The 72089-nt window shown below is 45.7% G+C and overlaps 1 protein-coding gene and 1 long non-coding RNA gene across 3 annotated transcripts; both read left to right on the top strand.

Annotated features, from left to right (window-relative positions):
• The first annotated feature begins 16385 nt into the window (after positions 1-16385).
• LOC138784937 (protease inhibitor 4-like) lies at positions 16386-21719 on the top strand. Of its 2 annotated transcripts, XM_069960641.1 has the most exons (4): positions 16386-16462; positions 17867-18005; positions 19124-19293; positions 21639-21719. In XM_069960641.1, the coding sequence occupies exons 2-4, from the start codon at positions 17939-17941 to the stop codon at positions 21645-21647; spliced, it is 246 nt and encodes an 81-aa protein (XP_069816742.1). In that variant the 5' UTR covers positions 16386-16462; positions 17867-17938; the 3' UTR covers positions 21648-21719. The 2 variants fall into 2 exon arrangements, with proteins under 2 accessions (XP_069816742.1, XP_069816741.1); XM_069960640.1 differs by lacking the exon at positions 16386-16462 and having other exon boundaries at positions 17780-18005.
• A 25453-nt stretch (positions 21720-47172) lies between these two features.
• LOC138784936 (uncharacterized) lies at positions 47173-58706 on the top strand. Its single transcript, XR_011361983.1, has 3 exons — positions 47173-47350; positions 52880-53053; positions 58595-58706. It is a non-coding gene; the product is annotated as an uncharacterized lncRNA (long non-coding RNA).
• Positions 58707-72089: the final 13383 nt, after the last annotated feature.

The raw sequence follows: 72089 nt of genomic DNA, 5'->3' as shown, positions 1-72089 counted from the left end.
GCTTATTGTGCCTGTGCTCCATCTGATGGCTGGGTGACACTTTAACAAGACCCATAACAATGATCGGGAGAGGCCTGTAATCAGCATCGCCAATAAAATGTCAAGAAAGTCCCATCGTTCTGACAAGACGTTCGCAGCCTCGGCCTTGCTGAATACCAGCCGCCAATCAAAGTTCAGAAAGTTTGTAAAGTGAAATTACAAGACAGTGAGAAATCCCAATTCCGGTGTCATCTGCAGTCACAGCCATGGGCAGGCTAATTCTAGGTCTCTCCCTATGAGGAGCGTTCACAGGCAGCGAGATACCGAGGTATTGATTGTCCATCTAAATGGAGATTATTGCAGCACTGCACTTTATATTCTGGAGACCGGTTCTTCTGAAGACAAACAAATGAGATCGTACATCAATCCCATAGGGAAACTAACAGAACTGATGGGTCTCTGCCAACATTATAGCTGTGGAAATTTACAGGGTGGGCGCCCACTCCAACAAAAAGTGCCAAGGCTATTGGGCCTAAGGCAACCTATACAGGGCCTACAGCATAAGCAGGACCAGTGGCTTCTGGATCTTCAGCCCCAGACCTGGACAGGTACGTCCTCGCTCACACAAACTGCTCCCCATGCCACCTCATATTTTACACACGGCCACCATGCCACCTTTCCTATATATTCCTCTCCCCTTCTCCATCATTGTTCTCCATGCCTCATACCTCAATTTTTACAGACTGCTTCCCATGCCCCTGCTTTTCTCATACTGCTCCTAATACCCATCCTCAAGCCCCTACTTCTGTCTCATAGACTGCTCTGCATGTCCCCTCTCTAAGAGACTGCTCTGCATGGCCCCTCCCTCACTGACTGCTCTGCATGGCCCCTTCCTCACTGACTGCTCTGCGTAGCCTCTCTCACAAATTGCTCTGTATGGCCCTCTCTCACAGACTGCTCTGCATGGCCTCTCTCTCACAGACTGCTTTGCATGGCCCTCTCTCACAGACTGCTCTGTATGAAGAATCTCTCACAGACTGCTCTGCATGTCGACTCTCTGAAAGACTGCTCTGCATGGCCACTCTCTCACAGACTGCTCTGCATAGCCCCTCTCTCACAGACTGCTCTGCATGGCCCCTCTCTCACAGACTGCTCTGCATGGCCACTCTCTCACAGACTGCTCTGCATGGCCTCTCTCTCACAGACTGGTCTTCATGGCCCCTCTCTCACAGACTGCTCTGCATGGCCCCTCTCTCCCAGACTGGTCTGCATGGCCACTCTCTCTCAGACGGCTCTGCATGGCCTCTCTCTCCCAGACTGCTCTGTATGGCCCCTCTCTCACAGACTGGTCTGCATGGCCCCTCTCTCACAGACTGCTCTGCATGGCCACTCTCTCACAGACTGCTCTGCATGGCCATTCTCTCACAGACTGCTCTGCATGGCCATTCTCTCACAGACTGCTCTGCATGGCCATTCTCTCACAGACTGTTATGCATGGCCATTCTCTCACAGATTGCTCTGCATGGCCCCTTCCTCACTGACTGCTCTGCGTAGCCTCTCTCAAAGATTGCTCCGCATGGCCACTCTCTCACAGACTACTCTGCATAGCCTCTTTCACAGACTGCTCTGCATGGCCATTCTCTCACAGATTGCTCTGCATGGCCACTCTCTTACAGACTGCTCTGCATGGCCATTCTCTCACAGACTGCTCAGCATGGCCATTCTCTCACAGACTGCTCTGCATGGTCCTTCAGTGTCTTCATGGGACTTCCTTTCAGAAACTGTTCCTCAGGACCACCTCATCTTTAACACTAGGGGCTTCTTATGCCCCCTTCTCTTTTACATACTTCTAATTCCCCTTCTTCTTTAACAGACTATTCCCTTATGGCCACCACTTTCGTACGCACTGGTCCCCATCCTTTTTATAGACTGACCACTATTACTCATACTCATGGCCATGTCTCTTTTACACAATGCTCCCTATGTGCTGCTCCTCATGCTCCTTTTCTCCCTCACAGACTGCTTCCAATGTCGCACCCTCATGGTCCCACTTCTATTTCATAGACTGATCCCTGTGGTGTCCTCCCTAACCTACTGCACCAAATTTCGCCCACCCCTACTGACTGTACCCCATTGCCCCCTCCCTTACTGACTGCACCTTATCACCCCCACCCCTACTGACTACACCCCATGACCCCCACCCTTACTGACTACATCCCATAGCCCCCATCCTAACTGACTACAGCCATGGCACCTACCCCTACTGACTACACCCCATGACCCCCACCCTTACTGACTACACACCATAGCCCCCATCCTAACTGACTACACCCCGTGGCCCCCACCCCTACTGACTACACCCCATGACCCCCACCCTTACTGACTACACACCATAGCCCCCATCCTAACTGACTACACCCCGTGGCCCCCACCCCTACTGACTACACTCCATGGGACCCACCCTTACTGACTTCTTCTTCTGCCCCTCTTATTTCTCACAGACTGCTCACGATGCCCCTCTTCTCCCTCAAAGACTCCATCCATGTTTTCCCCCCTCTCTCACATACCGCTCTTGATGACCCTCTTATTTCTCACAGACTGCTCTTCATGCCCCTCTTCTCCCTTACAGACTCCATGTCCCCCCTCTTACAGACTGCTCTTTATGCCCCTCTTCTCCCTTACAGACTCCATGTCCCCCCTTTCAGACAGATCTTGATGCCCCTCTTATTTCTCACAGACTCCCCGTGTCCCCCCTCTCCCACAGACTGCGGCTCTCCAGCAGTTCTCTGTCTTAGGCATGTCAATTGTTTTCAACATATTCAGAACCAACGATCACCACCATTCATACAGTATGCTACTCATGAATTCTCAAGAATTCAAAAAAGCTCTGCAGGGATGACATAAGGAATCGGCAGCAATTATACGTGTGGTATTTGCTCTTACTAGAAGGAATAGATACAGACAGATGTATGTGGAGTTTCTATTAACGTCATCCTGGCAGAATGTCAGATCTTCTCTTGTCTCTGTTGAGCGATGATTACTGTACGGGGAACATCATTATTTACGACACCTAAGATTAGGGGCATTCGAGGAAGAACCTGAGCGCCCTGCGTCCCAGTCCTGTGTAATGTCTCGGCTTGTTTGGTCCGCGGACCGGAGAATTATTCACAGGAGAAGATTAGTTCATCTAAATGTTAAAAAGAAGCAAAATTATTTCCCAAGGAGCAATAGTTTTCGCCTTTCAAAAAACAAGCCGCACTTTATCATCTAACCCAAGGCTTCCTTCCTGGTAGGACGCCGGCCGGAGAAGGACACACGAAACCATCGCTCTGTGAATGCTCAATCTTTCCATGAATTATTCTGCTCTCTGCCTCCTGGAATAATCGCAGCTCTTTCACTGGGGACTTCCATTGCTGGATTTAAGAATGATTTATAAGATTACGCATTGTGCCGCTGGAAGATAAGCAATAAATTGTTTCCTGCACGGTGGGCAGCCGCCATTCACACCAAGTCAAAATGTACGCCAGACCTGTGTGTGTCTAAAAGATGCAAAATGGCAATAGCATGCCCACCATAGAGGCAGGTCATGTGACTACTATGGGGCCTGGTGCGGCCAAGGACCTGGGACTAAGTAGCCTCCCCACTAGCTGTGCCTACAAGCTCTCTTGGCCTCCATTTTTTAGGCTCGTTTTAAAATAGATTTAGATTTGATGGGTGAGATCTAGGGTTGAGCGGACTTGTCGAATAGTTTGGGTTTGGCAACGTTCTTTAAGCCCGAACGCTGTGAATTTCACTCCCGTCGGCTTGGTCACAGCCCAAGGGAGTCCGGGAAAACATTGATATGGCGATAGTCATGCTTCCTGGCAGCCATAGGGCGTCATGCAACTTCTCCAGCCTCTGGGAGTCGAACGCAAAGCATTCTGGTTCCGGAGACGTTTCTTAACCAGAACAGTTTGACAAGTCTGTTCAATACTAGTGTTGTCATTTGGCTGGTCTCCCTGAATTCAGCAATCTGTTTCTCTTATGGCTCTACTAGGCATTGCTCCCACCTAGCCAGAATCCTGCTGCACACTGATGAGGGGCAACACCCCGAAACAGCTGTATGTGGATGGTTACCTAGCCTTGGTTTATCCCTTGTCATTACATTGACTTATAGGACCACTTAATATGGTGGTTTTGGTGGTTTCCTAACAGGAGCCGCCCCTTGGCTGGGTCCTTCCCGGAGGGATATCTGGCTAGTCCACGGGCTCCTCTTTTGCATATTCATGTTTCCCAGGGGGCAATGCACCTAGGACTTCACTGCATTGAGCGCTTTCATGAGCAGCCGGCAGTGTTGTCGTTTGGCTGGTCTCCCTGAGTTCAGCAATATGTTTCCAATACTAGTGAGGTCTTCTAAGTATTGCAGTGCTGAATGGGAAAAAAATATGCAGAATAAAGGCCCTATTCCACGGAACGATTATCTTTCATAAACTCGCTCCAATGACCGCTCGTTAACGATAATCGTTCTGAGGAATAGCTGTAAATGAGCAAACAACAACTGCAAATCGTTGGTGAGTCTTTCAAAATTGTTTTTCAGCATGTCGAAAAAAAATCGTTGGCCTTTAAAAGATAATTCGCTAATCGGTTTGTAAAATTAGAAACCTTTCAGTCGTTCGTAAAAAGGTTTTAAAAAAACTAGGTGTGTCGTATGGTCATGATCACCCCGGCGAACATTTTAAACGACCGCAAAATAATCATTACACTACATATATCGTTCACGTTCCCACATGTGTTGTGTTATCGTTCGCTAAAAAAAAATCATTTAGTGATCGTTAACGAGCGGTCGTTGGAGCGAGTTTATGAACGATAATCGTTCCGTGGAATAGGGCTTTAACTTCAGAAGGAAGAGAACTTGCTTTGTGGTGCCACCTACTGGAGGTAAATGCTCGACCCTCTCTGTACAATGACAAAGGCTTCTCTGCTAGCCAACTGGTGCCCTTCTCCATACGGACGAGTGGCAGGAACCCCAAAACAGCTGTCTACAGGTTCCTAACTCTTCCTTGTGGGGGACATTCTGGCTTCTTTGATAATCCCCAGTTGTGTTTTAAACCTTTAACATCCAATAGGAGGCACCAGAGAGCAAGCTCTTTTCCTTCTGAATTAGAGCTACTTTGCATAACTACACTATTGTCAGTGTCAGAAAGTCCTCAGGAGGGAGGAGAATGGCAGGAATAGGGAGAGGTGAGTATCAGCATGTATGGTCAAGTTCTGCATGAATGCATAGTCTGGAATCATTATAGGGTGTATAAAGGGGTACTCTAGAACTTTATGTTGAGGACCTGTTCTCTATTTGTGATTGGGAACACTCAGCACTCCATTCATCAGCTGATTGCCAGAACCGGAGTTAACAAAACTGGATGAAACAGCTCCATTCATGGAATAGTGGTTGTACTGTGTTACTGCAGCTCAGCTCCCATTTAAGTAAATTGGAAATAAATTACATCAACCAAGCACTCTATACAATCTATGGAACTGTCTTCACCCAGCTTCTTTTACTGTCTATTGTGGGCAATGTGGCTCTGATAAGCAGCCCAGGCAACGGAGTGTCGGATTTCAGATCCCCATCAATAAAAAGTCCGATAAAATCTCTTTATTGAAAAGTAAAATTCACTTTTACAATGATTTTACATTGACCTTTTAGCTCTTTCTTCTTACTTATAAAAAATATTAGAAGAGAGGATGGAAGATAAGGGTTAATAATGGCTTCAGAATCAGACTACACATAGGTCTGTTTGTAGTCTGTAACCATGGAGACATAGAGGTCTGAATAGAAGCTGAATACAGGGATAACATTTGTAATCATGACAATTGTAATTGTAATTTACATTTTTACATTCCAGATGTATTTGATGAATCCATTACAGTGATTGGCAAATCCTTTGAAGATTAAATAAGCCCCTTTATTCATTTGGGCTGGACTCTTTTTGGGTTTCTGCCTCTGTCCAGGGCAATGGTTCCAATTGATTTAAGGGGTAATTTACTTCTATTTCATCTTCAGTCATCCAGTACTTACCAGCTGCACTGGAAGACTGGACATTTTTAATAGAAGTAAATCCCAAATCTATACAACTTTCTGACACCAGTAGGTGGTCCATTATGGAGATTTCATCCGTCTTTAGATTATTCTAGAATATGATAGATCGCCTACATGAAGATCAGAGAAAACATTATTTCATAATCACAAGACACAAGTTAATGGAAACCATTTAATCTGTTTTACATTTCAGCCCAGGACATAATATTCCATAAAAATGAGAATATAACGGAGAACGAGAGATGGCGGAGATCTCCCAGGGAGTCCATTCCATTACACATCTAATCAGCGCCAGACGCCTTATAGATTTCCATAGGTCAGAAGATAGCTCATAGATTAGGTGCAGAGGCCGCTTCTCATCTATTATTAAACAAGGGGAAACATGATGGACATCTTAGATTTTAAAGGGGTTCTCTACTTTTAAATTTTTTTTTTTTTTTTTCAGCTGCTGTACGTCCTGCAGGAAGTGGTGTATTCTCTCCAGTCTGACACAGTGCTCTCTGCTGCCACCTCTGTCCATGTCAGGAAATGTCCAGAGCTGCAGCAAATCCCCATATAAAACCTCTCCAGCTCTGGACAGTTCCTGACATGGACAGAGGTGGCAGCAGAGAGCACTGTGTCAGACTGGAGAGAGTACACCACTTCCTGTAGGACATACAGCAGCTGATAAGTACTGGCAGACTGGAGATTTTTAAAATAGAAGTAAATCAAAAATTTATATATCTTTCTGACACCAGTTGATTTGAAAGAATTTTTTTTCCTCTTAATTGAGAATGTTTTATTCTCACAGCTCTCAGGCTAAGCGTCAGCTCATCAGCTCATACGGCGCCGCTGACAGCGAAGGGTAAAAGGAATGTTTGTAAATTTGTGGGAGACATTCAACAAATTCCTCTGATTTTAACTTGAAAACCATACGGCCAACGATTTATGTGTCTCTTGGATTTCAGGGAATCCAGATGTTTTCCAGATGAGGTACAGTGCGCATTGAAAGGAAACAGTCATTTTTGTTAATATATCGAAGAAAATACTTGTTCTACTCCCCAAATGTCGACACGCTGCAAAAATGAACAAAAATAAATAGGCCGGGTCATAAAGAATAGGAACAAAGGAGGCGAGAACAGGAAAGGTGGACAGCGCCCCCTAGACCTGCAATTTCTTTATAGATTATAAATACTTGATGCCTGTGACGATCTCGGACATATCTGGTTACTCAGCCTCTCCCGACCTTGGACATATCTGGTTACTCCGCCTCTCCCAACATCGGACATATCTGGTTATTCCGCCTCTCCCAACCTCGGACATATCTGGTTATTCATCCTCTCCCGACCTTGGACATATCTGGTTATTCCGCCTCTCCCAACATCGGACATATCTTGTTATTCCGCCTCTCCCAACCTCGGACATATCTGGTTACTCAGCCTCTCCCGACCTTGGGCATATCTGGTTATTCCGCCTCTCCCGACCTTGGACATATCTTGTTATTCCGCCTCTCCCAACCTCGGACATATCTGGTTACTCAGCCTCTCCCGACCTTGAACATATCTGGTGATTCGTCCTCTCCCAACATCGGACATATCTTGTTATTCCTTCTCTCCCGACCTCGGACATATCTGGTTATTCATCCTCTCCCGACCTTGGACATATTTTGTTATTCATCCTCTCCCAACCTTGGACATATCTGGTTATTCATCCTCTGCCGACCTCAGGCATATCTGGTTATTCCTCCTCTCCCGACCTCAGACATATCTGGTTATTCCGCCTCTCCCGACCTTGGACATATCTGGTTATTCATCCTCTCCCGACCTTGGATATATCTGGTTATTCCGCCTCTCCCGACCTCGGACATATCTGGTTATTCCACCTCTCCCGACCTTGGACATATCTGGTTATTCATCCTCTCCCGACCTTGGACATATCTGGTTATTCCGCCTCTCCCGACCTTGGACATATCTGGTTATTCCGCCTCTCCCGACCTTGGACATATCTGGTTATTCCGCCTCTCCCGACCTTGGACATATCTGGTTATTCCTCCTCTCCTGAGCTCGGACATATCTGGTTATTCCGCCTCTCCCGACCTTGGACATATCTGGTTATTCATCCTCTCCCGACCTTGAACCTTCTCTGTCACCGCATAGTTAGTGATGGACTGTGGCTTCCAATGTGCAAAGGGACATAACACTAAAGTGGTGCTGTGGTCCCCATAGACTTAGGAAAGATGGGGGGATGTCCCAGGAAGTTGGACTCATCATACAGTGACGGCATTGTCCTTCATGTGAGCAGATGGGAACCCCCCCAATCATTTCGGATAACACAGGAGGTGTGTGTGTGTGTGTGGGGGGGGGGCGGTATGAAACTCATAAATACCATAAAAAATATATATAAATAGACTTGGACCAGTTCCCATTATACTTTATACAGTAAATGTTTTCACATGTTGTTTCCTTTGCTGTAATCGTCCAGCACTGACAGAGGAGACCGGCGCCCGCGGCTATTCCTGTACAGTGCCGACCGTGATCACACAGGTGATTGACAGGCGACACACCAGAGCAATAGCCGGGATTATAGAGGACACAGTCCCGGCTTTTAACCCTTGTGACGCTACAATTCAGTGGAAATCATGTCTGTTATCCAATACCCAAGCATAACACTCAGCTGAGAGCTCACAGAGCATTGTCTACACTGGATACAGCTGAGAGCAGGACTAGCTATATACAATGTATCAGCCTGGGGTCCAGGCTGGAGCTCACAGAGCATTGTCTACACTGGATACATTGAGAGCAGCACTAGCTATGTACAATGTGTCAGTCTGAAGTCCAGGCGGTAGAGCTCACAGAGCATTGTCTACACTGGATACAGCTGAGAGCAGCACTAGCTATGTACAATGCATCAGTCTGGAGCTCACAGAGCATTGTCTACACTGGATACAGCTGAGAGCAGGACTAGCTATGTACAAGGTATCAGTCTGGAGCTCACAGAGCATTGTCTACACTGGATACAGCTGAGAGCAGGACTAGCTATGTACAATGTATCAGTCTGGAGCTCACAGAGCATTGTCTACACTGGATACAGCTGAGAGCAGGACTAGCTATGTACAATGTATCAGTCTGGAGCTCACAGAGCATTGTCTACACTGGATACAGCTGAGAGCAGGACTAGCTATGTACAATGTATCAGTCTGGAGCTCACAGAGCATTGTCTACACTGGATACAGCTGAGAGCAGGACTAGCTATGTACAATGTATCAGTTTGGAGCTCACAGAGCATTGTCTACACTGGATACCGCTGAGAGCAGGACTAGCTATGTACAATGTATCAGTCTGGAGCTCACAGAGCATTGTCTACACTGGGTACAGCTGAGAGCAGGACTAGCTATGTACAATGTATCAGTTTGGAGCTCACAGAGCATTGTCTACACTGGATACCGCTGAGAGCAGGACTAGCTATGTACAATGTATCAGTCTGGAGCTCACAGAGCATTGTCTACACTGGGTACAGCTGAGAGCAGCACTAGCTATGTACAATGCATCAGTCTGGAGCTCACAGAGCATTGTCTACACTGGATACAGCTGAGAGCAGGACTAGCTATGTACAAGGTATCAGTCTGGAGCTCACAGAGCATTGTCTACACTGGATACAGCTGAGAGCAGGACTAGCTATGTACAATGTATCAGTCTGGAGCTCACAGAGCATTGTCTACACTGGATACAGCTGAGAGCAGGACTAGCTATGTACAATGTATCAGTCTGGAGCTCACAGAGCATTGTCTACACTGGATACAGCTGAGAGCAGGACTAGCTATGTACAATGTATCAGTCTGGAGCTCACAGAGCATTGTCTACACTGGATACAGCTGAGAGCAGGACTAGCTATGTACAATGTATCAGTTTGGAGCTCACAGAGCATTGTCTACACTGGATACCGCTGAGAGCAGGACTAGCTATGTACAATGTATCAGTCTGGAGCTCACAGAGCATTGTCTACACTGGGTACAGCTGAGAGCAGGACTAGCTATGTACAATGTATCAGTTTGGAGCTCACAGAGCATTGTCTACACTGGATACCGCTGAGAGCAGGACTAGCTATGTACAATGTATCAGTCTGGAGCTCACAGAGCATTGTCTACACTGGGTACAGCTGAGAGCAGGACTAGCTATGTACAATGTATCAGTCTGGAGCTCACAGAGCATTGTCACTGGCAGCAAATCTTTAGAATGCTGAGATATTGAAGCATCCAGCAGATTAGGTGACGGCACATCTTGGCTCCATTCACATTGCACTTGGATGATATCAGTCTGTGATAACCTTCCTGGGTGACAATCCTTCTATATACATGATTGATGGGTTATGGAAATGACAGGTCACAGGTGTAAGGAAATATCTGTCAGGTGATGTCATCAGCGTCCGTTCTATCGGGGAGAGTGGAGTAAAATTCTAATCTCACTCCCGTCTTATATGATGATTGGACGGGGACTTGTCTCATATCTCAGGGTTATGCTGGAAAAATCCTGTGTTATTAGATGATTCCATAGTGATAACCCGGCAGCAAGTATCTAATTTCCCTACAGCGCCACCACAGGGCAGATGAAGTATTACACAATCCCCATTAATCACAGGGCTGTTTATATAATGCCTTACAGGCTCTTTGTAGCTGCTCTCTACTCTTAATAATAGATGAGGGTCTTGAATGGGGGACCTCCCACTTTTAATAGGGTTTGTGTACCCTATGGCTACGTTCACACATTGTAATGAATTCGGAAACCTACGGCCACAGTGGTCATTGAACACAATGGCCGTAGATTTCCGCGTTCATTGATTTCAATGGCCTGTGGGTGTATTCAGAAACTGCAGTTTTTCTGCAGTTAATTTTTAGATAATGTGTTTATGCAACTAAATACTTGAAATTAATTGCAGAAAATCTGCAGCGTGTGAACATAGTCTAATGGTTTCTCTGCACGCCATATAGATTATGTTTCTTAGTTAGGATAAAAGCATCTTTATAGGGGTTATCCAGCGCTACAAAAACACGGCTACTTTCTTTCTGAGACAGCACTTTCTTTCTGAGACAGCACGACTCTTGTCTCCAGGTCAGGTGCGGTTTACAATTAAGCTCCATTCACTTCAATGGAACTGAGCAGCAAAAACCTGCCCAAGCTGGAGATAAGAGTGGTGCTGTCTCTGGAAGAAAGTGGCCATGTTTTTGTAGCGCTGGATAACCCCTTTAAGGGCTATACCAGGAAAGCTCATAGATATCAGCTAAATCTAATGTGCTTCCAGCATTCTGCACACATTAGTCCATAGAACAGTCTCTTATCTGGCCTGGTCCTACAGAACTGTTCATCCTGCTCTCTCTGGTTCCTGCAACAATTACAGTCAGTCCAATGCTTCACATTTACCCAGTTTTCCCCCCTGAATAGAAGAAAACACAATAAATCCACATCTGTATGAAGTTACACCCTGCATCCAGCAGAGGGCACTGGTTCCTCCCTGTAGTTTTCAGTGCTGGTGATTTTAAGGGGAAACAATCACAGAGAAGTCAAAATTATATATATATATATATATATATATATATATATATATAGATATTTTTTTTCTTTTTTTAGCTGAAAAAAGACATCTCACCTCTTGTATGAGAGCAGGCAGAAGCCTTTATGTAACTAAGTATGATATAGAGATACATGCGGCCTATGTACCCAGTGCTGGCTATCGGAGGTTGATGCCCTCTGGTGTTATTACATCCTGTCATTGGATTCTATACTGGGAGATATCAGAAGATGCCCCCAGTCCAGGAATAGACAGCTAAGCTTTGATAATGTACAGTAGGGCGGAGGAGGTCCAAGTTCCAGTTGTCCCCTAGCCTGGGGTCATATGCTGAACATGACCCATGACTAGAAGTTAACAAATCAGTTTGTCACAAACCAATTTTGCGCTGAATTTCCCCCAAAATTTAAACTTATCTAAATCTGAATTTCAAAAGATTTGCATTGTACAGATGCAAGGACTCCTGACATAGAGAGGTGTCCCTGCTCCTGTACACTGAGCAGCAGGGCATCACAGTAGGGGGGAATTATCAAGGCTGGTGTAATCTGAAATTTAGGGTAATCAGGCAGTAATGTGGGCCATGTACCATGCTTCTGAAATCAAAACTCCATAGTGTAAAATGCAATAAATCATAAATGGTCACGCCTCCAAGCACACCCTCTTTATGTCAAGCTCCACCCATTTGAAGAGGGGGTAGTAAAGTAAAAAAAAAAGTTACAAAATGGCTAAACTGGATGCTCTGTAAATGTAACTGAGCGACACAGAGTGCATAACTCTCCATTCAGTGCACAGGAGCAGGGACACCTTTCTTTGATAGGAGTCCCTGCATTTGTGTATTGTAATTTGCCCAAAATAAATCCTGAAAATTTTTAATTAGGATGAATTTGATTTTTTAGAGGAATTATCAGCAAAATCAGTTTAGAAAGAACCAATTCCCTCATCTCTAGTAAAGGGTATAAACTACTGTAACTGGTAGTAGCAGAAGGTAAGACTTTGCATGGCCAGGCACTGTTCACCGATTGGTTGGATGGCTGGACACAGAACCTACAAATGCCGATCTTTGCAAATGTTTTAACTTTTGTGTTCCTATGGATATAACATAAAAGACGAAATAACATTTTTTAGTACAAATGTTACTGCTGTTCTGTTTCTACAGCTTAGGCAGACCTATGTGTCTCCATGGTAACAGACTACAAATCTTACGTAGTCAGATGCTGCAGTCATCCTGTCTATCCTCTACCTTGGCCTTTCTCCTAGCTGAGAATTAGATGGAAAAAGATTTGTGTCTTCATAGCAAAGAGACCTTCAGGCCTGTTAAAGGGGATATCTAGACTTAGAAAATCACGGCGGCTTCCTTCCAGAATCGGCGCCGCTCATGTTCTCAGGCTGGGTTTGAGTTTTTTTTTTAACGCTTAGGTCTAATAAAGTGAATGGATCTAAATTTTAATAACATGCACAACCTAAGGACAGGGGTGGCGTTGTTTTGCAAATAAGTATCTGTGCTTTCCCTGATCCTGGAGAACCCCTTTAAGCCCCGAGGTCTGGGTACGATTAGAATCTTTATACCCGCTATAGCTCTGCCCCATGGCTTTAGCAGCATTTCATCTTTTATTTTAGATTCATAGGGACACAAAAGTATAGGTTCTGTGTCTGGCCATCCAACAAATCCATGAACATTTCCCCCCAGGCAAAGTCTTACCTATTGCTACTACCAGTTACAGTAGGTTATACTCTTTACTAGAGATGAGGGAATTGCTACTTTCTAACTAATTTTGCTCACATTTCCCCTAAAAATATCGAATTCATCCTAATAAAAAAATTTTTAGGATTCATTTTACATAACTTACAATACACAGATGCAGGGACTCCTATCAAAGACAGGTGTCCCTACTCCTGTACACTGAATGGAGAGATGTACACTTTGTGTCACTCAGTTACATTTACAGAGCATCTAGTTTACCCAATTGGCTACTTTTTTTTTAACTTTACTACTCACCCTCCAAGTGGGCGGAGCTTGCCATAAGGTGGGCGTCCTAGGAGGCGTGGCCATGTATGATTTATTGCAGGTTACACTGTGGAGTTAGTGTAGATTTCAGAAGCATGGTGCATAGCCCACATTACTGACTGCTTACACCAATTTCAATGTTTCCCCCGCTGTTTCCCCCGCTTTGTTTATAATAACTGCGCCATACTTGTCCTGGCTCGCTCTCCTCTCTCCGGGGTCCGTCGTGGACTGTCACATCCGTTTAGCAGGGGCAGTGATACATTTGTTTGTGAACATATGAGGAGAATAATTTCCTTTCTCCTCTCCGCAGCGTCTGCCATTATCATTACATTTAAATCTCTGATTTGGTTATGCCGGAGGCTGTGCAAAAAAAAAAAAAAAAAATCCTCTGTTCATAAATAAAAGATAATGGAAAGAATTCTCTGCGGTGTCGGCCTCAGTCATGGGCTCAGTGTTACCGACCGAAATAGTCAAACAATGTCATTAAGAGATTAGATTCTGTAATATTAAAGGGGTACTCCAGCGAAAAACCTGTTCTTTCAAATCAACTGGTGTCAGAAAGTTATATAGATTTGTAATTTACTTCTTTTTAAAAATGTCCAGTCTTCCAGTACCTATCAGCTGCTCTATGTCCAGCAGGAAGTGGTGTATTCTCTCCAGTCTGACACAGTGCTCTCTGCTGCCACCTCTGTTCATGTCAGGAACTGTCCAGAGCAGCAGCAAATCCCCATAGAAAACCTCTCCTGCTCTGGACAGTTCCTGACATGGACAGAGGTGGCAGCAGAGAGCACTGTGTCAGACTGGAGAGAATACACCACTTCCTGCAGGACATACAGCAGCTGATACAAACTGGAAGACTGGAGATTTTTAAATAGAAGTAAATTACAAAGCTAGAAGAAGAAAGAAGAAGAAAGAAAACATTATACTATCCCAATGTTACACTGGGGATTTACATTCTAGGTAAAGTCCTTGTCCTATATACCACTGGTATCTAATAAAGAAAACATCAGCATGGGAGGAGGTTAGGGGTAGTGTGGCATGGGCAGGTGTGACAAAAAGTTTACTGATTGCTTTCTATAACAACCAGCAGAATTGTGAATGCTGCTCTGAAGCATAAGATAGAATCGGTAGAAAATGGGATGCGTTAGGCTGTGATAAGTTTATGCAGTTTGTCTCTGAAATAGGAAATGAATAGGTTCTTTTAGACCGTCCCTTCTCTGAATGAGGGTCTACTGCACGCCGGTCACGTGATCGCTGGGGAGAAGCATAAGAAGGTGATGTTCTTTGCAGTAACGATTAGAGTCATATACTAAAACTTGTTATTTTATTCTAATCTATTTCTATTTTCTGACTAATTTTTTTACATCACTTTTTGTACATTGTTATGGGGGCGGCCATCTTGCCTGGGCTGTTCTTAACAGCATTTAGTGACTTGCTTTACAGCAAGACTCATGGACATAGACGACAATAGACAGACTCTGTTCCCTTGAGATGAATGTGAAACATTGCTGGGCGCGCTCTGTGACCTGTGAAGAGGTCATTTCACAGGCAGCTGCTATAGTCTCCTCTACCTACTGGTGTCACATGATGCTGCAATTCTGTATAGATCACTTTACAGCAGCCTCCTCCTTATCACCACAGACACAACAGGAAATCTCAGCTTAGTTTTAGCCCCAGTGGTGAGAATGAGAACTGTAAGATATCAGGATTATTATATAATATAGATATAAAAAAATGGAAAATTTGAAAAAATGTCACCAAAAATTCTTTAAAAATATGTTTAATATAAAAATATTATTTATTACAATTAGTCATTTTCTAATGACACTGTTACTTTAAAGGGCAAGTGGACAAGCGTTGTCATAATGGAACAATCCTTTACTGTCTATTGCGTTTACTTTCAGGGCTCCATGGTGTCAGTACTATTTGCTTCTTCTTCACAGTCGATAATTCTGTATGCAAAACCATTAGTGACCGGTCAATAGCAGTCAGGTCAGGACACCATGGGGGGGGGGGGGATGACTCTGCTTAAACAGTAGCCATGATAAATTCCTAGAGACGGAATAATCCAGAAAATATAGGATAGAAAGCCGAGCTAGCTTAGCTAAAGCTGTGGACGGTGCCATATCTGTAATGTACAGACTTACAGGGATGACAGTGATCATTGGATCTGCTGTTCTGTCCCATTTGCATTGATATATTATATTATATGTGCATGTGAATAAGACGTGTAAATAACCCTTATCACCAAAAACAGAAGTTTACAGCACGACAAAAACTAAGACCAGTGTAATACCAGTTCTGTCCACAAGGTGGCAGTGTCTAATGCATGGCTTTGTATTGGGGAAGAACAAGACAATTCCATAAGTATGAGATATAGATATATAGTATTAAACATAAAAGCCTGAAGTGACTGTGAGGCTCTTCCGTGTTTATCAGCACATTTATGAACAATCCCATTATCTGTCTGTCTCTCTGCCGAGACATCTGCCCCGGGGCAGAACATTAGAGAGATTAATCCTCCAAGGATCCAACAACCTGAAGGGAAAATAAATCCAAGATGGGGACAATCTGAAGGCTCAATGTTATCACTGAGCGGCACATCAAGATTATCCCCAAACTCGGAATATTTTAAACCTAATAAATATTTTGAGTTTCTCTTCCTTATTTACATCGATTATCACATGACCCATTCTGGCAGCATAAGTGCTTAGTGCCTCTAATATCTGTTATTGAAGGAGATACTACTATTTCTCTGCAAAGGCTCCAGTTGTTCCCCGACAAGCAGACAGAGAGCTTTCCCTGCAGAGACCTGACTGTAGGGGGAGTGACTGAGCACGTGCGTCCTCCAGCATTCAGCTTATCAGGTAGACATGCACACCCCTATACTCTTTGACCACCAGGTGGTGCTAAACTGTGTAAGTGAAATCTTTACTGGAATTGCAGTAACTGATACACAACAGAGAGTGATTAGTCTGGGTGCTTGAGACTGATAAGTGTATGGTAGATCTGTGTACGTTGACTTGTAAGTGAAGTTAGGCTTGATTTGTGGAAAAGGCTAGTGGGCTACCTGACGTAGTAAGTATAGCTTGAAAGAAGAAGCTTGTACTCACGGTTAAATAGATACTTCCTCTTGACAGAAGAGCCCACCAAGTGCCAGGTCTGGTATTACGAGTCCCAGGGTTTCACAAACTGGTGTATCTAGTCACTCAAGGTTCCCTGAGATGGATGAGCGAAGATCAACGGAGTACTTCAGCTTTAGATGCACTTTGCTCCGCAGAAGAAGAACCCTTTTTACTGGGGAACAGGGGGGCTATATACTACTGGGGGAGCATACAGAGGCACTATATACTACTGGGGGAGCGCACAGGGGTCTATATACTACTGGGGAAGCAACAGAGGGGCTATATACTACTGGGGGAGCGCACAGGGGTCTATATACTACTGGGAAAGCAACAGAGGGGCTATATACTACTGGGGGAGCGCAACACTTTTACTAATAATGTTCACCTCAGACCTTCACCTGACAATAGACCCCGGCAAGTGGCCCTTCACTAAAAGTTGTTGAGTACCCCTGGTCTATAATAACGATGGGCCTTGGGCTGCTGCTACTCTGACATGAGACAAGTGACAAGATTATAAGTCATCTGCTCATGGTACCACATGTCCAACCAGTCGGTCACACAGATGGTGACTTTGAGCGATTCATCCAAAATTAATTTCAGTTGTTTGGGATTTCTGCAAATCTGAAATTTCTGAAAAATTTTGAATAAATTTAATTTGGGAATCTTTAGTTTTGCTTGTTTCTACACATTGGCTAATAAAGTCCACTGAAGATGGTGGATCTCAGATGGGCCGAATGCTAGAGGTAGAAGAAGCTTCAGAACACTGACACAGACACAAGAACTCTTCTAACATATAAATTATATTGTAAGCCTGTAAAAATGTTTTCGCTTTGGAGTTGTCCACCAGTGTTCCCTAACTTTCAAAGTGTTTTTTTGTTTCCATTAAGATGAATAGGAGGGTGTTGGTGCACATGTGGTTAACTCTCCACTGGGACAGGGGGGCAGATACTTCCATGTCTCGTGATCGGTGCTGGTTCTGGCAACGCTATAAACGTTACATGTCATAAATAATAAGAGAATAAACAGTAATGAAGATGGTGCCAGGAGCAGAACTCTCAATAGACAGGTGGAACTCACTCTGTTCTGTGACATCATTTTATGGGAGTTCTCTACCTCACCGTTATAAATATCTTCAAATTAAATCAGGTTTACAGAAGAATCATCATCGTTCAACTTATAGACGTCTACTAGACTCCTCCAGAACCATCAGCACCGGCCATGAAGACTTCTGCTGTCCTGCTTGTCCTCGCCGCCTGCTTCTTGCTGCTCTCACAAGCTGCTCCAGGTTTGTACTTTACTCATCTCCTATAGGAGATGTCAGGCTGCTGCTGGTAAAGCCGGTGACACTTGATATTTTAGAAATTTCGAACATTTTATCAGCTAAAAATAACTTTTATAATGGATTTTTTTTTTAAATTCTGGTTTATACTTACATTTATGAGAATATGAACAGGTGACCAGGAGCATTGCTCATTCTCTAGGACCTGGCATGGCCATTCATGGCATAGACTGATAACTGGTGTCAATTGAAACCCTGTAAGGGGGGGTGCACATTACGGAATGGCGACGGAAAACCCGCCACGCATTCTGCAGCTCACACCCCCTCGCAGACTTTTAGTGGGTACGCGCATCTCCGCCCGTGTCATAGACTTCATTTGCACGGGTGGATTCCATCATCCATCTAAAGAATGAAGTGGTTGATGGTACATTTGCTTTGAGTCTTAAAAAGCTAAATATTTTTTCTTTCAAATGAACTGATTCCAGTAAGTTCCAGAGATTTGCAATTTACTTCAGTTAAAAAAAAAATCTCCAGTCTTCCAGTACCTATCAGCTGCTGTATGTCCTGCCGGAAGTGGTGTATTCTCTCCAGTCTGACACAGTGCTCTCTGCTGCCACCTCTGTCCATGTCAGGAACTGTCCAGAGCAGGAGAGGTTTTCTATGGGGATTTGCTGCTGCTCTGGACAGTTCCTGACATGGACAGAGGTGGCAGCAGAGAGCACTGTGTCAGACTGGAAAGAATACCCCACTTCCTGCAGAACATACAGCAACTGATAAGTACTGGAACACTTAAACATTTTTAGTAGAAGGAAATTACAAATCTCTGGCACTTTCTGCAACCAATTGATTTGAAAGAAAAAAAAAAGTGTTGGTGAACAATCCCTTTAAGTGTTTTTAATTATGTGTTTGTTGTTTATTTTGTAATAAAGCTGAATGTTGTTATTAACCCCGTGTTGTGCCCGCTTTATGTGCCTTTCTTTTTCTAATCATCCTTATGGTATTTATGGGTCTGGTCTCTAGGGGAACTTGATGGCCGTCCCCAAATATCCAGAGGATTGTTGATTAACACGTTTTGCATTTGTAACAGCTTAATAAACTCAATAATAATGTTCTGTTTGTTACAGGTGATAGAAGGTGCCGCCCTCTTATCCGTGCCCCATGTGTTCTTAGTGAGTCGATTTATGTCTTCATTGAAGCCAAAAATAAATGTGAGATACCGTTTTTTGGCGCCTGTATTGGACCCAAATACAAATTTAAGTCCCGTGAGGAATGTGAGGAAGTCTGTGTGAAAACGGTAAGTGGTTGTAATAGATAGATAGATAGATAGATAGATAGATAGATAGATAATAGATAGATAGATAGATAGATAGATAGATAGATAGATAGATAGATAGATAGGAGATAGATAGATAGATAGATAGGAGATAGATAGATAGATAGATAGATAGATAGATAGATAGATAGATAGATAGATAGGAGATAGATAGATAGATAGATAGGAGATAGATAGATAGATAGATAGATAGATAGGAGATAGATAGATAGATAATAGATAGATAGATAGGAGATAGGAGATAGATAGATAGATAGATAGATAGATAGATAATAGATAGATAGATAGATAGATAGATAGATAGATAGGAGATAGATAGATAGATAATAGATAGATAGATAGATGATAGATAGATAGATAGATAGATAGATAGGAGATAGATAGGAGATAGATAGATAGATAGATAGATAGATAGATAGATAGATAGATAGATAGGAGATAGATAGATAGATAGATAGATAGGAGATAGAAAGAGAGATAGATAGAGAGATAGATAGAAGATAGATAGATAGGAGATAGATAGATAGATAGATAGATAGAAGATAGATAGATAGGAGATAGATAGATAGATAGATAGATAGATAAATAGATAGATAGGAGATATATAGATAGGAGATAGATAGATAGATAGATAGATAGGAGATAGATAGGAGATAGATAGATAGATAGATAGATAGATAGATAGGAGATAGATAGATAGATAGATAGATAGATAGATAGATAGATAGATAGATAGGAGATAGATAGGAGATAGATAGATAGATAGATAGATAGATAGGAGATAGATAGATAGATAGATAGATAGATAGGAGATAGATAGATAGATAGGTAGATAGATAGGAGATAGATAGATAGATAGGAGATAGATAGATAGATAGATAGATAGATAGATAGATAGATAGGAGATAGATAGATAGATAGATATGTAACAGAAAATCTAAGCAGCACTGCTCAAAAATGTTCAGGTGCCAGCGGTCCTGGATCCTGACCACAGATCGTTCCCAAATAGCAAATAGATAATCCACGGCACTCACGGGGTTAAACGGTGAAAAAAGTAAGTGATTTATTGCAGCATTCCAAAACAAGACACGACGTTTCGGTAACCTCACGTTACCATCCTCAAGTAACGTGAGGTTACCGAAACGTCGTGTCTTGTTTTGGAATGCTGCAATAAATCACTTACTTTTTTCACCGTTTAACCCCGTGAGTGCCGTGGATTATCTATTTGCTAGATAGATAGATAGATAGATAGATAGATAGATAGGAGATATATAGATAGATAGGGGATAGGGGACCTGATACTGGGGTGTGTAATATACTGGGGACCTGAAACTAGGGTGTGTAATATACTGGGGAGCTGACACTGGGGTGTGCAATATACTGGGGACCTAATACTAAGGTGTGTATTATACTGGGGACCTGACACTAGGGTGTGTAATATACTGGGGACCTAATACTGGGCTGTGTAATATACTTGGGACCTGACACAGGGGTGTCTAATATACTGGGGACCTGATACTGGGGTGTGTAATTTACTGGGGACCTAATACTCGAGGTGTGTAATATACTGGGGACCTAATACTGGGGTGTGTAATATACTGGGGACCTAATACTGGGGGTGTCTAATATACTGGGGACCTAATACTGGGGTGTGTAATATACTAGGGAGCTGACACTGGGGCGTGTAATATACTGGGGAACTAATACTGGGGTGTGTAATATACTAGGGAGCTGACACTGGGGCGTGTAATATACTGGGGACCTAATACTCAAGGTGTCTAATATACTGGGGACCTAATACTGGGGTGTGTAATATACTAGGGAGCTGACACTGGGGCGTGTAATATACTGGGGACCTAATACTGGGGTCTGTAATATACTGGGGACCTAATACTGGGGGTGTGTAATATACTGGGGACCTAATACTGGGGTGTGTAATATACTGGAGAGCTGACACTGGGGCGTGTAATATACTGGGGACCTAATACTGGGGTGTGTAATATACTGGGGAGCTGACACTGGGGCGTGTAATATACTGGGGTGTGTAATGCTCCTTTTGTGTTGTTCTGACTGTAAAATCCTAACTGTAAAATTCTTACAAAAAGAAAAACCCCACTGGTGACAAGCCACACCCTGGAAACCACAGCTATGATAGGCCACACCCACTGAGACCACATGCACAATAAGCCACACCCCTTGTTGTCAATGATAAAGTGTCCATGGAAAAAAAAAATCAAATGTTGGCAACTATGGTTAAGTATATTATGCAATTCCTTCTAATGACACCAGTGTGTTCTCTCTTCCAGGTTCATTGATTTCCCCATGACAGATCTTCCTGTCACACTTACAGACAACATAATTCTTTCTGACAATCATGGAAAGTAAATAATAAATGGCTGTAACCTCCTGTCTGTGTCCGTTCATTACTTATCTGTCCATCTGGGCTTCATGTCTCCCATAGGCTGCAGTACACACTAGGGTCAAGGGAGGGAAGGAAAGAGGTAAAGGTGTGAAAAGGCTGCCCCTAGTCCACCCAACCACCACACCATGAGATCTCCTTCCCCGCTGTCGCATGATGAATAAAGACATGAAACAAATAACCTTTTTATGCTGCGTGGTGCCCGAAACAGCTTTTATTCATTAAAATTCTGCAAAATAACCATCACATTGTGGGCGGGGTCAGTGAGCGTAACATGGTTTTCTGCGGCCGCTATTCACTGAAGTTGAATGTCAGTTGTTGTGGCGCCGCTAGGGATCCCGGACAGAGCGTATACCATGTGTATATGCTCCAGCCGGGATCCCATAAGAGGCACGGTAACGTATATTCTTGCAAAACCACGGCCGTTGCAAGTGCCTCTAGGGGCCCAGAGAGGGAGAGGGGCCTGGTGCTCTGATGTTCAGCCCGCTCACTGTAGTGCAGGGGGAGGGACTGAAGATCAGATGACACGGGAGACGGAGCAGGACCTGCACCGAGAGAAAAGGGTGAAGGACCTGATCACATGACCCGAAGGTCCTTAACCTTACAGTGTGGAGAGCAGCCCGACAGAGAGAAAGAGGGAGAAGACTGAGCTGTGTGCTGGGTTTCAGTGTCTGAGTCTGTCAGTGTCTGTCAGCCAGTCAGTGTGTGTTAGTCAGCCAGTCAGTCAGTGTGTCAGTTAGTCAGTGTGTGTGTGTCAGTAATGTGTGTGGTGTCTCAAGTGATTTTGCATAGTGGATGGATGAGGGCCCCCCTGAGGCTCTGTCGCCCACAAAACCTTGGCTCCGGCCCTGTTTCTTATACATCGTATTACACTCAAGGGTAGAGTGTTTTGGCAGGCTGGTAGTAATTGGGGGAGGGGCCTATAGGATCAGACACAGACAGATCAATACATTGGGTCAGGGGTGAGCGGTAGATCAGGGGTGGAAAGTAGCTGGGGGAGGGGCCTATAAGAGAGGCGCTAGAGGCATGGGGGGGAGTGGAAGATGTAGGGGGGTGTAGGTAGGCCGGGGGAGGGAGCAGGACAGGAGCTAGAGGCATGGGGGGAGTGGAAGATGTAGGGGGGTGTAGGTAGGCCGGGGGAGGGAGCAGGACAGGAGCAGGTCACATGTGGCTGACGCTGTCACTTTGAGAAATAAAACATAATTTAGCGATTGTTTAAATCACAACAATGTATAATTGTAATATATAACTGTATCTAATAAACCAAAAACTAATTATTCAAAGTCAATGTACCACCGGGTACTGTACATTATGTTAAGATTTCTACATCAATAGACTGGTGCCGGCACAGGGATGTGGGGGGTGCTGTCTTTTTTAGTTCCCGCACACGGCACTGGTCTATTCCCAAGCACCGGTTCAGCTTGAAGCACTGGGGCCCGCCGGCCCCTCGTGTGACGAAACTCCTCCCCTCTGTGACGGGAGGGAATCAGTAAAGCTGCGTCCCATAGGGGAGAGCACAACGTCACACTGGGGGCCGGCGGGCCCACCCTTAGTGCTTCAAGCTGGGCCGGTGCTTGCAAATAGACCAGCGCTGTGCATGCAAAAAAAAAATCTCCAAAAAAATCTTCCCCCTATCATAATCCTCTCCAAACCGCCCCAACTACCCCTCCATAGAAAAAATATAAACAAATTGTGTCCTTGTTCTCCAGGCGTCTGGACCCGAGATAGGAGCAGGTCTGGCCAACACTGACCAGGAATCCCTCATGGCCTCCCTAAGAGAGGCTGCGGTTCGCCATGGGGCTGAATGGTCAGGGGTGCTCAAGGGTGCTCAAGGGTGCTAATGGTCAAGATGGACATTGAGGCGGCCTTCAGGCTGGAGAGGTAGTTTTGGCTGGAGAGCAGGTGTCTTGCTGGCTTTGTCGTTCCCAGACAGATTAGGCGAGGAGGGGTCAGTGAGTAGTTCTTCATCCAGTCTTTGGTTCAGTAGAACATCCTGTCCAGTGTGTTAGGGAATATCTGGTGGTCTGGCCCAGGGAACGCGGCGGCTCCTTCCTAATCCATAGGGATAGAAGGGCGCTGTCGTGTTTCCAGTTCATTGCTGTATTCTGCAGGGGCTTCGGACTAGTTGGGCCTGCCTAGAGAGTTCGCGGCACCGGAGGCCGTTAGATGAGGCTGATAGTACGGTGCGACAGATTGGGAGGTGGAAATCGGTCAGGTTCATATATGCGGCTGGGATCACTGGACATGTTTTGGCGTCACGCTCGCTCCGTAGGCTTATCAGTGCCAGGGGGCATGTTAATAGAGAAGTTTTATGCTTTGTAGCCCAGAATGAGAGGATAGTGGTCCGACATAGGGACTTCAAGGTGCCTGAAAGGGGGGGGGGGCTTTGAGCAGGGATGGTATCCATTTGAATAAGATCAGAATGGGTCTCTGGTGCTCTAATGTGCAGGACGGAATAGAAAAAGCTTTTAATCTGTGGACTCTGAGGTTCTAGACGGAACCGGGGGACAGCAGTACATGTCATATTGTACATGTCAGCCCTGATCATTCCTATTCCCGGGGTGACTGGGGATTATTAGTACCATTTGTACTGCTATAGATAACACTGACAGCAGTACAGTGCCAGGTGACACCAGTATATAGATAACACAGACAGGGGTACAGTGACACCAGTATATAGAAAACACAGACAGGAGTACAGTGATAGGTGACACCAGTATATAGATAACACTGACAGGAGTACAGTGACAGGTGACACCAGTATATAGATAACAGACAGGAGTACAGTGACACCAGTATATAGAAAACACAGACAGGAACACAGTGACATGTGACACCAGTATATAGATAACACAGACAGGAGGACAGTGACAGGTGACACCAGTATATAGATAACACAGACAGGAGGACAGTGACAGGTGACACCAGTATATAGATAACACAGACAGGGGTACAGTGACACCAGTATATAGAAAACACAGACAGGAGTACAGGGACAGGTGACACCAGTATATAGATAACACAGACAGGAGGACAGTGACAGGTGACACCAGTATATAGATAACACAGACAGGAGGACAGTGACAGGTGACACCAGTATATAGATAACACAGACAGGGGTACAGTGACAGGTGACACCAGTATATAGATAACACAGACAGGAGGACAGTGACAGGTGACACCAGTATATAGATAACACAGACAGGAGGACAGTGACAGGTGACACCAGTATATAGATATATATAGATAACACAGACAGCAGTACAGTGCCAGGTGACACCAGTGTATAGATAACACAGACAGGAGTACAGTGACAGGTGACACCAGTATATAGATAACAGACAGGAGGACAGTGACAGGTGACACCAGTATATAGATATATATAGATAACACAGACAGCAGTACAGTGACAGGTGAAACCAGTGTATAGATAACACAGACAGGAGTACAGTGACAGGTGACACCAGTATATAGATAACAGACAGGAGGACAGTGACAGGTGACACCAGTATATAGATATATAGATAACACAGACAGCAGTACAGTGACAGGTGACACCAGTATATAGATAACAGACAGGAGGACAGTGACAGGTGACACCAGTATATAGATAACAGACATGAGTACAGTGACAGGTGACGCCAGTATATAGATAACAGACAGGACTACAGTGACAGGTGACACCAGTATATAGATAACAGACAGGAGGACAGTGACAGGTGACACCAGTATATAGATAACAGACAGGGGTACAGTGACAGGTAACACAAGTATATAGATAACACAGAAAGGAGTACAGTGATAGGTGACACCAGTATATAGATAACACAGACAGGAATGCAGTGACAGGTGACACCAGTATATAGATAACACAGACATGAGTACAGTGACAGGTGACACCAGTATATAGATAACACAGACAGGAATGCAGTGACAGGTGACACCAGTATATAGATAACACAGACAGGAGTACAGGTAACACCAGTATATAGATAACACAGACAGGAGTACAGGTAACACCAGTATATAGATAACACAGACAGGAGTACAGGTAACACCAATATATAGATAACACAGACAGGAGTATAGTGACAGGTGACACCAGTATATAGATAACACAGACAAGAGGGCAGTGACAGGTAACACCAGTATATAGATAACACAGACAGGAATGCAGTGACAGGTGACACCAGTATAGAGATAACACAGACAGGAGTATAGTGACAGGTGACACCAGTATATAGAGAACAGTGGTAGATACAATATTTGCTGCTCTCAGCTCTCCATGTTTTGTAGACGGACCTATGTAAAGGTCACTGAGGATGCCTAGAAAATTTTCTCATTCATCTGTAGGGAACAGTTTCTGTGTACTGTGTCCTCTATTCCATGGGGTTTGCTGTAAAACACATCTTTTAATACTGTTAATATAGATCAGGCAAGATGGCCGCCCACATATTATTGTACTAAAAATGTAATAAAAAATTACCATTTAGTTACAAATAAAAACTAAATGTAAAAATAAGAAAACGTTTCAGCAACCGGATCTGATCAGTAAAAAGTTTGAATCAGTTTCCTTAAAGGAGAAGTCCGGCCAAAATTATTTTTTTATATGTTATTACTTTTGGAAAGTTATACAATTTTCTAATGTACATTAATTATGGGAAATGCTCATATACTGCTATTTCCCTTAATTTAGTGTATCAGGAAGTGTTAGAATTATCTCTGAAGCAGTGACGTCACGACAAATGGTGTAATTCCTATGGAGTGTCCAGCAGGGGGCGCTCTATATATAGAAGTCAATGAGTACCATTGACTTCTATATATAGTGCGCCCCTGCTGGACACTCCATAGGAATTACAGTGTATGTAATGTAATGTTATGCACTGTACTTTTGTGACTTCATGAATACATTTATGGAATACTTTGAGGAGCAAGTGTCCTTGCTCCCCAAAGTATCCCATAAATGTATTCAATGAATACATTTGCGGGGCGCCGCTGATTCCCCGCCGCCCGCGCCGCTCCTCACTATCCGCCCGCTCGCCCGTTCGCCCGCTCCGTTCCTCACACTATCTGGCCACCGCTCTCTGCTCTTGCATGCCGGCCACGTCAGCCCGCCCCCACCCCGACCGGGGACACCAGGAAGCGCCGTGCTCCCGGCCGGGGTGGGGGCGGGCTGACGCGGCCGGCATGCAAGAGCAGAGAGCAGCGGCCAGATAGTGTGAGGAACGGAGCGGGCGAACGAACGAGCGAGCGGGCGGGAGGGAGTCAGCGGCCAGCCAAGTAGTAAGGAGCGGCGCGGGCGGCGGGAATCAGCGGCGCGATAGTAAGTTTGATGCCGGGAGGAGAAGGGGGAGCGGCGGGGGGCATGAAAAGCAGCCCCTGTGTGAGCGGCGGTGGCGGCGGCGGTGGCGGTGATAGGGATAGCAAAAGGTACTACTCCCCCCTTATCTGCAGATGATGGGGGAGTAGTACTTTGTATATGTTCCCAGCACCGAGCAGGGAGGGGGGAGGTAGATAGCACCTCTCTCCCTCCCTGCTCGGTGCCCTGCAAATGTATTCATTGAATACATTTATGGGATACTTTGGGGAGCAAAAAAAAAATTTTTTTTTACAGCGTGTAAAGTGTATTGTGATCTCCATTTTAATTGTAAGAGCCTGTTGTGACCCTTTCAAAAATTGTGGGCAAGGGAAGTGGGTGCAAGGGGGAGGCAGTGGTGTGACCTGCTCACCGAGGAGCACAACCTTCATCCTAGCTATTTGTGTTCTTTTGCTAACATGTGTTGGTGCATGTTTGGCGGTGCCAGCCTGATGATGGGGTCTCCCCTGGGGATCTTCGCACGGCACAGTTTGCAAAAGACAAATCATTTGCCTATGGGACTCAGAAAAGCTTTATCCAGTTAGTTCACTAGTCGGACCAGTGGCTTTCTCGTCCACCCCCTCCTCACTACCGTGAGCCCACAGGAGGTGAACGCTTTGGGGATCAGTGGACCCGATCTTCTCCAGTGTCTCCTGAACCATAATTTTAGGCTGCGTGGTGGCAAACTGGTGACTGGTGGTGCTGACTGGCTGTGTTATCCACCATCCATGTCAACCAAACATTGATCCTGGCTTTACACACCTCAATCAGTTAGTTTTGGTGTGCAAAGCAGGTGTGTGTTGGTGCTGCTGCCATACTTATCTGAGGTGTGGAGCTGGTGATTCTTCGAGGAGAGGAGCTGCTGCTGCTTTTTCTTCTTCTGCTGCCCTCTTTTGTCCAAACACCAGTACAGGTTGGTTGGACTGTGAGCTGCCTGCCACCTAGTGGTTGTTCAGTGAACTGACACTAATCAGCTGTTTTTTGGGGCCAAGGAGCGAGATAGTCCAGATGAACAGTCACAATGAAAGCACCATTGGCGCCAAGCTGACACATAAGAGGAGGTAAGAAAATTATTTATCTTACCTATCAACACCCTCCTATGTCTCAGCTCTGTGCTGTGTGAGAGACAGCTGTCTGACCAGACACCTGACCACTTGAGATAAGCCCTTGTCCCAAGAACCTGGTCAAAACCTGATATTGACTGTCTGTGTATCACCAGCTACAATAAGGGACTCAGGACTTTAGGATATAGGAGGAAAAAAAACAATCTATAGATCGTTACACTGGTCTCAGGCCATGGGAGGTCGATGAAAAAAGTGTTGCAGACCTTGTGCAGCCGATGAAAATAGTTTCAGGCTCTAGATGAGGAACTATATCAAAAGCTTAAGGATTTTTTATGCTTATAGATATTTTTCCAGGAGGAAGAACAACACATCTTCAAGGAACATCCAGATGTTGAAGAAGCAACTCCAACTATGTATGCCGATTTCACCGCCTCAGACGATTAAAAAGAATCCAAAAGCCTGAAACTAATGAACAAAGAAAAAGCGCGGCCAACCCCATACCTTTCATATTCGAGAGGAATAGTCTAGAATCTGACTTTTCACTTTCCTTTGTATAAGCCTATTAAAAGATTGTTCCCAAAGGGAAGAAGACCTCAGAACACATACCCTGTGGGACAGATTGTTAGCCTTTTGACTTAGCAATAAAGGTCATCTGCTTTTGATAATGGCTTCAAAGGGGGGACTGTCAAGGATGTGATATTTTGTATATTTAGTAAACTTCAACACAATAGATATGGATGAAAAATTGGATTCAATCTCAACACTTCTCTGACATCATGTTTCCGATTAGTTTCCAACTCACACCAGAGAATGCGTATGAGGAAGGAGGAATCACAGCTTTTGAAAAATATGTTCATGCCACAGGCACGATTTGAATCTTAACATTTTTGCATTATAATGACTATGACAGGTGACACCAGTATATAGATAACATAGACAAGAGGACAGTGACAGGTGACACCAGTATATAGATAACACAGACAGGAATGCAGTGACAGGTGACACCAGTATAGAGATAACACAGACAGGAGTATAGTGACAGGTGACACCAGTATATGGAGAACAGTGGTAGATACAATATTTGCTGCTCTCAGCTCTCCATGTTTTGTAGACGGACCTATGTAAAGGTCACTGAGGATGCCTAGAAAACTTTCTCATTCATCTGTAGGGAACAGTTTCTGTGTACTGTGTCCTCTATTCCATGGGGTTTGCTGTAAAACACATCTTTTAATACTGTTAATATAGATGAAGCAAGATGGCTGCCCCCATATTAATGTACTAAAAAAGTAATAAAAAATTACAATTTAGTTACAAATGGAAACTAAATGTAAAAATAAGAACATGTTTCAGCAACCGGATCTGATCAGTAAAATGCTTGAATCAGTTTCCTTAAAAATGATTAATTGTTATACATCAAATATTAACCTTGGTGCCATTTGCTGCAATAAACCCCAGTACCCGCTTATATAACTACACAAAGTATAGGCACGTCATGATGATATTGTTGACTTACCTGTTGGACAAATAAATTCATAGGTAAATACAGGTGAGCACATCCAAGAAGATTCCATGCATCTAACAAACATCCAGGCTCTCATCCAGGATAGAAGTCATATTGTACAGCTAACCAAACATTACTAAAGCCTACAAAGATCATACAGATGTATAATGGGGCCGCACTTGTCACCCATCCAGGGAGGTTCCAGGGATGATGGAAGACTTTTTTCCTTTGTAGTTTCCAGCTGACATCTTTTCATCCAACCACTAAACTGGTACTGATGGCCCCAGAGTATTTGTTGTCCCTTCACTTATTCCCTAATATTAAAAACTGCACCCTTTGTAGACTTCCATACCATTGTGTTTCCATCTTAATGAAAGGGGTATTTCACCCAAGAGTTAAAAAATGAAATGTTTTCGAGCCTAGCTGGTGTTACTTAGCAAGTCCCACCGAGTATTTTGAGCCATCTCCCGTCTTTCTAGCTGCCGTCGTTCTTGAGCTGCAAGTTTTTCTAAAAGCCGATCTATATCCAAGATGGCGCCGGCTGGGAAATTACATTTCCCATCATGCATTGCACCTCAGAGCCAACTGGCAAGTATTTGCCACATCTTGAATCTGCCCATCACTGGCTCAATATGCTTTTGTTTAAAGAAAATATCTATCTGTCTGTCTAAGTAAAAGAAAAATGCTGTGGCACTCCAAATTAGCAGTTCATTAGAAAAAGTTTTTTTTAATTTGCCTGTAGATGAAAAGTGCGATGTTTCAGCTCAGACAGTATGAGCTTTTCTCAAGCAGTTCCGGGTGGGGCTATAAATATACACAGCAAGCCAGTAATTAGGAGTGAATACAAAGTTTCAAAATCAGTGTTATACAATACAAAAGTGCAAACAAAAAAAACATAGCTGCTGTAGACAAGCGGGAACTCAAACTACACCCACCGGTGACTGTCACAGCATGTGTCACATGGTCAGACCCATCCTGTTTACATATTGAAGACTAGACTCGTAGACTTTTACCAAGTTCAAGGGGTTCCAGAAATTTAAGGGAAAAATGGAATCCTATACACCCTTTATTACACAAAAAAGGGCATAATGCACACACTGTAAAAAAAATATTGTTTTTTTTTTTACAGCGTGTAAAGTGTATTGTGATCTCCATTTTAATTGTAAGAGCCTGTTGTGACCCTTTCAAAAATTGTGGGCAAGGGAAGTGGGTGCAAGGGGGAGGCAGTGGTGTGACCTGCTCACCGAGGAGCACAACCTTCATCCTAGCTATTTGTGTTCTTTTGCTAACATGTGTTGCTGCATGTTTGGCGGTGCCAGCCTGATGATGGGGTCTCCCCTGGGGATCTTCGCACGGCACAGTTTGCAAAAGACAAATCATTTGCCTATGGGACTCAGAAAAGCTTTATCCAGTTAGTTCACTAGTCGGACCAGTGGCTTTCTCGTCCACCCCCTCCTCACTACCGTGAGCCCGCAGGAGGTGAACGCTTTGGGGATCAGTGAACCCGATCTTCTCCAGTGTCTCCTGAACCATAATTTCAGGCTGCGTGGTGGCAAACTGGTGACTGGTGGTGCTGACTGGCTGTGTTATCCACCATCCATGTCAACCAAACATTGATCCTGGCTTTACACACCTCAATCAGTTAGTTTTGGTGTGCAAAGCAGGTGTGTGTTGGTGCTGCTGCCATACTTATCTGATCTGAGGTGTGGAACTGGTGACTCTTTGAGGAGAGGAGCTGCTGCTGCTTTTTCTTCTTCTGCTGCCCTCTTTGGTCCAAGCACCAGTACAGGTTGGTTGGACTGTGAGCTGCCTGCCACCTAGTGGTTGTTCAGTGAACTGACACTAATCAGCTGTTTTTTGGGTCCAAGGAGCGAGATAGTCCAGATGAACAGTCGCAATGAAAGCACCATTGGCGCCAAGCTGACACATAAGAGGCGGAAGACTGCAGCTCCAAGGAGGTAAGAAAATTATTTATCTAACCTATCAACACCCTCCTATGTCTCAGCTCTGTGCTGTGTGAGAGACAGCTGTCTGACCGGACACCTGACCACTTGAGATAAGCCCTTGTCCCAAGAACCTGGTCAAAACCTGATATTGACTGTCTGTGCATCACCAGCTACAATAAGGGACTCAGGACTTCAGAATATAGGAGAAAAAAAAACAATCTATAGATCGTTACACTGGTTTCAGGCCATGGGAGGTCGATGAAAAAGTGTTGCAGACCTTATGCAGCCGATGAAAATAGTTTCAGGCTCTAGATGTGGAACTATATCAAAAGCTTAAGGATTTTTTATGCTTATAGATATTTTTCCAGGAGGAAGAACAACACATCTTCAAGGAACATCCAGATGTTGAAGAAGCAACTCCAACTATGTATGCCGATTTCACCGCCTCAGACGATTAAAAAGAATCCAAAAGCCTGAAACTAATGAACAAAGAAAAAGCGCGGCCAACCCCATACCTTTCATATTCGAAAGAAATAATCTAGAATCTGACTTTTCACTTTCCTTTGTATAAGCCTATTAAAAAATTGTTCCCAAATTGAAGAAGACCTCAGAACACATACCCTGTGGGACAGATTGTTAGCCTTTTGATTTAACAATAAAGGACATCTGCTTTTGATAATGGCTTCAAAGGGGGGACTGTCAAGGATGTGATATTTTGTATATTTAGTAAACTTCAACACAATAGATATGGACGAAAAATTGGATTCAATCTCACCACTTCTCTGACATCACGTTTCCGATTAGTTGCCAACTCACACCAGAGAATGCGTATGAGGAAGGAGGAATCACAGCTTTTGAATAAAGGATATCCACCTTAACCATCAATGTGTCAGGGTGTTTGATTCTCAGTGCGCACTATAAACTTATACATTTTTTTCATGAATTTATTTAACTTTTTTTTCAGTTACTGGACACAACACAATTTGACCCCTGTTTCTGTTTTTGTTAGGCCCATGGCATGGACCCCTGTTGATGCAACAAAGATGATAAAATTTAGGGTCCTTCTGGGGCTAGTAAAAAAAAAAAAATTGGCAATACAAGTGTGAAAATTATGTATAATACCTCACTTTACCATATGTTCATGCCACAGGCACAATTTGAAACTTAACATTTTTGCATTATAATGACTATGACAGGTGACACCAGTATATAGATAACACAGACAAGAGGGCAGTGACAGGTAACACCAGTATATAGATAACACAGACAAGAGGGCAGTGACAGGTAACACCAGTATATAGATAACACAGACAGGAGTATAGTGACAGGTGACACCAGTATATAGATAACAGTGGTAGATACAATATTTGATGCTCTCAGCTCTCCATGTTTTGTAGACGGACCTATGTAAAGGTCACTGAGGATGCCTAGAAAACTTTCTCATTCATCTGTAGGGAACAGTTTCTGTGTACTGTGTCCTCTATTCCATGGGGTTTGCTGTAAAACACATCTTTTAATACTGTTAATATAGATGAGGCAAGATGGCCGCCCACATATTAATGTACTAAAAAAGTAATAAAAAATTACAATTTAGTTACAAATAGAAACTAAATGTAAAAATAAGAACATGTTTCAGCAACCGGATCTGATCAATAAAATGTTTGAATCAGTTTCCTTAAAAATGATTCAATTGTTATACATCAAATATTAACCTTGGTGCCATTTGCTGCAATAAACCCCAGTACCCGCTTATATAACTACACAAAGTATAGGCACGTCATGATGATATTGTTGACTTACCTGGTGGACAAATAAATTCATAGGTAAATACAGGTGAGCACATCCAAGAAGATTCCATGCATCTAACAAACATCCAGGCTCTCATCCAGGATAGAAGTCATATTATACAGCTAACCAAACATTACAGATGTATAATGGGGCCGCACTTGTCACCCATCCAGGGAGGTTCCAGGGATGATGGAAGACTTTTTTCCTTTGTAGTTTCCAGCTGACATCTTATTATCCAACCACTAAACTGGTACTGATGGCCCCAGAGTATTTGTTGTCCCTTCACTTATTCTCTAATATTAAAAACTGCACCTTTTGTAGACTTCCATACCATTGTGTTTCTATCTTAATGAAAGGGGTATTTCACCCAAGAGCTAAAAAATGAAATGTTTCCAAGCCTAGCTGGTGTTACTTAGCAAGTCCCACCGAGTATTTTGAGCCATCTCCCGTCTTTCTAGCTGCCGTCGTTCTTGAGCTGCAAGTTTTTCTAAAAGCCGATCTATATCCAAGATGGCGCCGGGTGGGAAATTACATTTCCCATCATGCATTGCACCTCAGAGCCAACTGGCAAGTATTTGCCACATCTTGAATCTGCCCATCACTGGCTCAATATGCTTTTGTTTAAAGAAAATATCTTTCTGTCTAAGTAAAAAAAAATGCTGTGGCACTCCAAATTAGCAGTTCATTAGAAAAAGTTTTATTTAATTTGCCTGTAGATGAAAAGTGCGATGTTTCAGCTCAGACAGTATGAGCTTTTCTCAAGCAGTGAACACACTCCTCCGGGTGGGGCTATAAATATACACAGCAAGCCAGTAATTAGGAGTGAATACAAAGTTTCAAAATCAGTGTTATACAATACAAAAGTGCAAACAAATAACATCCAGTCCATATAAATACATAACATGCGGACTACATAGTATGTGCAATTACATCATAAGTGTTGCCAAAAAACAAGATATTCGTAAATCAGGCAATCAAATGCACATGTGAAGGAATACATGCGGCGCTCACCCGGACGGAACATCAGATGTGTAAGGTAAGTGTCCAAAAACTAACTAAATAAATCCATACGTTCTTCTAGGTGCAGACGCCTAGTGTGAATGCTGGATCCCAGTGGAGCGCTCCGCCATGTAAGGATGCTACAGCGCGCGTGTCAGTAGGCGGTGCACATGCACTTTACAACAAGGGAGAGCCAATAGTATCACACAGTGGGAGTGTACAATGTATTACTACAAAACAGAATAACACAAGTCTATAGGCTACAGCGATACTGCTCTTCAAATGACTGTTACACTAGTCGAGTATTTTCTGATACTCGACTGCTTGATTTGAGTAATGACTCCTATTAAAGTCAATAGAAGACTCAAAAATTTTTTCAGGGGCCTCCTATTCAGTATTAAAGATTCCCAACTCCCTGAATCATGCCATTTTTACAGTCTCACAATATTGCGCACCCACTCCAAGTTAAAGTCCAATTTAAAGTGGGGGAAAAAGTTAGGAAACACACTTTCCTGTACATTTACTTGTACAGAAACCAAAAAGAAAAAATATCCTTGTACATCCCTTAAAAGCTAGCCTATTTCTCACCCTCATCTCTGAAAACCATAGCTGCTGCAGACGAGCGGGAACTCAAACTACACCCACCGGTGACTGTCACAGCATGTGTCACATGGTCAGACCCATCCTGTTTACATATTGAAGACTAGACTCGTAGACTTTCACCAAGTTCAAGGGGTTCCAGAAATTTAAGGGAAAAATGGAATCCCATACACCCTTTATTACACAAAAAAAGGTCAAAAAATTTTAAATTTTTTTAGTGTATTGTGATCTCCATTTTAATTGTAAGAGCCTGTTGTGACCCTTTCAAAAATTGTGGGCAAGGGGAGTGGGTGCAAGGGGGAGGCAGTGGTGTGACCTGCTCACTGAGGAGCACAACCTTCATCCTAGCTATTTGTGTTCTTTGCTAACATGTGTTGGAGCATGTTTGGCGGTGCCAGCCTGATGATGGGGTCTCACCTGGGGATCTTCGCACGGCACAGTTTACAAAAGACAAATCATTTGCCTACGGGACTTTCATCAAAATAATGCCAGAAGACCTCCTCCTCCACCAGCGGGTGCTCTGGGGAACACTTACAGGACCACTTGCTATGGCCTGCCGTTTCCCTCTGGTCACACCACAGCCTTTTGCAACCGATGCTGCAGATCCCTCCCACTCTGAAAAGCTTGGTCCAGTTAGTTCACTAGTCGGACCAGTGGCTTTCTCGTCCACCCCCTCCTCACTACCGTGAGCCCGCAGAAGGTGAACGCTTTGGGGATCAGTGGACCAGATCTTCTCCAGTGTCTCCTCAACCATAATTTCAGGTTGCGTGGTGGCAAACTGGTGACTGGTGGTGCTGACTGGCTGTGTTATCCACCATCCATGTCAACCAAACATTGATCCTGGCTTTACACACCTCAATCAGTTAGTTTTGGTGTGCAAAGCAGGTGTGTGTTGGTGCTGCTGCCATACTTATCTGATCTGAGGTGTGGAACTGGTGATTCTTTGAGGAGAGGAGCTGCTGCTGCCTTTTCTTCTTCTGCTGCCCTCTTTTTCCAGTACAGGTTGGTTGGACTGTGAGCTGCCTGCCACCTAGTGGTTGTTCAGTGAACTGACACTAATCAGCTGTTTTTTGGGGCCAAGGAGCGAGATAGTCCAGATGAACAGTCGCAATAAAAGCCCCATTGGCGCCAAGCTGACACATAAGAGGCGGAAGACTGCAGCTCCAAGGAGGTAAGAAAATTATTTATCTTACCTATCAACACCCTCCTATGTCTCAGCTCTGTGCTGTGTGAGAGACAGCTGTCTGACCGGACAACTGACCACTTGAGATAAGCCCTTGCCCCAAGAACCTGGTCAAAACCTGATATTGACTGTCTTTGTATCACCAGCTACAATAAGGGACTCAGGACTTCAGGATATAGGAGAAAAAAAAACAATCCATAGATCGTTACACTGGTCTCAGGCCATGGGAGGTCGATGAAAAAAGTGTTGCAGATCTTGTGCAGCCGATGAAAATAGTTTCAGGCTCTAGATGAGGAACTATATCAAAAGCTTAAGGATATTTTATGCTTATAGATATTTTTCCAGGAGGAAGAACAACACATCTTCAAGGAACATTCAGATGTTGAAGAAGCAACTCCAACTATGTATGCCGATTTCACCGCCTCAGACGATTAAAAAGAATCCAAAAGCCTGAAACTAATGAACAAAGAAAAAACGCGGCCAACCCCATAACTTTCATATTCGAGAGGAATAGTCTAGAATCTGACTTTTCACTTTCCTTTGTATAAGCCTATTAAAAGATTGTTCCCAAAGTGAGGAAGACCTCAGAACACATACCCTGTGGGACAGATTGTTAGCCTTTTGACTTAGCAATAAAGGTCATCTGCTTTTGATAATGGCTTCAAAGGGGGGACTGTCAAGGATGTGATATTTTGTATATTTAGTAAACTTCAACACAATAGATATGGACGTAAAATTGGATTCAGTCTCACCACTTCTCTGACATCACGTTAGTAGCTTTTGAATAAAGGATATCCACCTTAACCATCAATGTGTCAGGGTGTTTGGTGCGAGCTGAGTGGGCGCTGGCACAGCCAAACAAGAGCAGTGCAGCATCACTGCCAGACTGCCTGCCCCACGCCAGGTGATATCGGGGCCTTTGCGGGGGGAGGCACAGCTGAGCAGGCCAAAATCCCTGCCACACGCCTGGTGACATTGGGAGCTGTGCGGGGGGAGGGACGGTCAATCAGTAGCAGGGCAGCATCACTGCCCGACCACATCGCCCCCTCGGCGGATGACACCACGGGCCGCGCGCAGGCCGACTGCGCCTGCACCGACTAAGCAGTGAAGAAGGACACGGGAGCAGTACACACACAGCAATGTGACTGCTCCCGTGCTTTGACGGATGAAACCACAGGCTGAGAGGGCCACCTAAGGTGAACAGCAGAGCTGCTACCAGCAATGACGTCACAAAGGGGCATGACAACTGTGGTGATGTGGGCGGAGCTAAGTGGCGCTTCGGCGGAGAAGGACAGCAGTGGAGGTTGGTAAATCAGTGGTGTATACTTACATATTACTCTAAAAAGAATACTCCATTGTAGTTTTTTTCACTGATCTCTCCAAGTTCAGTGATTGTTGTGTTTTGTTGGTCTATTTTTCATTTCCTCTGGTAGCCCTTATCCTACTTCACACTGACGAGGGGCAAATACCCCAAAACAGCTGTCTGTGGATGGATGCCTAGCCTTGGTAACCCTTGTCTTATGTTGTTACACTCGCAACAGTTAGAGTTAGACTTTGACTTATAGGGACCACCCTGGTGTTTCCCTATTTAGTGAAGACCTTAGGGGCTATGTATCAGGGTGGTTTGGTGCTCTCCCTACTAGGAGGCACCCCTTGGCAACAGGCTTCCTTCTCTGGAGAGAGGGAGAGAGAGACTCGCAACTGATGCTACACGGACCCCTTCTTTGCATATTCAAATTTTGTAGGGGACAATCAGTGGAGACTCTTAAATGGGTACTTTAGTGAATTTTTTTCACTGATCTCCCCAAGCTCAGTCATTGTTGTGTTTTTTTGATCTACTTACATATTCTCCATGGACATCACTGGAAGCTGGTGGATCAGTGGTGGTAAATGACTCTTTCTCCCAAAACAGCAGTAGACATTCTAAAGCGAAAGTCCCATCAGGGGCACTGCCTTAGTCCTAGAAGGCTCTAGAACAGACACCAGGAGGGGGCAGCAGCAGCACTCTGACTCCCTTCAATCCTGAGGGGCCTAGAACAGACACCAGGAGGTGGCAGGGGCAGCAATTGGACTCTCTTTAGCCCTGAGGGGCCTATCACAGACAGTTGAGGGTGGTAACTGTAGAGGGACAAGAAAGAAAGAAAGAAAGAAAGAAAGAAAGAAAGAAATCGATCTTCGTAACTCAATGTTATCGTGAGCCGGCCACGTGTGCAGGCCTGTATTTAGAGTTCATGCTGCCCTAGGCACTTTGGATGCTGAGGCGCCCCCCAGATCCCCCCCGGCGCCTTAGCGTCCCAGCACCCCACCCCCCACTCGGCACTGGCACTGAGCGACACCCCCCGGCTTTCAGTAGTACTGGGTGCTGGGGTGCCGCTCTGCTTGATGCCCGCTCTTCTCATCAAACAGACGTGATGGAGGAAGAAAGGCCGGGGACGTCTTAGTTTGGGGCCCACTTCTGTCCAGTGTCGGACTGGGGTACCTGGGGCCCACGACAGGAAATGATCCTTGGGGCCCACCAATATAGAACCAGTGAGACACAACACGCTGACCCGCTCCTTTCCTGGAATCATCTGTATCTGTGACAAATTCCTCCATTTATAAAGCTCTCAGGGTATGCTGGGAGTTGTAGTCTCTGAGAGGACAACCCTGTAATAAATCACTGTGTGCAGAGTCTCCTGGTGGCTGCAATCTGTGGGTGACAACCATCAGCCCTGAAGGTCCAGCAATACATCTGTCTACACTGTACTACAACTCCCAGCATATCCTGAGGGCTGTCAGTAAATACTGGGAGTTGTAGTGCCTGTAGCTGTTGTAGTTAGATCCTAGGTGCATTATACACTGGAGGCTTTGTGGCATATAAGAATACTTAGATCTGTGGGGGCGCAGTGCAGGGAAGTGACCCCAGAACATCACTAATAGGGGATAGGGGGAGATGTTTTTGTTCTATCCCCTATTAGTGATGTTCTGGGGTCACTTCCCTGCACTGAGCCCCCACAGATCTATGTATTCTTATATGCCACAAAGCATTCAGTGTATAGGGCCCAACTACAACAGCTGCAGGCACTACAACTCCCAGCATGTACTGACAGTCTGCAGCCCTCAGGATATACTGGGAGTTGTAGTGCCTGCAGCTGTTGTAGTTGGGTTCTAGTTTAAAAGTTTGCACTAGTGTACTGTAGTGACCGCAGGGCTGTGTCAGTACACTACCGCAAACAATACACTGACCCATTTAGATCCCAATGGTACACAGGCTCTGCACACTATAGAAGTGATTACAGTGCAGTTACTAATGACTCACAGGTGACGTCTTCTCCAATTGTCGTCGCTCATTTTTTGCTTTCTTCTCCATCTGGCGCAGCATCATGAAGACTTCTCCGACCACAACTAGTCTGCAGGCGGGCAGAGCGGGGTGACTGGGGAAGGGAGGCAGCTGGGGGTGGCAGGGAGAGCAGGAACAGCTGGGATGACAGGGTGAGCAGCTGGGCAATAGGGGGAGGGGGAGAAGCTGGGGGGCAGGGGGAGCAGCTGGGGCGACAGGGGGAGGGGGAGAAGCTGGGGGATGATGAGAAGCTGGGGCGACAGGGGGAGCAGCTGGGGCGACAGGGGCTGGTGAGGAAGCTGGGGGTGGAAGGGGCAGCAGATAGGGAGCAGGAGGAGAAGATGGGGGGCAGCTAAGGTGACAGGCAGGAAGAGCAGATGGGGGCATATGGGGGAGCAGATGGTGGCAGATGGGAGAGCAGATGGGGGGACAGATGGTAGAGCAGATGGGGGGCAGATGGGAGAGCAGATGGGGGACAGATGGGAGAGCAGATGGGAGAGCAGATGTTGGTGCAGATGGGAGAGCAGATGGGGGGACAGATGGGAGAGCAGATGGGGGGCAGATGGGAGAGCAGATGGGGGCAGATGGGGGAGTAGATGGGAGAGCAGATGGGAGAGCAGATGGGAGAGCAGATGGGGGTGCAGATGGAGGTGCAGATGGGGGGGCAGATGGGAGAGCAGATGGGGGGAAGATGGGGGAGCAGATGGGAAAGCAGATGGGAGAGCAGATGGGGGCAGATGGGCGAGCAGATGGGGGAGCAGATCGGAGAGCAGATGGGGGGGCAGATTGGAGAGCAGATGGGGGACAGATGGGGGAGCAGATGGGAGAGCAGATGGGGCAGATGGGAGAGTAGATGGGAGAGCAGATGGGAGAGCAGATGGGGGTGCAGATGGAGGTGCAGATGGGGGGGCAGATGGGAGAGCAGATGGGGGGAAGATGGGGGAGCAGATGGGGGGACAGATGGGAGAGCAGATGGGGGCAGATGGGAGAGCAGATGGGGGACAGATGGGGGAGCAGATGGGAGAGCAGATGGGGCAGATGGGAGAGTAGATGGGGAGCAGATGGGAGAGCAGATAGGAGAGCAGATGTGGGTGCAGATGGGGGGGGCAGATGGGAGAGCAGATGGGGGGAAGATGGGAGAGCAGATGGGGGCAGATGGGGGAGTAGATGGGAGAGCAGATGGGAGAGCAGATGGGAGAACAGATGGGGGTGCAGATGGAGGGGCAGATGGGAGAGCAGATGGGGGGAAGATGGGGGAGCAGATGGGGGCAGATGGGCGAGCAGATGGGGGAGCAGATCGGAGAGCAGATGGGGGGGCAGATGGGAGAGCAGATGGGGGACAGATGGGGGAGGAGATGGGGCAGATGGGAGAGTAGATGGGAGAGCAGATGGGAGAGCAGATGGGGGTGCAGATGGAGGTGCAGATGGGGGGGCAGATGGGAGAGCAGATGGGGGGAAGATGGGGGAGCAGATGGGGGGACAGATGGGAGAGCAGATGGGGGCAGATGGGAGAGCAGATGGGGACAGATGGGGGAGCAGATGGGAGAGCAGATGGGGCAGATGGGAGAGTAGATGGGGAGCAGATGGGAGAGCAGATGTGGGTGCAGATGGGAGAGCAGATGGGGGGAAGATGGGAGAGCAGATGGGAGAGCAGATGGGAGAGCAGATGGGGGCAGATGGGCGAGCAGATGGGAGAGCAGATGGGAGAGCAGATGGGAGAGCAGATGGGGGTGCAGATGGAGGTGCAGATGGGGGGCAGATGGGAGAGCAGATGGGGGAAGATGGGGGAGCAGATGGGGGGCAGATGGGAGAGCAGATGGGGGCATATGGAAGGGGCTGCAGCTGGGGGTGGAAGGGGCAGCAGATAGGGAGCAGGAGGAGAAGATGGGGGGCAGCTAAGGTGACAGGCAGGAAGAGCAGATGGGGGCATATGGGGGAGCAGATGGTGGCAGATGGGAGAGCAGATGGGGGGACAGATGGGAGAGCAGATGGGGGGCAGATGGGAGAGCAGATGGGGGACAGATGGGAGAGCAGATGGGAGAGCAGATGTTGGTGCAGATGGGAGAGCAGATGGGGGGACAGATGGGAGAGCAGATGGGGGGCAGATGGGAGAGCAGATGGGGGAGTAGATGGGAGAGCAGATGGGAGAGCAGATGGGAGAGCAGATGGGGGTGCAGATGGAGGTGCAGATGGGGGGCAGATGGGAGAGCAGATGGGGGGAAGATGGGGGAGCAGATGGGAAAGCAGATGGGAGAGCAGATGGGGGCAGATGGGCGAGCAGATGGGGGAGCAGATCGGAGAGCAGATGGGGGGGCAGATTGGAGAGCAGATGGGGGACAGATGGGGGAGCAGATGGGAGAGCAGATGGGGCAGATGGGAGAGTAGATGGGAGAGCAGATGGGAGAGCAGATGGGGGTGCAGATGGAGGTGCAGATGGGGGGGCAGATGGGAGAGCAGATGGGGGGAAGATGGGGGAGCAGATGGGGGGACAGATGGGAGAGCAGATGGGGGCAGATGGGAGAGCAGATGGGGGACAGATGGGGGAGCAGATGGGAGAGCAGATGGGGCAGATGGGAGAGTAGATGGGGAGCAGATGGGAGAGCAGATGGGAGAGCAGATAGGAGAGCAGATGTGGGTGCAGATGGGGGGGGGGGCAGATGGGAGAGCAGATGGGGGGAAGATGGGAGAGCAGATGGGGGCAGATGGGGGAGTAGATGGGAGAGCAGATGGGAGAGCAGATGGGAGAGCAGATGGGGGTGCAGATGGAGGGGCAGATGGGAGAGCAGATGGGGGGAAGATGGGGGAGCAGATGGGGGCAGATGGGCGAGCAGATGGGGGAGCAGATGGGGGGGCAGATGGGAGAGCAGATGGGGGACAGATGGGGGAGGAGATGGGGCAGATGGGAGAGTAGATGGGAGAGCAGATGGGAGAGCAGATGGGGGTGCAGATGGAGGTGCAGATGGGGGGGCAGATGGGAGAGCAGATGGGGGGAAGATGGGGGAGCAGATGGGGGGACAGATGGGAGAGCAGATGGGGGCAGATGGGAGAGCAGATGGGGGACAGATGGGGGAGCAGATGGGAGAGCAGATGGGGCAGTAGATGGGAGAGTAGATGGGGAGCAGATGGGAGAGCAGATGTGGGTGCAGATGGGAGAGCAGATGGGGGGAAGATGGGAGAGCAGATGGGAGAGCAGATGGGAGAGCAGATGGGGGCAGATGGGCGAGCAGATGGGAGAGCAGATGGGAGAGCAGATGGGAGAGCAGATGGAGGTGCAGATGGGGGGGCAGATGGGAGAGCAGATGGGGGAAGATGGGGGAGCAGATGGGGGGCAGATGGGAGAGCAGATGGGGGCATATGGAAGGGGCTGCAGCTGGGGGTGGAAGGGGCAGCAGATAGGGAGCAGGAGGAGAAGATGGGGGGCAGCTAAGGTGACAGGCAGGAAGAGCAAATGGGGGCAGATGGGAGAGCAGATGAGGGGCAGATGGGGGCAGATGGGAGAGCAGATTGGGGACAGATGGGGGAGCAGATGGGAGAGCAGATGGGAGAGCAGATGGGGGGCAGATGGGAGAGCAGATGGGAGAGCAGATGGGGTGGCAGATGGGGGGGGCAGATGGGAGAGCAGATGGGGGCAGATGGGGGATCTGATGGGGGAGCAGAAGGGGGCAGATGGGGGATCAGATGGGCAGATGGGGGAGCAGATGGGGGCAGATGGGGAGCAGATGGGGGCAGATGGGGAGCAGATGGGGGGGCAGATGGGGGAGCAGATAAGGGGCAGATGGGAGAGCAGATGGGGGGGCAGCATATAGGGGGCAGATAGAGAAGCAGGAGCAGCTGGTGGGGGGGGGGTAGAGAGGGAGCGGTCAAGGGGACAGGGGGAGCATGCGGGGGGTAGGGGGAGCATCCGGTGGGCAGGGGGTGCAGCCAGGGAGCAGAGGAAACACAAGGGCGGCAGGGAGAGAGGCAGGCTGAGCAGGTCCCCAATGCAGGGCCGGCGAGAGCTTCCGGCAAAGATAGGTGTCACGCAGGCCGGAAGCTGCAACCCCCCCGGGGCCGAACTCCTCCTCTGCCTGTGACGTCATTGCGCTGGCGCCGATCATCTATCTGTGCCGGAAGCTCCCGCCGGCCCTGCATTGGGGGGCATGCTCAGCCTGCCTCTGCAACCAATCCCCCTCCCCGAATTCCCCTCCCCCCCCCCCTGGGCGCGGACGTCAGCAGCGGCGGAGGGGGTTAAGAATTTTTTTAAAATAAATTTTAAAAAATGTGTCCTGCGGCTGCCTAGTGGCGAATACGGCCCTGCATGTGTGGAAGCTTGACCTAGGATTACCACTGCATATGCTTGTTTCTTGTGCTCTTTATATTGACATTGTCTTGTACCCATTTCTGTTATTCAATAAACGCTTTGAATTTAAAAAAATAAATAAATAGAGAAAAGGATCTACACTGATTGTATTACATTAGAGAGTGGCAAATTTTCCAACAACCTTAAGTTGGAGAAGATAAATGCACTATAAATACGGCAAGGTAACCTGCCTTTCTGCAACGGATCGCTGCTGGTAGCTTTAGAAGTTTCTTATATCATGTTTAGAGAACATTATCCCTTTGGGATCTATACATCACCAGGTACCCTTCCTATAGCTTTAAACCACTCAAGAAACCACAAGAGCAATTAAAACGTCCCACATGTTCCCTATCAGGAACCATTGTGTGAGCTCTAAGTACCCTTGTGATATCTAAAACCCCCAAGAACAGTTATTGTCCAGTTTCCATCCGTGTCCGGAAAATAGAGACACAGATGGTAATATTCCTTGGCACAAGTGCAGGGTTGAAGCCCCACGGCTATGGGAACAAGGAGGGAAATGTCCTCTTTGTAAACCATGGGGAGTCTTGGGGATTTGGGTCTGGATAATCCTGTTTTTGGGGCATGGGTTGCGCATTGTACTTTGGTGAGCCATTAAAGGGAACATCGCGTGACAGGTTCCCTTTATTAGGCTATGTTCACACTGCGTATATGTCCCGCCGCATATTTTCGCGGCCGGACATATACGCGGTAAACTCCGGCCGGGGATTTACGCTACTTGCGGCCGGCTACGTACGGAGCGCGAACTTGCGCCCGAAGTCTACTTACGCTTCCCGAGCGCCCTATGTAGCGATCTGACGGCGGTCTTTTACTTGGAAATCTTCGCCTAGCCCCAGACACCCCACAGAACCTTTTGGATCAGTACAAAAAGATGGCAAAATGAAGAAATCGCCACTACGTATGGGACCGCATGTTACGCTACGGCATTTTCGTCCTCAAACAATGGTCTGGTTCATTTTTTACGGCGCCGCGTACGATCCTGGCGTAAGTTCTTACGTAGTGTGAACTGTGCAGCTGTACATCGTATACTTTCCATTGTACGCAAACTACGTAAGTCTCCGGCCGCTTATTCACGGAACGTCCGGAGACTTACGTAGTGTGAACATAGTCCCCAGCTGGTGCGGATAATATATGCTATGTCGGAAATATTTAGGCATGGACACTAAATTTTAATATTTATTTTTTTTAATATATCCGACTTGACTATGGGTATTTGCTACAAGATTATCCTATCAATTTTTGGCGTAAGTGTAAAATGACTTGATATATAAATATATCAGGGTGCGTGAATATTTTTTTGGGGACTTTATGTCGATGGAGTCTGGAACGTGCCCTGGGGGTCCCAGTTCTTACAGACAGTGGGGTGGTGGTGCTCCATATGCTGACACTTTATTGTCACAAATATTGCAAATGGCTGAATGGTCTTTTCCACACCCAAGAGGAAAGAACTGCCAGACGGCTGATCTCAGTGGGCGGTTCTTCGGAGCAGACGCACTGTTTTTGGACTGCAGCCTTGTGGTACCCGTTGAGTGCCAGGGCCTTCCAGATGTCTACTGGCTGATGCTGTACGCCGACCCCTTTTTCCTCCTGACCTATGATCTTTAGATAGGACTTGACGCTGGGTCGGTGGCAGAAACACAGCTCCATCCTCTGATGATGACGCCGAGGATTTATTAGAATGGACACATCCGGCTACAACATACAGTATACATATATATCACACATTAGAAACACACGTTCCAAATGGGTATACGCAATAAATTGTCAGCAAGGGGTCTATTCCTTTACCCCAAATTCTTGTTAACCCAATACAAACTCCCTACTAAAAAAGCCTATAAAACATATATTGTATACCAAAAGAGCGAAAACAAGGCTTTCAGATGAATATAAAAATTTAATTTGCATATAACAAGTAAATTACATGTATCAATTAAAAACACAATAACAAAAAAGAAAAGAATAAAATAGTGTCCTACACACACACTGTTTATAATAATAGTTTATAAGGATTGGAAAAGTACCATATTCTCTAGAGTCAATGGAGCTATTATTTCTATTATTGCAAAGCAAGCCTCCCAGTTATGGGCTAAAAAGTGCAGAGTTAAATTTGGCCGCTATCTAAAAATACATAAAAATACAATTATAGCTGTTCACAATGACTCACCCATAGCAGTGTGGTAGTGCTTGACCCCTACGCACGTTTCGCGTGGCTACGCTTCCTCAGGGGGAAGCGTAGCCACGCGAAACGTGCGTAGGGGTCAAGCACTACCACACTGCTATGGGTGAGTCATTGTGAACAGCTATAATTGTATTTTTATGTATTTTTAGATAGCGGCCAAATTTAACTCTGCACTTTTTAGCCCATAACTGGGAGGCTTGCTTTGCAATAATAGAAATAATAGCTCCATTGACTCTAGAGAATATGGTACTTTTCCAATCCTTATAAACTATTATTATAAACAGTGTGTGTGTAGGACACTATTTTATTCTTTTCTTTTTTGTTATTGTGTTTTTAATTGATACATGTAATTTACTTGTTATATGCAAATTAAATTTTTATATTCATCTGAAAGCCTTGTTTTCGCTCTTTTGGTATACAATATATATCACACATACACCATGTATATAACATACAGTATACATATATCACACATACATCATGTATATAACATACATCACACATACACCATGTATATAACATACAGTATACATATATCATACATACATTACACTTACACCATGCCATGTACATAACATACAGTATACATATATCACACATACATCATGTACATAACATACAGTATACATATATCACACATACACCATGTACATAACATACAGTATACATATATCACGCATACATCATGTACATAACATACATCACACATACACCATGTATATAACATACAGTATACACATATCATACATCCTCCATGTACATAACATACAGTATACATATATCACACATACATCATGTACATAACATACATCACACATACACCATGTATATAACATACAGTATACATATATCATACATCCACCATGTATATAACATACAGTATACATATATCACACATACACCATGTATATAACATACAGTATACATATATCACACATACACCATGTATATAACATACAGTATACATATATCACACATACACCATGTATATAACATACAGTATACATATATCAGATATTTGTGCAGGCAGCAGGTGCAGTGACAGGTGACACATCAGCTGATGTATCTGGAAGGTGTCAGGAGGTCTCATGGAGTTTGCACTTATCTTCTACCATCCCTTTATCTATAGATCCCAGACACTGAGAAGCCAGAGACTGCCAGCAGAGGTGACGGCCGTGTGATCTCTTCCTTCAACTCATAGACGGTCTACAAGACTCCTCCAGAACCATCAGCACCAGCCATGAAGACTTCTGCTGTCCTGCTTGTCCTCTCCACCTGCTTCTTGCTGCTCTCACAAGCTGCTCCAGGTTTGTACATTACTCTTTTTCCATAACAGAATAGTGTCATAGAACGGCCGCTGTCTGAGATGTTCACATGGCCCATACTGCAATATAGGCCAGGTGAACATTACTTCATCTTAATTGTAATGAGGGCACATTTGGGTGTAATGTAAATTCAGGTGTATATATATTACATTCGGGTGTGCCCGCACTTCAATTATCCATAGAACACAATGTAAAGTACAGCTGCAGCCGCACTTTACATTGTCTGCACAGCCTATTTTACTGAATAGCGGGCACACAAAATTGACATGTCAGTTTTTTGTGTGGCCGTAGTGTATAAGTCTAAGCCATACTGTCAATAAACAGTGGCCCTTGTTGCAATCTGCAACTGGGGTCCTATATAGAGATGAGCGAAAAATGTGAAATATTTGAATCGATCTGATTTGAATAGCTCCCGATATTCAACTATTCGAACGAATATCAAATCCCATAATAGTCTATGGGAGAAAAATCCTTGGGACCTGAAAATCAATATGTAGAATTGGTGGTCACCAAGTCCATAAAGACGTTTTTAGAAAGTAATCCAAACACCTCTGGAATTCATCTGGGAAAGCAGGGAAGCAGTATTACAGGGAACTGTATTACCGGCAATAGTAATTGCCGGTGATAATACCGCTCCCTTTAATAGTTAATATTTAATTAATAAAGCAAATTTTCATTCTAAGAAAGCTATTTTCGTTGTATAATAGCATAATTAAAACAATTAAAGGCTTGTTCAATGAAATATACTGTTAATAAAAAAAGGAATATATAAATTAATGTATATATATATATATATTTATTTATTTACTGTATATATAATTGAACAAGCCTTTATTTGTTTTAATTATGCTATTGTACAGCGAAAATAGCTTTCTTAGAATGAAAATGTGCTTTATTAATTGAATATTAACTATTAAAGGGAGCGTTATTATTGCCGGTAATTGCTATTGCAGCTCAATGTATTACTTAATTAATGTTTCTTCTACTGTTGCTATTGTGATAAAAAAAAATAGCATCATTAGAAGAAACATTTGCTGTTTTAATTAAAGTATTAATTAAGTATTACATTGAGGTGTATTACCGGCAACAGCAATTACCAGCAACAATACAGCTCCCTGTAAAAGTTAATAATTAATTAATAAAGCACATTTTTGTTATAAGAAAGCTATTTTCGTTGTACAATAGCATAATTAAAACGAATAAAGGCTTGTTCAAATAAATATACTGTAAATAAATAAATAAATAAATATATATATATTTATTTTTATATTTATTTTTTTATTAACAGTATATTTAATTGAACAAGCCTTTATTCGTTTTAATTATGCTATTGTACAACGAAAATAGCTTTCTTATAACAAAAATGTGCTTTATTAATTAACCCCTAGACAACCCTAGACGTACAGGTACGTCCAGGGCCGCCTACGGGTGTTAAGAAGGGGGGCTGCGTGGCGCCACGGTCCCAGGTGCCGCATGTAGCCCGGGACCGCGATCAGACCGTGCCTGCTAATTAAGTAATCGGATGCAGCTGTCAAACTTGACAGCCTCATCTGATTACCTTATGCAGCCGTTCCCTGGTGTCTAGTGGGGTGGATCGCTCCTCCGGGCCAGGGTCTGCACTGTAATGGCGCTGATCCCGGCTCGGCACTTGATTGCTTCCGGCTGCAGCAGCCGGAAGCAATCCAGTGCCTATCTCATCAATCTATGCTGTACTGGAAGTCCCCCAGGGGGGCTTCTAGTATAAGTGTAAAAAAAAAGGTGTTGTTGTTAATAAAAAGCCCCCTCCCCTAATAAAAGTTAGAATACCCCCCTTTTCCCATGTTGTAAATAAAAATAAATAAATAAACATGTTTTGCATCGCCGCGTGCGTAATCGCCCAAACTATTAATTAATTACATTCCTGATCTCAAACGGTAAGATAGATAGAAACGCTAGAAAGAACACATCATAGCGCAAAAAATGACACCTCGCACACCCCCATAGACCAAAGGATAAAAGCGCTACAAGCCTGGAAATGGAGCGATTGTAAGGAACATATATTTGTTAATAATGGTTTGAATTTTTTACAAGCCATCAAATAAAATAAAATGTTACATATCATTGTAATCGTAACGACTTGAGGAACATATATAACAAGTCAGTTTTACCCCAGGGCGAACGGCGTAAAAACAAATACCCCCCAAATAAAAGAAACGCGTTGTTTTTTTTTTCAATTTTACCACACATTGAATTTTTTCCTGCTTTTGCAGTGTACTTTATGAAAAAAATAAGCCTGTCATTGCAAAATACAATTAGTGGCGCAAAAAAAAAAAAAAAAGGCCTCAAATGCAACTGCTATGGCCTTTTAATTACAAGGAGGAAAAAACAAAAAAAAGGCAAAACCCTCTAAGGGTTAAATATTAACTTTTACAGGGTGCAGTATTATTGCTGGTAATTGCTATTGCTGGTAATACCGTTCCCTGTAATTCGCTCATCTCTAGTCCTATACAGTGCACACATGATAGTGTGCCGGAGCGGTGGGATAATCTGTATTCAGCTCATCATCACAGAGTCTTCTAGTACAAAAGAAGGTAGATAAAAAGAGGCAACTCCTATATACCAACTAAAAAAATAGGATAAAGAGAGGGAGAGAGAGAGAGATACACACCTTTAGTGTCTCCCACACCACCTCCTCTCCTCACTCCCACACCACCTCCTCTCCTCGCTCCCACACCACCTCCTCTCCTTGCTCCCACACCACCTCCTCTCCTCCCTCCCACACCACCTCCTCTCCTCCCTCCCACACCACCTCCTCTCCTCCCTCTCACACCACCTCCTCTCCTCGCTCCCACACCACCTCCTCTCCTCCTTCCCACACCACCTCCTCTCCTCGCTCGAACACCACCTCCTCTCCTCGCTCCCACACCACCTCCTCTCCTCCCTCCCACACCACCTCCTCTCCTCGCTCCCACACCACCTCCTCTCCTCCCTCCCACACCACCTCCTCTCCTCCCTCCCACACCACCTCCTCACCACCCACACCACCTCTCACACCACCTCCTCTCCTCGCTCCCACACCACCTCCTCTCCTCCTTCCCACACCACCTCCTCTCCTCCCTCCCACACCACCTCCTCTCCTCCCTCCCACACCACCTCCTCTCCTCCCTCCCACACCACCTCCTCTCCTCGCTCCCACACCACCTCCTCTCCTTCCTCCCACACCACCTCCTCTCCTCCCTCCCACACCACCCCCTCTCCTCGCTCCCACACCACCTCCTCTCCTCGCTCCCACACCACCTCCTCTCCTCCCTCCCTCCCACACCACCTCCTCTCCTCCCTCCCACACCACCTCCTCTCCTCGCTCCCACACCACCTCCTCTCCTCCTTCCCACACCACCTCCTCTCCTCGCTCCCACACCACCTCCTCTCCTCCCTCCCACACCACCTCCTCTCCTCGCTCCCACACCACCTCCTCTCCTCCTTCCCACACCACCTCCTCTCCTCGCTTCCACACCACCTCCTCTCCTCCCTCCCACACCACCTCCTCTCCTCCCTCCCACACCACCTCCTCTCCTCGCTCCCACACCACCTCCTCTCCTCCCTCCCACACCACCTCCTCTCCTCCCTCCCACACCACCTCCTCTCCTCGTTCCCACACCACCTCCTCTCCTCGCTCCCACACCACCTCCTCTCCTCCCTCCCACACCACCTCCTCTCCTCGCTCCCACACCACCTCCTCTCCTCCCTCCCACACCACCTCCTCTCCTCCCTCCCACACCACCTCCTCTCCTCCCTCCCACACCACCTCCTCTCCTCGCTCCCACACCACCTCCTCTCCTCGCTCCCACACCACCTCCTCTCCTCCCTCCCACACCACCTCCTCTCCTCGCTCCCACACCACCTCCTCTCCTCCTTCCCACACCACCTCCTCTCCTCGCTTCCACACCACCTCCTCTCCTCCCTCCCACACCACCTCCTCTCCTCCCTCCCACACCACCTCCTCTCCTCGCTCCCACACCACCTCCTCTTCTCGCTCCCACACCACCTCCTCTCCTCCCTCCCACACCACCTCCTCTCCTCCCTCCCACACCACCTCCTCTCCTCGCTCCCACACCACCTCCTCTCCTCCCTCCCACACCACCTCCTCTCCTCCCTCCCACACCACCTCCTCTCCTCCCTCCCACACCACCTCCTCTCCTCATCCCCTCACTGTTGGTGTTCCCCAAGGCATCAGGAACCATCTCTACGCCGATGACACTCAGATCTTCCTCTCCGGTCCGGATATCACCTCTCAGCTATCCAGGATACCAGAGTGTCTATCGGCCATATCTTCCTTCTTCTCCCCCTGTTTTCTAAAACTACCGTATTTTCCGGCGTATGAGGTGACTGGGTGTATAAGATCTTATACGCCCAGTCGCCTTATACGCCGGAAAATACGGTAGTTTTGTTTTATCCATGTTAAATTTTAAAAAACAGGAGGAGAAGAAGGAAGATATGGCTGATAGACACTCTGGTATCCTGGATAGCTGAGAGGTCATATCCGGACTTTTAAGAAGATTGTCAGGGGTTTGCCTTATAGGCTGGAAAATGTTAACCCCTGCCTGACCACAGCCCTGCTGCGGTCAGGCAGGGGTTAACTGCAGCTAAATAAATAAAAAATAAAAAAAAACCATTTAACTCACCTAGGGCTCGTTCCCGGCATCGGCGAGCCTCCCGTACCATTCCCAGCGCAGGCAGTGTGATGTACACTACCGGCGCCGGAGATCGCCGAACCTCTCCCAGGCAGCAGAGCGTCTCAACGGAGAGGCTCAGAGACGTTCAGCTGCCAGGAAAGCTTTGAGAGAATAAAAGAGGCTTCGGGAACTTCCGGCGCCTCTCTCATCCTCCCGAAGCTTTCCCGGGCAGCCGAGCGTCTCATCCTCCCGAAGCTTTCCCGGGCAGCTGAGCGTCTCATCGGCGCCTCTCTCACTCTTCTGAAGCTCTCTTGGCAGCCGAGCCTCTCCGATGTGACGCTCTGCTGCCCGGAAGAGGTTTGGTGATCTCAGTTTCCGGTAGTGTACGTCACACTTTCTGCGCTGGGAATGGTACGGGAGGCACGCCGATGCCGGGAACGGGACCCAGGTGAGATAATTTATTTTATTTTTTTTATAGTGGTACCCGGCGTATAAGATGACCCCCGACATCTAAGAAGATTTTTCGGGGTTAAAAAGTCGTTTTATATGCTGGAAAATATGGAAATCATCTTTCCCCCATTCGGCTCCATCTAATCTCTCAATCACAATCAATGGCGGCACTCTGTCCCCCACGCCCCCTGCCTCGGGGTCACCTTTGACTCCATCCATTTTTGTTACCATGTTGCATTGTGTTGTTGTCATCCTTCAGTCTGTAAGAATAGATGATAGTGATATATAGTGACTTATTTATGGGCCGGATCTGTAGATGAATCCGATAGCGCCCCCATAGATGCAGAGGACGTGTGTATAATCTTCCATCTGTAACAGCTTATAAACCCCGTAACAATCTTTATTCCAGATGATGAGAGATGCCAGGCCACGGCCGTGAAAATCTGTGCTTTGCGTCCTGTTGTTTATGTTTACAATCAAGCAACAAATGATTGTATAAAGGTCAAGTATGGCGGCTGTGTGGAACAGAAATACAGATTTAGAACCTATGACGAATGTATGAAAGCCTGCAAGATGTAATAAGGTAAGTGGCTGAGATAGAGAGATAGATAGATAGATAGATAGATAGATAGATAGATAGATAGATAGATAGATAGGAGATAGATAGATAGATAGATAGATAGATAGATAGGAGATAGATAGATAGATAGATAGATAGATAGATAGATAGATAGATAGAAGATAGATAGATAGGAGATAGATAGATAGGAGATAGATAGATAGATAGATAGATAGGAGATAGATAGATAGGAGATAGATAGATAGATAGATAGATAGATAGATAGATAGGAGATAGATAGATAGGAGATAGATAGATAGATAGATAGATAGATAGATAGATAGATAGATAGATAGTAGATAGATAGATAGATAGATAGGAGATAGATAGGAGATAGATAGATAGATAGATAGATAGATAGATAGATAGATAGATAGGAGATAGATAGATAGGAGATAGATAGATAGATAGATAGATAGATAGATAGATAGATAGATAGATAGATAGGAGATAGATAGATAGGAGATAGATAGATAGATAGATAGATAGATAGATAGATAGATAGATAGGAGATAGATAGATAGATAGGAGATAGATAGATAGATAGATAGATAGGAGATAGATAGATAGGAGATAGATAGATAGATAGATAGATAGATAGATAGATAGATAGATAGATAGGAGATAGATAGATAGATAGATAGGAGATAGATAGATAGATAGGAGATAGATAGATAGATAGATAGATAGATAGATAGGAGATAGATAGATAGATAGATAGATAGATAGATAGATAGATAGATAGGAGATAGATAGGAGATAGATAGATAGGAGATAGATAGATAGATAGATATAGATGAACCAGCAGCACTCTGTTCTTTGTAGTTCAAAACAAAAGTGTCTTTATTCCATATAAGTGCGACGTTTCAACCGCCTCTCGCGGTCTTTTTGCTTGAAAAAGACCGCGAGAGGCGGTTGAAACGTCGCACTTATATGGAATAAAGACACTTTTGTTTTGAACTACAAAGAACAGAGTGCTGCTGGTTCATCTATATATATACTACAGTGGACCCAGGTCTACGGTCCGACCCGCTGGCACCAGTCATCACAAGTTGTGCTGCTCTCATCCTTTGAATAGATAGATAGATAATTCAAAGTAGATTCAATGGCACTCCAAGATAAATTGCAAAATGCAGTGTTTATTCCAGTGTCCAAAAAGTAGTAACAGCACAGCAATAGGCCTATTGCCTATTGCTGTGCTGTTACTACTTTTTGGACACTGGAATAAACACTGCATTTTGCAATTTATCTTGGAGTGCCATTGAATCTACTTTGAATATATAAGGAAGTCCGTGGTTAAGACTACAAGAGGCACCCGTTTACACTACCGTCAGTGCTGCTGAAATTACTTGCATATAGATAGATAGATAGATAGATAGATAGATAGATAGATAGATAGATAGATAGATAGATAGGAGATAGATAGATAGGAGATAGATAGATGATAGATAGATAGATAGATAGATAGATAGATAGATAGATAGATAGATAGATAGGAGATAGATAGATAGATAGATAGATAGGAGATAGATAGGAGATAGATAGATAGATAGATAGATAGATAGATAGATAGATAGATAGATAGATAGGAGATAGATAGATAGATAGATAGATGATAGATAGATAGATAGATAGATAGATAGATAGATGGATAGATAGGAGATAGATAGAGAGATAGATAGATAGATAGATAGGAGATAGATAGATAGGAGATAGATAGATAGATAGATAGATAGATAAATAGATAGATAGATAGATAGGAGATAGATAGGAGATAGATAGATAGATAGATGATAGATAGATAGATAGATAGATAGATAGATAGATAGATAGGAGATAGATAGATAGATAGATAGATAGGAGATAGATAGATAGATAGATAGATAGATAGGAGATAGATAGATAGATGATAGATAGATAGATAGATAGATAGATAGGAGATAGATAGATAGATAGATAGATAGATAGATAGATAGATAGATAGATAGGAGATAGATAGATAGATAGATAGATAGGAGATAGATAGATAGATGATAGATAGATAGATAGATAGGAGATAGATACAGGGGCGGAACTACCGCCGTAGCAGCCGTAGCGGCTGCTACGGGGCCCCTAATATCAGGGGGCCCGTGGCCTTGGCCCCCCGAAGATGACCGCTTGCAACACCCGGCGGCCGAGCGGGCCTCCCGGGTGTTCAGTGTTCTGACTGACAGCGCGAGAAGCCATAGGCTTCCCGCCCTGTCAATCATTCTTGTGACCGCAAGCAAGCATTCTGCTTGCGATCACAAGAGTGTCCCACCCAATGAGCAGCTCTTTGGTGAAGTCCTGGCAGCGTCATCGCTGAGCGCTCAGTGTGCGCCGCCGCGGCTGGGACTTCCGGTACTAAGAACACAAACCGGAAGTCCCAGCCGCCGCGGCGCACACTGAGCGCTCAGCGATGACGCTGCCGGGACTTCACCAGAGGGCTGCTCATCGGGCGGAGGCAGAGAGAAGAGGAGACCCGCGACCGACGGGGGAGCGTGGGGTTAGGTGAGTTATGTGTTTGTTTTTTTTAATCAGAGGGGCAACACTGCGGGCTATGTGGGGAAGGGGATGCACAACACTGCGGGCTATGTGGGGAAGGGGATGCACAACACTGCGGGCTATGTGGGGAAGGGGGATGCACAATACTGGGGGCTAAGGATGCACAATACTGGGGGCTATGTGGGGAAGGGGATGCACAATACTGGGGGCTATGTGGGAAGGGGATGCACAATACTGGGGGCTATGTGGGGAAGGGGATGCACAATACTGGGGGCTATGTGGGGAAGGGGATGCACAATACTGGGGGCTATGTGGGGAATGGGATGCACAATACTGGGGGCTATGTGGGGAAGGGGATGCACAATACTGGGGGCTATGTGGGGAAGGGGATTGCACAATACTGGGGGCTATGTGGGGAAGGGGATGCACAATACTGGGGGCTATGTGGGGAAGGGGATGCACAATACTGGGGGCTATGTGGGGGAGGGGATGCACAATACTGGGGGCTATGTGGGGGCTGGGGATGCACAATACTGGGGGCTATGTGGGGAAGGGGATGCACAATACTGGGGGCTATGTGGGGAAGGGGATGCACAATACTGGGGGCTATGTGGGGAAGGGGATGCACAATACTGGGGGCTATGTGGGGAAGGGGATGCACAATACTGGGGGCTATGTGGGGAAGGGGATGCACAATACTGGGGGCTATGTGGGGGAGGGGATGCACAATACTGGGGGCTATGTGGGGGAGGGGATGCACAATACTGGGGGCTATGTGGGGGCTGGGGATGCACAATACTGGAGGCTATGTGGGGGAGGGGATGCACAATACTGGGGGCTATGTGGGGGAAGGGGATGCACAATACTGGGGGCTATGTGGGGAAGGGGATGCACAATACTGGGGGCTATGTGGGGGAGGGGATGCACAATACTGGGGGCTATGTGGGGAAGGGGATGCACAATACTGGGGGCTATGTGGGGAAGGGGATGCACAATACTGGGGGCTATGTGGGGAAGGGGATGCACAATACTGGGGGCTATGTGGGGAAGGGGATGCACAATACTGGGGGCTATGTGGGGGAGGGGATGCACAATACTGGGGGCTATGTGGGGGCTGGGGATGCACAATACTGGGGGCTATGTGGGGAAGGGGATGCACAATACTGGGGCTATGTGGGGAAGGGGATGCACAATACTGGGGGCTATGTGGGGAAGGGGATGCACAATACTGGGGGCTATGTGGGGAAGGGGATGCACAATACTGGGGGCTATGTGGGGAAGGGGATGCACAATACTGGGGGCTATGTGGGGGAGGGGATGCACAATACTGGGGGCTATGTGGGGGAGGGGATGCACAATACTGGGGGCTATGTGGGGGCTGGGGATGCACAATACTGGAGGCTATGTGGGGGAGGGGATGCACAATACTGGGGGCTATGTGGGGAAGGGGATGCACAATACTGGGGGCTATGTGGGGAAGGGGATGCACAATACTGGGGGCTATGTGGGGGAGGGGATGCACAATACTGGGGGCTATGTGGGGAAGGGGATGCACAATACTAGGGGCTATATGGGGAAGGGGATGCACAATACTGGGGGCTATGTGGGGAAGGGGATGGACAATACTGGGGGCTAAGGATAGACAACACTGGGGGCTAAGGATGGACAACACTGGGGGCTACATGGGGGATGCACAATACTGGGGGCTATATGGGGGATGCACAATACTGGGGGCTATATGGGGGGATGCACAATACTGGGGGCTATATGGGGGATGCACAATACTGGGGGCTATATGGGCGGGATGCACAATACTGGGGGCTATATGGGGGATGGGAATGCACAACACTGGGGGCTACCTATATGGGGGATGGACAACACTGGGGGCTACCTATATGCGGGACGGGGATGGACAACACTGGGGGCTACCTATATGCGGGACGGGGATGGACAACACTGGGGGCTACTTTTATGGGGAATGTGGGCCATCTAAAAGGGGAACTACACAGAGGGGCCATTTATGAAGGGGACTAGGGGGCATCTATAAGGGGAACTACACTGGGGGGGGTCGACACAGAGGGGTCATCTAAGAGGACTACACAGAGGGGACCATATACTGTAGGGCAGGGATAGGGAACCTTGGCTCTCCAGCTATTGCAAAACTACAGCTTTATTTTTGACTGTCCATACATGATGGGAGTTGTAGTTTTGCAGAAGCTGGAGAGCAGAGATTCCCTACCTCTGATATAGGTGATGCACAGAGGGTGTCATCTACTATAAATGGATTACACAGAGGGGGATCTCTACTATAGTAGATGCACATGGGGCCATCTATATGGAGGACTGAACAAGGGGCAATCTATAAGCTGTCTACACAGAGCCTAATTTGTCTGTCTGGCAGATTCTGTGGATTCGTGGCTCGGAGTTCTTATAATGGCCCAGGACAGATGGAGAAGAAAATGAAAAGGAAACAACTCTAATGAGAGAAGGCGTCCCCTGTGAGTCACTTAATATAACTGCAGTGTAATTTATATGGTGTATAGAACCTGTGTAGAGCTGGGTGTGTTGATGGCATAGTGGTTGGTCGAGGAGGGGGGGGCCCCAATCAAAAGTTTGCTGTGGGGCCCAGCCATTTCTAGTTACGCCCCTGGATAGATAGATAGATAGATAGATAGATAGATAGATAGCTAGATAGGAGATAGATAGATAGATAGATAGATAGATAGATAGATAGATAGATAGATAGGAGATAGATAGGAGATAGATAGATAGATAGATAGATAGATAGATAGATAGATAGATAGATAGATAGATAGGAGATAGATAGGGGATAGATAGATAGGAGATAGATAGATAGATAGATAGATAGATAGATAGATAGATAGATAGCCTTTATATATACAGTTTCTGAAACCACCACTAGTTTTGCCAGTGTTGTTATATAATTTCCTCTAAATAACACCTTAGTGTTCTCTCTTCCAGGTTCGGTGATTTCCCTATGACAGATCTTCCTGTCGCACTTCCAGACATCATAATTCTTTCTGATGATCTTACAAGTTGTTTGGAAAGTAAATAATAAATGTCTGTGAGCTTCTCCTGTCTGGTCATTATTTATCTGTCCATCTGAGCTTCATGTCTCCCATCGGCTGCAGTACTCACCAAGAGGGAAAGAGGGAGCAACATGGAGATATTGGAATACAACAAAAAAAAAACTGACATGTGTTTTTCGTGCGGCCGGTTGGAATCCCAGCCAGGGTGTATACTGTGAGTATACGCTCCAGCCAGGGTTTTATACATTCACATGCAACGTATGTTTTGCATAAATCACTACCATTGTTACGCGATTACCCGGGCAGCCCCCCGCCCCCTCACCTGCTCGCTGCTGCCGTGTGCAATAGCGGCGTCAGCGAGTGGGGAACGAGGAGCAGACGAGCGCCCCGTGTAATAGGGGCTTAACTCCATTGATCATCTGGGCGATGTTCTCCCGCGCCTCATTTATCATGATTTATGCTTGCTTACTGGCAGGGCCGACCTTAGGGTAAATGGCGCCCTGTGCGAAACCTTTTTTTCGGTGCCCCCCCCCTTAAGGCTCCTTCAGCCTTCCACCCCTACAGACAACACCCATCACCAGCCAGCCAGCCATTCACACTACTACCCCTCTGCCATACACACAACTTCCCTACCCCCCCACCTTACAAGCATCTACCCCTCCACTATTCACCCAGCTACCCCCCAGCCATACACACAACTACCACCCCCAGCCCCTTACACAACTACCACCCCCAGCCTCCCACACAACTACAGCCCCCAGCCCCTCACACAACTACCACCCCCAGCCCCTCACACAACTACCACCCCCAGCCCCTCACACAACTACCACCCCCAGCCCCTCACACAACTACCACCCCAGCCTCCCACACAACTACCACCCCCAGCCCCTCACACAACTACCACCCCCAGCCCCCCACACAACTACCACCCCCAGCCCCTCACACAACTACCACCCCCAGCCCCTCACACAACTACACCCCCAGCCCCTCACACAACTACCACCCCCAGCCCCTCACACAACTACCACCCCCAGCCTCCCACACAACTACAGCCCCCAGCCCCTCACACAACTACCACCCCCAGCCCCTCACACAACTACCACCCCCAGCCCCTCACACAACTACCACCCCCAGCCCCTCACACAACTACCACCCCCAGCCCCTCACACAACTACCACCCCCAGCCTCCCACACAACTACCACCCCCAGCCACAGCCGAGAATTCTTACCAGAGCGCCGGCCATGGCATGTCTTCACCTGGACTGCACGTCCCCTTACTGATTGGACGGAGGTGCGAGCAGGGGAGAAGAGAAGCTAACCACTGTGGGAGGAGGGCGGCAGGGGCGCTTCGGCTGCATGATCGGTTTTAGGCAAAGTGTGGCCCTGGGCAAAATGAAAAGTGGGGCCTCAAATGTTAAAATATTGTACCAGCAAAACGGACACTCAGTTTATTCAGAAATGGCGTACCATGGCCTCCTCAGCCTCTAAACCAACGACCTATTTCCTATACACACAAATCACTAGAGATGAGCGAATTTCCAGTACAAAGTCAATGGCTTTGTTAGCTTGGCAATCTGCTTATTACCCTGCTGCTTTTAGAGTCTGTGCCGCTCCACCCTGAGTGCCTGGAAAAGCTGCATCCAGTCCCGGGAAACTTCTCCCAGCTTTTCCAAGCACTCAGGCGCAGGGCTCTGGATCTCAAAGGCAGCAGACTGACAAGCAGATTGCTGAGCTAACAAAGTGATTCGCTTTGTACTGTAAATTCGCTCATTTCTATCACCTCCATATTGTTACTGAACAAAGCGCAAAGAACAGATAAAACCGCTGTGTCATGGCATAATACCAGTATCACTCAATAATAAATCAGTAATACCACCATTACAGTCCACTGCCCAAACACCAATATGCCGCCCATAACGTAACCATGAGCGGTGGCCAGAGGTGAATGGGATTCCAAATACAGTCGTGCGAGCGGTCTATGCTTTTTCTGTAGCTCCCACTAATGTCTATGGCAGCGGAGAAGAGACAGGCACCAGAACAAGACAGAGAGGACATTACATGCTAGTAACATGGAGGGGTGGCCATATAATAACAGAGGATTGATGGTATGGACGCAGGAGCTGTGGACGTATTATCACTTGTGGATGCCGGCTGTGTTGTATAGCTGACATACTATTGTAGCAGAGCCGTGTAAGTGTCCTCATAGATGTGTACTGATTATTGATGATTTTTTGGTGGTGCGATCATAAATAGGAGGCAGATAGACAGAGAGATAGATAGGAGATAGATAGATAGGAGATAGATAGATAGATAGATAGGAGATAGATAGATAGATAGGAGATAGATAGATAGATAGATAGATAGATAGATAGATAGATAGATAGATAGGAGATAGATAGATAGGAGATAGATAGATAGATAGATAGATAGATAGATAGATAGATAGACAGATAGGAGATAGATAGATAGATAGATAGATAGATAGATAGATAGATAGATAGATAGAAGCTTGTATCTTGGAGCAGCACTACTTGAAAGTTTGAGGTGGGTGCCAGCGGGTGGCCGCGACCACGGCTTCCAATTAGCTATGCATAGAAAATCCCACAGCACTCCGATGTAGCAAATCAAACGTGATTTATTGCATGGTGAAAAAACAGCAAAAAAAGTCAAGGCGACGTTTCAACGACCACTGTCGTCTTTTTCAAGCGTGACTATACATCAACAACAGATCCTTTTATACAGGTGTGCAAATCAGTGCTCAACAGTGATTAGTGCAAAAGTGCACGTGATTAGGGTTTGACCAACAAACAAAGATATACATAGCAATAATACAAGTGAATACAAAAAGTACAATTATTTATGTACAAGTGCTCCAGTGTAATGCTAGCCGCTTGAATCGGGCGGCAAAGTATCGTAAAAATTCATATGAAACAACTAAGTATAAAGTTCATTGTAGCGGCTCCGGTTCACCACCAATGAAGGAAGGACGTAAACCCAGGCAGTTGTGCGCATGTCAGCGCTCCGTGAATAGAAGTTACACCCATCATGCTCAGATCTATGACAGGGATGTTGGTTGTAGTAGTGGTAGAGCTCGGTGATTCAGGCAGCCTAGTGCAGAAAAACGGCATCACCCCGGACCTTCATGTTCTCTGGTACCGCCGCTACTGCAGTGATGGCTAGTTGTTCCCATCTAAACCACATATGTATAATGTGAATAGTCACCATGGCTACAAAGCAATCAATGCGGTACTTGGGACGGTGTTAGGAGTATCGCATCACCCCGGACCGTATCATCCGGTACCGCTTCCTCCTCCCGTCCTGTGGCCCCTCCAGGCCCCTTCCCATAGACTGCTTGTAATATACAACAGATCGAAAAACCGCTGTATGTGAATGGTGACTACAACTAAGCACAAAATAACCATACCGATACTTGGGACGAGCATGGGAGAAGCGCATCATGTCGGACTAAATGCTTGTCATCCGGCCTTGCTGCTCCCCAACGTCCTGTGGCCATTGTCGGCCCCTTCTCTTAGGTTACTAGTGTTTACATCGGGTTTAAAGAAGACCAATTTGTGTAAATGGTACCTGGTACTTATCCGAAAAAAGAGCATCCGGGTTAAGAATATCATTTTTACTGCCTTGGTTTGTCCCAACTTCAGAGAGTGGTGAGTCTGTCCGCCGCGATCCAGTAGAAAATTTGTACTATGATCTGTAAAACAAATACTGGTAAGTATATAGAAAAAGATCTGATGTAAACAATTTTTACAGACTAGGCGATGAAACACAGACCCTAGGGGGTACAGAGGAACAACAACCTAACCCATCATATGGCGTGAGGTTTTATACTCTACATTGAGTAAAAATATGGTGAAAGGTTCCAACTTTATTCACCCTGTGACACAAAAAAAGTATAAAATTAAACATTACTTATCCTGCAAATCTGACTATGTTATCTATATTTTATGGTGCCCATGTAATAAGATTTATGTAGGGGAAACCACTGGTGAGTTTAGGGTAAGATTTACCCAACACAGGTATAGTATCAGAAAGCAGAGGATGGACTTACCTGTGTCTAAACACTGTGTGGAGATGGGTCACCGGGAGACCGAGCTGAAATGCATGGTGGTTGATAGAGTCCCAGTACCTACGAGAGGAGGCAACAGACAATTGGCGTTACATAGACGTGAGTTGGAATGGATTTTTAAAACTAATGCCTTGAGTCCGGCAGGACTCAATGTAGAGTATAAAACCTCACGCCATATGATGGGTTAGGTTGTTGTTCCTCTGTACCCCCTAGGGTCTGTGTTTCATCGCCTAGTCTGTAAAAATTGTTTACATCAGATCTTTTTCTATATACTTACCAGTATTTGTTTTACAGATCATAGTACAAATTTTCTACTGGATCGCGGCGGACAGACTCACCACTCTCTGAAGTTGGGACAAACCAAGGCAGTAAAAATGATATTCTTAACCCGGATGCTCTTTTTCGGATAAGTACCAGGTACCATTTACACAAATTGGTCTTCTTTAAACCCGATGTAAACACTAGTAACCTAAGAGAAGGGGCCGACAATGGCCACAGGACGTTGGGAGCAGCAAGGCCGGATGACAAGCATTTAGTCCGACATGATGCGCTTCTCCCATGCTCGTCCCAAGTATCGGTATGGTTATTTTGTGCTTAGTTGTAGTCACCATTCACATACAGCGGTTTTTCGATCTGTTGTATATTACAAGCAGTCTATGGGAAGGGGCCTGGAGGGGCCACAGGACGGGAGGAGGAAGCGGTACCGGATGATACGGTCCGGGGTGATGCGATACTCCTAACACCGTCCCAAGTACCGCATTGATTGCTTTGTAGCCATGGTGACTATTCACATTATACATATGTGGTTTAGATGGGAACAACTAGCCATCACTGCAGTAGCGGCGGTACCGGAGAACATGAAGGTCCGGGGTGATGCCGTTTTTCTGCACTAGGCTGCCTGAATCACCGAGCTCTACCACTACTACAACCAACATCCCTGTCATAGATCTGAGCATGATGGGTGTAACTTCTATTCACGGAGCGCTGACATGCGCACAACTGCCTGGGTTTACGTCCTTCCTTCATTGGTGGTGAACCGGAGCCGCTACAATGAACTTTATACTTAGTTGTTTCATATGAATTTTTATGATACTTTGCCGCCCGATTCAAGCGGCTAGCATTACACTGGAGCACTTGTACATAAATAATTGTACTTTTTGTATTCACTTGTATTATTGCTATGTATATCTTTGTTTGTTGGTCAAACCCTAATCACGTGCACTTTTGCACTAATCACTGTTGAGCACTGATTTGCACACCTGTATAAAAGGATCTGTTGTTGATGTATAGTCACGCTTGAAAAAGACGACAGTGGTCGTTGAAACGTCGCCTTGACTTTTTTTGCTGTTTTTTCACCATGCAATAAATCACGTTTGATTTGCTACATCGGAGTGCTGTGGGATTTTCTATGCATAGATAGATAGATAGATAGATAGATAGATAGGAGATAGATAGATAGCTAGATAGATAGATAGATAGATAGATAGATAGATAGATAGACAGATAGGAGATAGATAGATAGATAGATAGATAGATAGATAGGAGATAGATAGATAGATAGATAGATAGATAGATAGATAGATAGATAGATAGATAGGAGATAGATAGATAGGAGATAGATAGATAGATAGATAGATAGATAGATAGATAGATAATAGATATATAGATAGATAGATAGATAGATAGATAGATAGATAGATAGGAGATAGATAGATAGATAGATAGATAGATAGATAGATAGATAGGAGATAGATAGATAGATAGATAGATAGATAGATAGATAGATAGATAGGAGATCAGACTCACCTTGCTGTGTTGCACTGTTTTTTGCCACTTTGGATATGAAATAAATCACAACGTTTGAATTCTAAGCTGTGCTGTGGGGAATTCCTTGCTATATTCAACGGGCTCCTGGTCAAAGCCGTCCCTGCTGGCACTCGGATCCACTACGGGTATAGTGCTACCTATATACTGTGATAGATAGATAGATGTGACAGATAATGGTGATGAAAATGGTGACAGAGAGTCACTGAAACATTGCGTTTGGAGTGTTGCACTATGAATTGACTGAATAAACACAGCTTATAGAGCTTTCTCACTACGCTGGAGTGCTGTGGATTCTCTGCATATATACTTATTACAATCTTTGGTCTGGATCAAGATCCGCTGGCACCACCAATATAACACTAAGCAGTGCTGCCTCTTCTCTTCTACTAGATAGATAGATAATCATACCTCCCAACCATCCCGGATCCGGCGGGACAGTCCCTTTTTTGGGGTGATGTCCCGCCGTCTCGGGACGGCCCCCATGTGTCCCGTTGTCCCCCACCTCGACCAGGCCCCGCCCCGTTCGCAACGGCAGCTGCAGCTGCCAGGTGCAGACTGCGGCCCTTTTACCGTGAGCGCTCCTAATGAGCGCTCACAGCGACACCTACTGGCCAGGCGTATGCCACTTCCGACGCTGAGAAGGCCATGCACAGGCTTCTGGTGCAGGCTTCCTTTTCAGCCCCGCGGCGCCCGCACTCCTCCCCTGCTTGGCACAGATGATGTCACATCCGGTGCCAAGAAGGAGAGAAGAGTACAGGCGCCGTGGAGCTGGAAGAGGAAGCCCATAGTTGCCAACAGTCCCAGGTATGACCCAGTAAGCCCCGCCCCCATCGCGGTAAGCCCCGCCCCCGGCGACCACCGCAAGGCTAACTAACCAGCAGAGTACACAGTGCCAGAGGAGGAAAGATGCCATGGACAACTGGAAATATGGTAAGTATAATGGGTGACATATATTTACCATATTTCCAGTTGTCCATGGCGTCTCTCCTCCTCTGGCCCTGTGTACTCTGCTGTTTAGTTAGCCCCGCGGTGGGTGCCGGGGGCGGGGCTTACAGCGATCAGGCGGGACTTACCGGGTCATACCCGGGACTGTTGGCAACTATGGAAGCCTGCACCAGCAGCTCCACGAGATTGAGTACTAAGAGGCATACTAAGGGGGTACTAAAGGGCATACTAAGAGGGTTCTAAAGGGCATACTAAGGGGGTACTAAAGGGCATACTAAGAGGGTTCTAAAGGGCATACTAAGGGGGTACTAAAGGGCATACTAAGGGGGTACTAAAGGGCATACTAAGGGGGTTCTAAAGGGCATACTAAGGGGGTACTAAAGGGCATACTAAGGGGGTACTAATGGGCATACTAAGGGGGTACTAAAGGGCATACTGAGGGGTACTAAAGGGCATACTGAGGGGGTACTAAAGGGCATACTAAGGGGGTACTAAAGGGCATACTAAGGGTACTAAAGGGCATACTGAGGGGTACTAAAGGGCATACTGAGGGGGTACTAAAGGGCATACTAAGAAGGTACTATGGGGGTACTAAAGGGCATACTGAGGGGTACTAAGAAGGTACTAAAGGGCATACTAAGGGGGTACTAAAGGGCATACTAAGGGGGTACTAAAGGGCATACTAAGGGGGTTCTAAAGGGCATACTAAGGGGGTACTAAAGGGCATACTAAGGGGGTTCTAAAGGGCATACTAAGGGGGTACTAAAGGGCATACTAAGGGGGTACTAAAGGGCATACTAAGGGGGTATTAAAGGGCATACTAGGGGGGTACTAATGGGCATACTAAGGGGGTACTAAAGGGCATACTAAGGGGGCTCTAAAGGGCATACTAAGGGGGTACTAAAGGGCATACTAAGGGGGTACTAAAGGGCATACTAAGGGGGTTCTAAAGGGCATACTAAGGGGGTACTAAAGGGCATACTAAGGGGGTTCTAAAGGGCATACTAAGGGGGTACTAAAGGGCATACTAAGGGGGTACTAAAGGGCATACTAGGGGGGTACTAATGGGCATACTAAGGGGGCTCTAAAGGGCATACTAAGGGGGTACTAAAGGGCATACTAAGAAGGTACTATGGGGGTACTAAAGGGCATACTGAGGGGTACTAAAGGGCATACTAAGGGGGTACTAAGGGGCATATTAAGTGGGTACTAAGAAGGTACTAGGGGGTACTAAAGGGCATACTGAGAAGGTACTAAGGGGCATACTAAGAAGGTACTAGGGGTTATTATGGGGCATACTAAGTGGGTACTAAGAGGGTATTAGGGGGTACTAAGGGGCATACTAGGGGGTACTAAAGGGCATACTGAGGGGGTACTAAGGGGCATACTAAGAGGATACTAAGGGGCATACTAAGAGGGTACTAGGGGGTATTATGGGGCATACTAAGTGGGTACTAAGAGGGTATTAGGGGGCACTAAGGGCATACTAAGGGGGTACTAAAGGGCATACTGAGGGGGTCCTAAGGGGGTACCAAGAGTCATACTAAGGGGGGTACTAAGGGGATACTAAGAGGCATACAACATAGGGGCATGCTATATACCATGTGGGGTCTAAAAAAGAGGGGTTATATTATGTGGGGGCTACAAAGGGGGCTATACTATGTGCTTTTGGGGGGGCTCCTGCACAGGAATGGGGCCTATACTATATAGGGGCTGCTGTGGGGGAGGGCTGTACTCTATGGGGACTGCTGCACAGGGGGAGGGGAAAGATGGCAAGAAACACAAAGCTGAAGCAGAGAAGACGTCCCCTGTGAGTCACCGAATACCTGCACTATAATCACCTATAAGGTCTGCAGAGCCTGTGTACAGTCTCATCTACTGCTATATGGTCACTGTATAGTGGATGTTATGTAGTAATGGTATAAGGGGGGTATAAGTCACTATGTGGTGAACATCTGGTGATAATATTTGTTTCTTATGTAATGGTAACAGGTGATGCGGTTATGAGGGGCGTGGCTACAGGGGGCGTGGCACATTGCCGTGACTGTCCCTCTTTCCTCTGTTTAAAAGTTGGGAGGTATGGATGATAGATAGATACGAGGTGTGGGGAGCGTTAGCTTGGGGTTAACTCCCTCCGGGTCAGCTGGTACGGTGGTGTGGTAGTTGAGTGGGTCTTGGGTCACGGTAGCCTGGAGTGGTGTAGGACCCACCCTGGACAGTCTTGGCATCTTACCAGCACTCAAAAAAGAATTAACCCAAGTGTAGTGATGTAGTGACTCCAGACTCCTATGGGCTTCAGTCCGTGTTGGGTCCAGAACCTGGTCATCACCCCATGGCATGCTCTGCATCCTCACCGCTGCCCTCCTAGCCACGCTCTGCACTGCAGAAGGTCGCAACAGTTCAGGCAGGCAAACTTTTTTTTTCTCTTTGAGTTTGATGGAACCAAGCGAACGCATCACTACTGTTCACCCAACCACTAAGCTGGTACTGGTGGACACTGAAGTATTTACTGCGCCTTTAGTTATTACCTATTATGAAAAAGTGCACCCTTTGTAAACTTCAACCCCAGCGGGTTTCTATCTTCGTTAACATGACTTCATCAGGGAATCTGAGCTGCTCAATGTTCAAACTATACACAGAATATATCAAATAAAAACTCTGTCAGTTGTAATAGATTAAAGGGTTTGTTCATCACAAAAAATAATCATTTCAAATCAACTGGGGCCAGAAAGTGCCAGAGATTTGTAATTTACTTCTATTTAAAAAATCTCGTACTCCAGCAAAAAAGTTTTTTTCCCCCCAAAATTAACTGGTGTCAGAAAGTTATATAGATTTGTAATTTACTTCTATTTAAAAATCTCCAGTCTTATAGTACTTATTAGCTGATGTATGTCCTGCAGGAAGTGGTGTATTCTCTCCAGTCTGACACAGTGCTCCCCCGTGCTCCCCCGTGCTTCCGCTCCCCTGTGCTCCCCCTCCCCCGTGCTCCGCTCTGGTCCCGTCCCTCTCCCTCCCCTTGCCCCCCCCCCCTCCGGATTCGGCTCCCCCCGTTCTGAACGATCGTTTGAATCAGCTACAGGGACCTGATCCTTTGAATGAGTGTCAGTGTGTAACACTGACACTCATTCTCTATATAATGCATTACAGCACTAAATATGTGCTGTAATATATTATATTTACACCTGCAAAAGTAAAAAAACACACACAAATACATAAATAAAACAAATAAATTAAATAATTCAATAAATAAATACATAAATAAAAAATAAATAATTAAAATAAATATACACATTCCCCATCCCCCTTTATAAATGATCCCCTATAAATAAGATACACATATTTGGTATCGCCTTGTCCGTAATGACCCCATCTATTAACCTGTTACATTAATTATACCGCCAGATTAACGCCATTTAAAAAATAAATAAAAAAACTAACCAAAATGACAATTTTTTGTTAATCCCGCCCCCTAAAAAATATAGAAAAAAGCTATCAAAACGTCACATGTACCCAAAAGGTGTACCACTAAGAACGTCAGCTTATGCCGCAAAAAAAAAAGCCCTTACATAACTCCATTGGCGAAAAAATTAAAATATTACTGCTCTTTTAATATGCAAGACACAAACAGTATTTATAGTATAAATGCCATAAACTATAGCAAAAGCTATATAATATGGATATCACTGTAATCGTACCGACCTGAGGAATAAAAATAACATGTCATATGTGACGTATAGTAAACGGCGTACAAAAATATGGTGAAAAACAGCTGCTAAATTGTGTTTTTTATTCATACCACTTTATAAAAAATGTTATAAAAAACGATCAGGGTGTCACATGTCCCTCACAATGGTACCGATGGAAACGTCAACTTGTCTTACACAAATATTTTGGCACCGCAAGACCCTGTGACATGGTGTAATGGCTCTAAAAAAACCTGAAATAAAAAAAGACCCCAAAATTCCCCAGGTCTCTGTCATGTCTGCGGCCTGTGGTTGAGTCAGGTGACGCACTGCGGCCAGATATGGGGGAATTCTAGAAACATAGGAATATGGGGAATAAATACTGAGTTCCATTTCTCAGTTAGTAATTGCTGTGTTAGAGGAAAAAAATGGATTAAAATGGAATATCTGCCAAAAAAAATGAAAATTTTAAATTCCCCCTCCAACTTGCTTAAATTTCTGCAAAACACCCAAAGGGTTAACAAACTTATATAATGTTACTTTGAATACTTTGAGAGGTGCAGTTTTTACAGTGGAGGGATTTATGGGGGTAACTAACATACAGGCCCCACAAATACACTTCAGAACTGGACTGGTCCCTAAAAAAATCAGAATTTGACATTTTCCTGATATTAGAAAAATCGCCGCAGAATTTCGAAGCCCTCTAACATCCTAACAAGTAAAAGGACGTTCACCAAATGACGCCACCATAAAGTAGACATGATGTAGATGTTGCAGTAATAATTAGTTCCTGCAGCATGACTATCTTTCTCAGAAAAAGAGAATTTTGAATATAAAGGATAGTAAATTTTTCTAATTTTTGCGCAAATGTTGTGTTTTTTTTTACAAAAAATACTTAGTGTATCAACCAAAGTATACCACACACATAAAGAGGAATATGTCACGAAAAAACAATCTCAGAATAACCGCGATAGGTAAAAGCATTGCAGAGTTATCACTACATAAAGAGAGACAGGTCAGATTTGAAAAAATAGGCCCTGGTCATTAAGGCCAAAACAGGCTGCGGAGGCGAGGGGTTAAACAATCGTGTGAATCACATGTCTGTATCGCTCCAGGTACGTAGGATCCTGTGTAAATAACCTGACAAGAAGAATTTAAAAAATGTCGAACTTCAAGCATCAAGAACAATCCAGGCTGTATGACAACCAATGCAACATACAGCGCGCCCAGGCTCAGCTTCCTATAGGCCTAATGTCCTGTACAGACCAACAGGCTCAGTACAAATGTTCATATGGACTAAAAAAAGAAAGTGCACCCTGTATGGCTGTAACACCGGCCGGTGGCTCCCAATGGTGACGGTCACCAACACTGCAAGAACCTGGTCCACCCCCACGTCCCTGGCCGTGTCTGCCGTCACTACTCTGCTCATTCTTATACAGCAGGGTGTGCACGAGCCTGGCCGACACTTAAAGGGACAGTGAGCTCTAGATGTATGTGCGGTAGGTAGGTTCCTGGTGGTTTGGTGCTTCCTTGGGTGTGTTATATCTGTTCCTGCTTTCTGTCTCTGGACCTGTCATGTCTTCTGGATTCCATCTAGATCTGTGCTGCCTGACAAGACCCTCTTGTCTGTTACAGATTCCACTTCTTCTGTACTTGATCTGGGCTGCTGACTATGTGTTCTTCCGCGACCTCTACATGTCTTCATTACAGGAAATTTTATTGTTACAAAGTATCTGATGAAGCCCGGTAATGCTGATCACATGATGAAGCCTGGTAATGCTGATCACATGATGAAGCTTGGTAATACTGATCACATGATGAAGCCTGGTAATACTGATCACATGATGAAGCCTGGTAATGCTGATCACATAATAAGGGCTGGTAATACTGATCACATGATGAAGCCTGGTAATGCTGATCACATGATGAAGCCTGGTAATACTGATCACATGATGAAACCTGGTAATGCTGATCACACGATGAAGCCAGGTAATGCTGATCACATGATGAAGCCTGGTAATGCTGATCACATGATGAAGCCCGGTAATACTGATCACATGATGAAGCCTGGTAATGCTGATCACATGATGAAGCCTGGTAATACTGATCACAGGATGAAGCCTGGTAATACTGATCACATGATAAAGCCAAGTAATACTGATCACATGATGAAACCTGGTAATGCTGATCACACGATGAAGCCAGGTAATACTGATCACAGGATGAAGCCTGGTAATACTGATCACATGATGAAGCCTGGTAATACTGATCACATAATGAAGAATGGTAATGCTGATTACATGATGAAGCCTGGTAATGCTGATCCCATGATGAAGCCTGGTAATACTGATCACATTTTGAAGCCTGGTAATGCTGATCACATGATGAAGCCTGGTAATGCTGATCACATGATGAAGCCTGGTAATACTGATCACATGATGAAGCCTGGTAATACTGTTCACATGATGAAGCTTGGTAATGCTGATCACAGGTCAATACTAGGTGTGGATTAAGTGAATTATGTAACATAAACAACAAACACATCATCCATTTTTTTAAATACATATGGCTGTGTTTTCAGGTACTGTACCTAGAAACATGTGGTCGAAACCACCTCCCCCATACATTCACTAATAGTCTGCAATGTTGCTGATCAATCACTGATCTCTCTAGCCGACCACTACTTACTGACCAAGGCTTACTGACTTACTTACTGACCCTGAGGCAGCTGGCTGAAGATGATATCGACTTCTATTAGCTGCCGGGTTTTGTAGTAGAAGATAATGAAACTTCTCCGTATTTCCTGTTAGAGGGTTGGCCGTCCATGCTCTCTAATCCCCACTGAACTATCCTTGAACTTTCCATTAAAATATATTGGAGAGTGGCCA

Source organism: Dendropsophus ebraccatus, chromosome 2 (assembly GCF_027789765.1).
Source record: "Dendropsophus ebraccatus isolate aDenEbr1 chromosome 2, aDenEbr1.pat, whole genome shotgun sequence".
NCBI lineage: Eukaryota > Metazoa > Chordata > Amphibia > Anura > Hylidae > Dendropsophus > Dendropsophus ebraccatus.
The sequence above is the reverse complement of the archived record's forward strand: the minus strand, read 5'-3'. Positions and strand labels throughout refer to the sequence as shown.

Excerpts from the sequence above, each read along its gene's own strand:
- LOC138784937 (XM_069960641.1), top strand. The coding sequence starts at position 17,939 with ATGAAGACTTCTGCTGTCCTGCTTGTCCTCGCCGCCTGCTTCTTGCTG. Across the intron at positions 18,006-19,123 it reads GCTCTCACAAGCTGCTCCAG|GTGATAGAAGGTGCCGCCCT; the intron begins GTTTGTACTTTA and ends TGTTTGTTACAG.